We start from the raw sequence: 59,570 nt of genomic DNA on the forward strand, positions 1-59,570 counted from the left end.
TTGAGAGAAAAACCGTAATCTCTCAACTACGTCCTCTACAACATATCTCGTCTAGTCCTTAAATGTCCTATCTATTTATAGACGAGAGCAGAGAATCTAAGATAAGTTATTAGGAGAGTTCCTCCCATCAACAACATCCCCTAAGGAATCCTACTATAATATAGATTTTTTTCTATTAACCAATATTTATCATCAGAATCTAATTAATTTTATTATATATTTTATTCAATTATAAACACCAGCTTCAATGATGATGGAGTGATGCATTAGATTTCAAACAAAAAAAGCTAGGTAAAAAGTCTTGTTTTTTTTGTTAATCTATCTTTGCCATCTTTATGCACTTGAAGCTTCCAAATGAAGTCAAGAAGAAACATGTAACTCTTGAAGGCTAAAAAGAAACAAGAAGTTGCAATCTGATAATTGAATCAAGAATTTACAAGTGCCAAAGGAAATGACTTTGCTTGCAAGTATTCCACCAATATTCTTTACTTATCATCAAGAGATGTTTAAGATTGTATCTAAATTCATATAAATTTAATTATAAAGTATCAGAACGATAATGATTATTGTTAGCTTGTTGTTGAATTGATAAAAACAATATTGTTAATTATATAAGAACCTTAATTATGTTAGTTAATTTGTAATAAGTATATTAAATATAGATCTCATGGATAGGAAATTAGTAGGCAGACATGGATATGGGTGACCTCATTGCCTTTCATGTAATCCCCAATGCTTGCCCACCTCCCAAAGAACAGGTTGAGTTAATGTGCTCAGTTGGATGACCCTAGTAAAGTTAATTATGCTTGCATGTGACAACATGATATCTTATCTGCATTTATGTGGCTCCAGTGTGTTCTGGGAGCATGAAATGTTTGATGACCAAGGAAAGTGCAATTGGAAGAGACCCCTTCCTCCTAGGTCAATAAGATTAGGTTCCCTCTCTATCTCTCTCTATGATGATGATGATGATGATGATGATGATGATCATGATAGAGTCGTCTTGGAAGGGGACAAATTACTTGTAGGACTTGAAGATTGTGATCCATGGCCTCTTTCATGTTATCATGCATGCTCAACGATGCATGTGGTCTCAATTGTCTCACGAGGAATAGATTCTTTGAAGTGACTTCTTGGAGCATGAAATGTTTGAGTAATTGATGTGTTGGTGGATGAGATGACTTAGGAAAATGCCCTGAGAAGATATGTCCTTGGTCAGGAGACATCTTCTCCCTAGGTGAATAAGAATAGGTCATATGTTAATTATATGCTCTCTCTCTCTCTCTCTCTCTCTCTCTCTCTCTCTCTCTCTCTACACTTAGGATGATGCTGAGGCCTTGCTAAAAGATGCATGCATTTGAAGCTAATTAGTAATTGGCCGAATATGATCTTGTTTGAGGTCTTTTGTGACTAAATTCCATATTTTAATCATCATGATATTGCTTGAATAAGCCTTCACAAAACTTCAACCAGTCTACATTTTATCATCATCTAGTGTTGCAAAAATTTAAATGATACAAATCAAATAATGACACTCACACTTCCACTCAAATTTGAGATTTATCACTCATGTAATGTCACACTAATCAATCCAGATATCTAGATAGAATAAATCATCTTTTAATTTGATAGAAGATCATTATTTAATTTAAATTAATTTAGTGCTAAAGCTCATGCTTGGCATGAAGATGACACTTCCTACCAATTTTGATTAATTGTTTGGACAAACAACCAACCTTAGCACAGTTGGCACATCTGATGACTATAGTGGTTAATCTTACAGTTAAAATCATTTAGGATGCCAACTAACTAAGCTGGTAAAGATTTTTAATAGATTATAAAAATATTTTAGTTTGAATCTTATTTTTGCTATTTTTATTAAAAAATATTTAAATAAATAGGAATGGATCCACGATGTTTCGTGATAAAAAAAAAACATTGATGATCGATTGATCAATTTTTTAATATATGAATCCTAAAGAATTAGTCATGTTAGTGATAGGTCGATATTTGAGTGCATTGATCAAAGATATTATTTTTAATTATTGAGATTGATAAGTATTTTGGGATTTCTGAAATCAACATCCTAATGGGATAAAGAATCCTAATACTACGAGGTGTTCTCGTGAAAGAAGAAAACTTTGATAATTAAGATTTTATTCTTCTATAAATTTCTTATGTATCCCTAAGTTTTGATATGAGAAAAGCAAAACATATGAGAAATCCTTTCTATGTTTCCATATTCTCTCTCTATAGTGTAAACTCTGTAGAATTTTTATAGAGGGTGAGAGAAACAAGTATAATTTTTTTGAAATTCATGTGAGAAACTCTATAAAAAGTAATATTTGAGTGAGAATAGCTGAATGTCTTATAATTAATCTCACATTATGAAGAATTTAATTTTTTTTCGTAAATCTAGGTGAAATTTATTAAACCACGTTTATCTTTTCTGATATATATATTGTTAATCTTTAATTTTTTAATTTTAAAATGCTCTCTCCATCCCCGATATTAATCAACACAATGTGGTCTCATTTATTTTGTTTGGCTTACCGAAATTGCATGCACTTGACTTGCATTCATCAATCAAAGGCAACAGTATTCACATGAGCTAACGTTTGCCAATCATGTTTTTGGACCTTATGGTCGCCCCATAATTAATTCTCTCAAGATATTAAGATAGTAAGACAAAATAGACTGATGAGGATATAAACAGGAATAACCTTTGTATAGGAATAAATACTAGAAGATCAAAATACGCAGCGGAATAAAATGGAAACACAATCAAACAGAACACCAAGATATACGTGGAAAACCCCTTCAATGTGAAGGGTAAAAACCACGGGGCAAACTAGAGATAATCCACTATGAGAATAATGAATGTACAAATCTCAATCTCTTGCCTAAAACCCTAGCAACAACCACAAGAGAATAACTGGGATACAAGGATCACGTCACTACCCACAATATCTAAAAACTCCCAAGTAATCACAGCAAGAGCTTACTATAGATTTGATCTAACTTGAGATGAGAACACTGCTAGATGAACAGTCTCTGCGTTGTCCTTGTCTTCTTTTTCCTTTCTTTCTCTTCCTTTTCTGCCTTGTTCTCCTTCATCTCTTTGGAATCTCGTGGCTCCAAAGATCTACCTCGTTGCTGCCTTTTTATAGCTTTAATCTGCCTCTAAAACGCAGTCACCACACCCCCCTAATCTTAATTAGGGTTAGATTAAAAGGAGGAGTGGGCTGTGGGCTGATAAAACCCACATGGGCTGAATATGGGCCATCAGTCCAACATAGACAACATTCAATAAGATCAATTTTTTTTCGACCAAATCACGCATCTAAATTCTCCTAATGCTGATATAAACGTAAAACATTCATTGCAACCTACCTACTGTGCAAATTGGGTCAAGATTTTTTATGGGCTAAAATGACGAAGATTGGGTCAAGTCAACATGTTTGCGTTGAGTCTGTGTTGAGCTCGATTTTGTTCGACCCAACCCAATCCGACCCATTTGTTTTGCCGGCAGTGAATCATGGGCCGTTTGTTTTGGTCATGTCCGATAGCTTTATGATTCGTGTTCCTAGAAGCCGGCCACAGACGCCCGCCTCCAGCGCCGTCTTCAACGTGCCGAGCCAGAGGCGGTTTCCTGGTTCTCAAGGCCACCTTTGCCCTTCATGCACTCCTTCCTCAACCCCCTCAGAGGGCAGCATTTCCTCCGCCGCCCCCATGGCAGCTATGCCGCTGTTCCCACCATGCAAAGACGGCATGCCGCGATCCAGGGCGTCGGCTTTTCAGTGGCACGAGCGACGCGCAAGGGCGCTAGAGGCTGGCGGCGGTGGAGGCGCCCGCCATGTGGCAACCCATAATCTTCGTGGCAAATCATTTCATAGCCCAATCTTAGATCACTAGCTAAACTATCATATGATTTGCATAAAGAAGCTAGACTTTACATGATGGTGGTGCTCCGAGTACATCAGATAAGGTATGGTTCATTCTTCTCCTCCATCAAGGCAGAACCCTGTCAAAGCAGGTCTCATGGACTCTGCATTTTATGACCGAGTTAGTGCATATCTCACACTAGTTCTACTTGCCCCTGGAGTCAAGACAGCAGTGGCTTCTCAACATCTTCAACAAGCACCTCTGGCTCAGCATCCACATCAAGCATGCTGAAAGTTTCATTCTTCTTTGCCCACAAAACAATGTACAGTCCTGCAAACATGAGGACTATTCCTGCTAGGCTGCAAAAGAGGATGATGTGCTCTCTGGTCAGGACTCTTCTTCCATCACCATGCTACAGGAATTATACTCGATAAAGCTATAACAACTATGCTAATTAAAAGTCTACAAATGGGAGCTGCAGGAATTATACTTGAGTTGGAAACACTGATACCTTCCGAGGCTAATGATCTGTCCTAAGAGTGCAGCTGAAACAACAACAGTGCTGACTGTTTGGATGGGGCAGAAGATGGAAACCAGGACTGGACCCTTCTTAGTGATGCACCAGCCTTGGAATGCCATGCATGTGCCCATCACAACTCCACCCTGCATGCCATAAGAACCACAATTATCACCAATTATGGCTGAAAAAAGAATGTTTTGGTGCTACATGAGATCAGTCCTCAATAAGCGCTCAAGCTGCTACAGAGATGACTAGAAAAATACAGAGAGAATAGCATATACCAGAAGCACAATTGCCACAATGCTTGTGAAGCTCATGGTGGTAGGACCAACACTGATCTTGCCTTCAGTTATGAGCTGCAGCAGTGCAGTGAGAGAGGAGCCCATCACAGAGGTTATGACAACCAAGGACAAGGGTGCTGGAAATATTAGCATGGTTGCAGCCTGCAAGCAGCATACATGTTTGTCATGCTCAACTCCAGATTGCTCTTCATTGTACTTCCTTTGGTATTAGAAAGAAATATCAAGAAACCCATAAAAAATCTTTGCATAAAAATAGTTGATCATCATATATATCCTCTGTTCTCCCTGATCAACATCTGCAACCATTTATTTCTCCTCTGTATAATTAAGCTTTTGGTTTTTTTTTTCCCCCTTTAATTAGCTTTTGTTTAGCTTCACAATAAGCATCATTATCATAAACACTAATATGCTGGTTAAATAAATGAAATTAACCACTTGTATAAAAGATAGAAAAGGAGAAACATGAGACTTCAGTTGCTGATAAAAATTACTAAATCTTGAAAGCTAAGATTGTGACTGACTAAGTAACAAAATTAGGATTGAAAGCTAGCAACAAGAAAAAAGAAAACCTGCAGAACAGTGGTGCAGGACAAGATAAAAACCCCTGCCAAAAGATAGAAGCAGCCAAGCACCCAGTCTCTGTTGATGGCCTTGTCCAATGTCAAGGGCTTAGCCAAGAGAAATGACCAATTGTTTGCCAACCTTGGTGTCTCAGATGTGCCCTGCAAGAAGCACATTGTGACTACCCCAGCCAAGCACACCAGAGTCCCCATGATCTTGGCTCTACTGTACCAGCAACATGCATCAAACTTCTCAAACCTGCAAGACCACCCAAACATTGCTTTGTCAGTATCATAAGCAAAACCCTCGATTGAAGTATTGCAAGCTTACATGCATGCTTTCAGATCTCATAAACTTGTTTATTGGGTACCTGAGGCAGGCTGAAATTATGAAGATGAGACCAGGAGTCAAGTTAGGCATTGCAGAGGCAACATCTGGAGATGCTTTCTTGATTCCCACCAACATTAGAGCTTGAAATAAGGTCACCCTGATGAGCAGCACAAGATACAGAGTTAAGTTCATCTATCGATTCCTAATCTCACTAGAATCTCACTTGTGACATTCTTCATATATTCATCGCTGCTAGTTCATAAATGATTCGCATCTCTCTGGCCTTGATGGGAACAGTTGGGCACAGAAAACTTGAGAGAGAGAGAGAGAGAGAGAGAGAGGGTGGGCATGCAGGTAGATTCAGCAATTATTTCTAAGAAATGCTAATTAGGAAGTATACATGCAGAAATCCTTACCCTCCCAAGGAAAGCAGAAGAAAATGAGACAACAGCGTGGCACTCAACCTGGTCGGCCATTTCTTCCTGTGTATGCAATAAAGAGGGCATCAGTCCCAAGCGTAGAACAGGTACCAGACCGCAACAGAGAGGCAACACACTTCTCGAAAGCTAGGGCAAAGGGGAGGAGGACCACGGCGGTGACCGAGTTCCCGAAGACAACGAGGAACAACGGGTTGACGCCGGCATTAAAGACGCCATTCAGGAACACCATGTACACCCCATACGTGACCTGCACCAAAAAGTTCCCGGAGATGATGAAGAGTTCCTCCATGAACCCACCTCCTCCTTTCCTACCTAACACGAGCTCAGGTGCCTCAGCCACCAAACCACACCTCAAACCACCGGTCTTGTAGTCTTTACACGAAGATTTCGTGGTCTCTATATAAAGACATCCTTACTGCGTGTTATGGTCTATCTCTCTCTCTCTCTCTCTCTCTCTCTGGAATTACTCTTCGGGATTCAAGTCTTTGAAGCGATGGGAAAGTGTTACCGTGGGACACCCTGGCCGCTTTACGGTGGAGATGCTCACAAAAGGACACGCATCCGAGGATCGCAATGGCGAGGACACTTGTCTCTTCCGACATGGACATTCGCCGGTAGCAGAGGAATTCCCGCGAAATCTCGTTGAGCAGAAGATTCTCTACCTTACCCGGTTCCCACCCACTCCTGTGCTGAATGGATCGGACACAAGTGGGGTCCCTAGGATTCGCTCAGCCGGGCGAAGCGGGTGAGCAGGCGGCGGGTTGGTTTTGGTGGTCTTGGTCGCGCGATAAACGTGCACACGCTGTGAAGCTGCCCGCGTTGTGTGCGCGTGCATGGCGGAAGGTGCGTCGCGTACGGAGCTTGGCATGGGCGTGGGAGAGTGTGATTACTAGTATACTCTGATCTAATTAATCTTATTAGACGAGTCAAATGGATTCATTATGGTATCCGAGCGGATGTAGGACTAAACAGCAATCATACCTTATTCTTGGAGGAATAACTTCTTGTGATTAAGATTCAGGTATTAGATTTCTTGAAGAATTTTATATGAGTCCTTCAAGGGCTTAGCACAAGCAATTCAAGTCTAAGATAACACGAAAAGTCAAATCAAGTTTTTGCCATTGCGTTCAGCCCATTCCCGGTGATCTTTCACTGTCATTAGAATAGTAATTTAGTGATGTGAGACTGATATTTTAGTCAATCTTGACAAATGAATCTTTCCTAATAATCAAATAATGTCACTGATATCTCAGTAATTTTATCATCAGTGTTATTTTGTTATATATATTACTTTCAGCTTTAGGATACCTTTCTAAACACGAAGGGGAAGCTTCCTACTTTCGATGTATTTGGAGGGCACCTTTGCTTCATTTAGGAAGTGATATTATACATGACTAGAAAGGATGCTTGCTCTAAAACTTAAATTTCTTTGGATGCTGGCGTGGAAAATTGCCATGATTGGATGATGTCCTTACTGGGTGGGAAGTGAAGGGGGCAGTAGGGATATCTTGATAGGGCTATAGTTATTGTACCAACAAAAATGACTCTCAGGTCAGTATACATTGCTTGCACTCCATACATTGCGAATGTGAAGCTACCTTAAACAGCTTGAGGGTGACCTCCCCCGGGTTGTTGTAGGTTTAAATGCGTGATTTGCATCGTGATCATGACAGACATTGATGCTGAAAGATGCAGAAGACCACCCGAAGAAGAAGCAGATGGGTCATGTGCTACGTCGTCGTTGGCGGTCCCTATGCGCCATCGCCGCAGTCGCAGTTTACATCCGCCGAAGCCAAAATGTCCGCAGGACGGATTCCTCGGTGAGCACTCGTTGTTGTATGAACGCGTCATCGTCCGTTGTCATTGCATCAATGGACTCGGCGTTGAGAGTTATCTATAATATTCTTTAACAATTGGCTTGAAATCTTAAGCAAATTCTCAAACACCTTTTTTTTTATAAATTTATTTTATTTTGGTATGAGACTTTAGATTTAATATAAATGTTTTCAACTACAGCCATAACGGTACAGAAACATTGTGATCCATGAAACAGTTGAGAATTTATCAGGCACCATGACGCCCATGCAAAGGAACAGAACACGAAACCTGGACGACACAGTAAGTACAGCATGCACGCAGCTGTGCCAACTGCATGGCGATCAGCTATGATCTCTGCAAAAAGAGTTTTAGCATTGCACCGATATCAAACCCTACCATGTCCTCTTGCCGACACAAAAACAGTCTAGAGGCTTAGAGCAGAACCTTAAAAAGTTTTGTTCTAATGAGCTACTGACACAGTACAAAAAAAGAACCGACTCCCTCTCATCTGGATCGCCATCAACTACATCCTACTTCTTTGTTCTTCTTCTGGGAGGGGAGAGTTCAACATACACAGACCTCCTGTTGAGGCTATTCGAAAAGCTATCATACACAATGCAAAAAGACACCAGCATTAAAAAAAAGAAAAAAAAAACATCATCCACCGAGGCGCAGACAAGGGGTTCAACAACCTTCTGGTGATATGAAAGCACTACATTGTTAATAGTCAACTATACCTAAAGCTCATTCCTAATTCGGGACCATACATATCAGGAATGTTGCCAGCAGCCGCAGGGTGAACTGGTTTTGCATTAGCTCTCAGTTCCATCTCGATCAGCCTCTGAAATGCCTCCGGATGATTTTTTCCGCCACTTCCAACAAGAGATCCTGCATGTTGAAAACAAAAGGAGAATATAACAAATATCAGAAAGAAGATAGAAAAAGATAAACAAAAAGATAAACATAAAGGAAAATATAAACAAACGAAAACACATGCAGGCTTAATCCACAAATATAAACAAAAAGATAGAAAAATAAAATGCATTAGAACTTTACTGAGATCACGAAGACATAATGGCTAATACATAGCAGGATCTAGAACATTCAGACGTACTGGATGTTTGTTTGCACTCTGGCATTGCCTATATACAATTACAGTATGGGTGTACTAAAATATGAAATCCAATTACTGAACAATTGACAATCTACTCTTAACTGCTGTGCATTTCAGTCATGCAGCTGAATTTTACTACACTTCTGCAAAGTGGCAAGTACAAGAATTAGCCACAATAGTCTTGCCATACCACTGAAGTTCATTCTTAATTCATACAAACAACAAGCAGACTAGGAATCTGCTCCACATCAGGGTCACACAAGGTTCCAAATAAAATTAAATTATAACGTTAGTGAACCAAACCAATAGGGAAGACACGGAGAGTAGTAGAAACTTTACCTTGCATTCCCATTCCCAAGCCATCATAATTTGGCTGCTGATGATGTAATGACATATTGTGCACATTGCTGATCTTGGGTATGTACCCTTGCATATGATTCATGGGATGAGATAGCGGTACACCTCTTGGCAAACCTTGAAGAAATACCTGTTGGGGAAAGTTTCCCGGAATTGGCATCTGCTGCAACATCAAATTATAGGCAGCAGGATTGATGCGTGGATCGCTCCCATGATGTGGATTATTATATGGAACAATATTTTCAGGAAAATTAAGGTAAGGGCCATGATGGATGCCTTCAGGACCCATAGACTTCATCTGTTGATTCCTATTAAGAGGATCCAACCCTGGGTCAAGAGGCCTCGCACGATTGATCCTATGAGGTAACTGAGAAGATGTCATTCCCTGTAAATGATGGCAAAAAGAATCAGAACCAACCAGGTCATGCAGGCTCCAAAAAGAAGGTAAGCCATCCAGACCAGATGGTCGGATGCATTCTGCATCGCTTGAATAGCATTTATCATTGAGACGCTCAACATTCTTTTCAGGATAATAGATGCTCACTTTTATTGGTATTCAAAAAGATAAAAGGGTCAGAGGTTACAGCGTCCAAAGAATCACTCACAGAAATCAAACTATGCTCATCTGGCAAGTGCGTTTCTGGAGCTTTTTCTTCAAAATCAGCAGCACTAAATTTCAAGTCCTCAACAGGAGAGTTTCTTTGCTCTTTGCCAACGCCAAGAATACATTGGACATCTTTAACAAAGTTCAAAAATACCATATCTATTTGATGAATGGGCTTGTTTGGTTGATAATCACGAGAATTAGAAGTTAAGAAACTAATACCTGGACTTGAAAATGGCAATCCAAGCGATGTCGGAATGGCAGTAGTGTTGACTCCATCATCCACAACTCTTTGTACAGAGACTGGAGCTTGAGCAGATTGGAGCTCACTCATAAATGCTGACCCAAATAATGCTTCGAGTGTTAGGTTCTTCTCAGAGCTGGACACTGTCTCAGAGTTGCAAGAATTGGACTCAACAATCCCAAGATTAACACCAGAACATGTGTCAGTTATGGAAAATCTTTCAAGCGATCCAATTTCCAGAGCAGGAGATGTTACTGATACCATCTCTTTCTCTTTCTTTGTCCCCTTCTGTAATAAAGAAAGAAGATGTTGTGACGCATGATCATCAACTTCAGATTTTTGCCGTTCCAATTTTCCATCTTTTGTCATCCCCGTTCCCAGAACAGCATGCGGCAGATTTGAACTGCTGCCTTTAGTGTCAGTCAAGATTAACTGCTCAAGGTCCTCACATGTGAGTACAACAGGACTAGGTGCAGGAGATGCATCAAGTTTCTTTGTCATATCACTATGTTTGAATGGTAAGCTTGGTGCCATATGCTCAATCGCTTTGTTAGAAGAATCCACAGAAGCTGGTGACCCAACGTTCTCGTTATTCACAATCATAGTGAGCAAGTCTTTTGATGAGAAATCATCCAAATGATTGTTTTCTGTGAGGACATCAGAATATGAAATATTAGATTACCATTCAAGCAAAGAACAAGATTCTCCTACAAGGCATGAACAGGATAAGGTTTACCTTCTTTGACAAACCAACTAGCAAATTTAGAAGATTCAGAAATTGTAGGAACCCATGTCTCTTCATCTGTTTTAAAATCTTGATTCTGGAAAACAACACAACAATTTGGTCACTTAAGCTCCTTATCAGTCATATATAGGTTAAGACTTTCTCGTGTCTATACTCAGGCACACATGTAGACATATATAAGTCATTATTACAGTTGTATGTGCATATGTATGTAGAATAAACAAAGAGATAAACACAGACAATACTCTTGACAATTCAAATAGATAAAAAAAGTGAATAAAGTATAAGCAATCTACAAAATTGCAAGAATCCAAATTACTTGTAACTTTATGGTTGGGAATTCTTAACCTGAAATTCAATCGTATGTCCTTTATGCAACAATGAAACAATAGAAAATCTGTTTCATGTACAAGTGACACAAGTTTTAAGAGAGGAAAATCATGAAGATGATGGCGCTCATGTCAAAGGCATACATATGTCAGGACATATTATAATAGATCTGTCGACAAAAGAAATTCTAAGTATGTCAACAACTAGTATAAGAATATCTCAAAACACATTTACATTGTGATACAATGCTGACTGACACTTGGCCAGCAAAGCACATCACTGTGACATAGTGCACAAGTCATGGCAGGAAAAGGTTGTCAATGGCAGCTGCCTAGGCCATTCAGCTACCCCCACCAACAAAAGGCACCAAGAGCTTTTGAAATTTTAGGCCAAGCAACCACAGGAGCACTTAAATGCCTAAACCCCTAAGTCCAGCTTTTTTCTCTCAAGTCAACTGCTTGAATTACTAATAAAAGATAACAGGATTTGGCTCAAAAAAGACTAAAAAAATGACAGCTATAATTGAGTAATGCAGATTGCAAATAATTTTATAATAACAAATTACAAGTAAAAAATAATAGTTCTAGATATTTGTGCAATAAAAAATAGCAATGAATATATGGGTTCACTGAACCTTCTCTAATATGCTCCTTTTTACCCTTAATTCATGACATTGTATCTTAGTTATTCTAACATGCACTTTTTTTCCTACTTATATTCATTTAGAACTTAAATGAGTATATTCCAGAAAGCATGATCAATATGGGACGACGGATGATAAGAACTGTCACAGAGTATGAGAGGCAGTGAACTGTCAGTCTGGAGGGACCATCCAAAGGTCAGAATTCATGAGTCTGAACTGAATGAAAAGTTGCTTTAGGAAACATGGAAGCAAAATATTTACTTATGAAATTGCCAGATATAGCACAAGTACTTATAAAAAAGACATATAGAAACGTATTTGACAACCATGACTTCTGCATTGATTTCAAAGCTTTTACTTAAAAAACACAAATGAGAAATTGAAATATGCTTTGTGGTCCTCAAAGTTTTTCCATATGTATTAAGAACTTTTCACAAAGCATTCTCGAGCAGAAGCTTGATAGACCTCTTCACATCAAAAGTTGGTCTATTAGATCTCAGGAAAATCAGGGTTTAGGTTTCTGACTACAGGAACATTACCATAGTCATGATCAGATTAGGATACAGATAATTAAGCTGCGGAACCCAATTTGAACATCTGGGCCCCTTGATTGTTTTTCTCTGGATGCAACTAAAAACAAGTAATACTTTTTGATAGTATAGATTATAAAATTCTGAATGCCGGTAATCCTCCTGAAATGCAGCTTTTTTTCCAAATTTGTGGAGCACATACCTCACCCCTACTAGAGTAATGTCATAACTCATAAATTCATTTAGTTATCACCAACACAAATAAAAGTAAAACAGCACATCCAACTCTTTGATCTCAAAGAAGCATGGACAGATGCACATACACAAACATGGCAGATCCTGTGAAAAAAAGCTATGACACAGCATGCACATGGCAATTGATACATGTATATTTTCATGTGAAATTGAAATTTTTATATTTTGTATAATATGACAATCTATGATCATCATGTATGAAATATATAAGCATCATAACAACTACATAAACAGGTAGTAAATATTCATAAGAGTAATTCAAATACATATATGCCAATTTTCAACAAGTCCTAAAGTTTTCTGCATACTAGTTAAGTATTCTATGTATATAATATATTAACATAAATAAATGTTAATGATAAAAAAAGTCATTATCTGGAAGCATCTGACGAGTGTCCATGTTCAACATATGTACTTTTGAAGTCCTCATGATAATAGTTTGATTCAGGAAAAAACATTCTCAAGAAGGTTAATAACTGAAAATGTTCATATCCCACTATAGGTGAACTTCAGGTACAGCAGAACCTAATGAGCATGATGTACAAGAAAAGAATACAGCAATTTGATGAGCACATGTTCTATTTAATACATAGTTTCATACGACAACCATTATATCTAAAGAAAGGTAGGAAGGTATAGAACGTTTATAAAAAAAATGTACAGAAGAAAGAAAAGATGATCATATACCTCAGAGGAAATTGGACTGCCAGAACTTTTTGACAGAGAATGACCAAGCAACTTTTCCAGAATTAACAGAGAACTATCCTCAACAAGTGTGTGTGTAATCTCAGAAGTCTTCTCATTTTTGCCTGAATCATCATTCTCTAGGATTCCTTCACAAACTTTGTTTGTTTTGTGAAGACCAGAGGCTGCACAGGATATGTTTTCAGCATCTGCTAACAGCTTCATAACTTCAAGACCTGATGCTGGAATCGCAATTTTATCTGTGTCATTGACAAGGACATCAGATATAGAGCCATTGTTTAGCATTCTGTTGTTCAAGAATGGATCTGTTTGGTTCCTCTTTTCTTGACCATTATCAGTGCCATCTAGAGGAAGGTTGTCCACAGTATCCACAAATCTAGCCTGAAAGGTAAAGTGAGCATGGCAGTAATGCCAATTATAATGATGACTGATGGTAAAAACACAATATTGATCCAGAACTGAGCTTCTAGGTTATTATAAATACTTGAGTATAACCATTAAGAGAATTCCTTAATGATGTGGTTAATAGAAATAGAAGGCTATGGAAGCATCATTTCTCTAGACTTTCTACTAAAGGATGATTTAATCTTTTGCCATCACCCATGGTGCTTAGTATTCAGCATTGATAAGCAGAACATCAGACAAGGAAAAGCACAATAAATATGACAACTGAATCTTTCGTTAAACAATATAATAATAGCTATTAAAAAAATCTGTTGCTTATGGACATATACTATCGGGCAACATTTGCTGATCTAAACTTGAATTGGCATGCAGACATCGTTTTTTTAATGCCCTCTCTCTCTCTCTCTCTCTCTCTCTCTCTCAATCCTGATTTCACCTCGCACAGCCACCCACCTGGTACCTCTCCTCCTCCACTCTTCTTCTCTTCTCCCTTGTTCTCGTCCTCTTCTTCTCCTTCTCAGCCTCCTCCCACCTTCTCAGTGCCAGCTACTATGCCAGTGTACCATGTTGGTATGTAGTACTTGCCAGCCCCATATTGATCCAGCCAGGGACCAGTATAGGATTCAGTATCAAGATCCAAAACCATGTGCTGAACCAATATATGAATATACCACTACTGTGAGTAAAAGAAGACCACTAATAGGTGAAATAAAGATTCATTTCCCAGCTTACTCTGACAGCAAGATCTAAAACATCTAGTTGCCAGTATTATCTGTTCCTAAGGAAAAAATGACAAATTTCTCAGTAGCAGTTACTCCGTAGAAGGTTATGTATTAGTACCTCCGACGAGTTAGTGTTTGAAGGCTGAATAGGAAGGATTTTGTTCAGTGTTGTATTAGAAAAACCGGGCGGTACAAGTGGTCGAGATAGAGGCACTCGCATAGTCGGAGGCCTGGAAGAATCATTTATAGACAATGAAGAAGAATCATCCGCCTTGTGAGTTTCATTCAATATGCTTTTCTTATCAGCCGAGTTCTCTAGTAATGCAATAATATCGGCATCAAGTTTCTCTTTTTGGATATCAGGAATCTGCTTTTGCTTCCCTTGCAGTGCTTTCTGTTGTTCCTTTCTCATCAATTCGAAGGACTCTGCATTGTCAATATAATGAAGAAAAGAAAACCAAATAATAAAAAGTATATAGTCTCATTACTTAAAAGATTTAAACAAGGAACAGATAAAGCTGAGCAAATGTAATTACGAACTGATGTTTCATCATTACGATAAAGTACCTCTTCTCCTCTGCTCTTCTTCCACTCTGTCCTCACTTGAATAATTAGCCAAACCAAATGTTTCATCATTACATGAATCTTTATCATCCTTCCGTTGAAATGGTAAAGCCTGAAACAAAGAATATTTTCATAAAATTATCTTATTTTTTTATGGGATCAGACCAATATCAGGACAATATATGTGACAATAGAGACAGAAAGACATTCATATGAACAATCAGAACTTAACAGAAAAAGATCAAAGATAATAAACTATAAATAAAGAGAATAAGGAAAAATGAACATTTTAATGAACTATACTTTATATCTGTATTCTCAGATAGCCTAACCTTATAAGGTCGTGGGGGCTGATAAGGTTCATGAGTTCTATTAAGCTGAAAGTGACCAGCCATTCTAGCTTTCGGTGCTGAGGATCCTGCATATCCTGAAGGTCTTGGATATGTACCACTTCCCAGAAGTCCATCATGCTCAGGATGTTGCAAGAAACGTCGAGATTGGGTTCCAGAATGCCTACCAGAGTCTGGAATTTGAAAATTGCATCATTTGAGTAGCAGAACCACTTCGGTTTATAAAGATAAAAAGGCAAGAACCTATTTAGCAAGCATGTAAACAGGTGAATTAGACCATGACTTCTAAAAACAGAAAAAAATCTCTGTCAGTCAACATAAAGATCAACATTCATAAATAGTTAGTCAGATTCTTCTCTTCTAGTAATCTAGTATATTGCCATGAAAGCTCTACCCAGTATTTATCATGAGATTGCTCCAAGATCGCACAAGTGAGGAAGCAAGAAGCTTCTCAGATTGACAGTTGTCCTTCCAGAAGATGATGGAAGGACTGAGATTTGTGACGTCAACCCAAAATGAACCCAATCTTGGACTAGGATAGGCACTGATTCTGTTCATATGCACAACCAAAACTGAGTCCTTATTGAGATAATTCATAGAGCAGAAAATCTGATTATGAAACACTGGAGATTGCAGAAAAAGAATGTCAAAGTAAAAAAAATTAAGATATTAATGCATCTCTACTTCAAGGGGAGCCTCCCAAGGGCCATTAAACCAACTATAACTCTATAAATATAAAATAATGAAATATATTTCAAGCCTTTGCTAGGCCTTATAATATTTTGGATCAACAGCGCTACTAATGTAATCAAAATCCTGTAAATATAAGACTATAATATTTTAATTACATCAATATTGAGCTGTAATTTAAATCCAAAACATATTTAAAGTGGGACAATCATCTTGTTGCTAAATCCTTAATTGAGCCTTAGCTAAACTATGGGAACACCCTACTGTTTTACTGGTGTCCAAATAGGGCCCTACCTGTCCCAACTCATGTTCGATTGGGACTGGTTGGTTCCCAAAACTGGCTAACACCTTTATTGTTGAGAACTGGGGTCTGGCTGCCCATCAAACAGTCGCCAACCATTATTCCCTTTCCAATTGGACTCGTGGATCATCTCTCAAAGCTTTTGGCCTTTATTCCTTTTAAACTGATGTATGGCCGCTGGTGTTCAACTCTTATTGTGCATAGGAATTCTGTGGAAGCTGAATTCTCTTCTTGTGCTTGTAGAACTCCAAGTTGAAGCTGGCAATCATCATCCCAAAGCCTCTTGAAAGTAAGGCTACTGCTATGCCACTAGTTCTCAACCTGATCATGTAAATCTCGAGGTGCCAACTCATGTTCCTCAGCGCCTTATTGGCTAGTAGAAACTGTAGCAATGCTAGACTGCTGTTGTTGTCCAATATATGGAAGGATGACCCAATGTTATGGCCAAACAAGGCCATATCTTTGCTGGCCACATGTTGAGTCCAATCCGTGTCTGGTTCACTTTGCAATTGCTTTGTATCACAAATTTTAATATTCCCTTTAATTGTAAATTAAATAACAGAAAATCTTGGTCAATGGCAGTTTATGACAAATCATGTAAACCAAAAGCAAATAATACCAATACATGATATTGACATTAAAACATAATTACTGATCCCCCTTTCCCATAGTCCTCAAGTTTATGAACTGTTTCAAATATCAATAAGTTGTCACAAGGTACATACACCATATGCCATCATAGACATCACTGGAGATATTGTTATCGATAGTTGGCTATTACATAAAACAGGTACCACGGATCACAAATTTGTTACTAGAAGAAAAAAAGGAAAATACTTGCTTACACACAAATTCAACTCACAACAAACTAGATAGTTATCTAAGCATAAGTCCTTTTTCACATGCAGATAAAAAGAGAAGGCATAAGCACAATATTATCTTACTGTGTAACACTGAGAAAATTCAGACCACCCAATTCCTTATGAAAACAATGTAAATCATAGATTTCCTAAATGTACTTAGTTTGTTGAAAATGAAATGATTTGACATAAAAAGAAAAACAAAACTAAAAGACAATATAAGATACTCCTTAAGCAGAAAAATGGAAATTTTCACATCCATTATTGACAAGCTTTTTAAGTATTCAGAGGGTCACATCATATAAACTTGTGCATTTTAATGATATCTGTTCTGTTCATTCTTTATTTTTGGTCAATGAGGTCTTATACACCAATCTGTATCTTTTTTAGCATTCTTGAATTCCAATAGAAACTAAAAACTTTGTTTGACTTTGTAAAGGTTTATGATCAATAACATGGGTGGATGACAGTAGAACTTCAATATGCATTACAAATGATGCCATGTGGTCTGCAATTCCAACTGCTGAGTTCAGAACATGCAATTTTCAAAAAGTTGAGGATTGGGAACAGTAAGAGACGAAAACACATACATTATTATTCTACAAAAAAGAAACACTGAAAAAAAAATTGCAGTATTGATAATGTCAACATGAAACTATGCCACTGCTACAGCATCAAAACAACTTGAAATTTTATCAACTAATAGTAACATAGATAACATACAAACCTTGAGTACTTCCTTCATGATTAGATTGAACATCTCCATCTTTATTGCTAGTTCCAGACGAATGTGCATCCCACCTCCCAAAGTTTCCTCGAGGAAAACTACCTGTGGTTTCTAACCTATTTGGCGGTGATGATCCATACTCACTGTGCTTTGTACTCTGAAAAGTTAATCTTCCAACACCTCTTTGTTGCTCATTTACAATAATTGATGCTTCATCGAACTCACTGCTAAAAGAAAATAACAGCAAGTGCAGCAAAACCACTGATAAATGGTTAAAAGGAGAAAAAAAAATTAAACAAAGACTTTCTTAGTAGATTTTAACCAACTGTACCTCAATATTGAAGCATCAAATCCACTGGGCAATTTTTTGCAAATATCCAAGTTGCTAAAAGACAAAAGATATTCTCTTGTATATGATACTTTAGGCTGCCTGAAAGAAGCCAAAAAACATAAGTAGCCAGCAGAAACACTAATACATAACAAGCAAACAGAGTTGCTCACTTTTCAGATACATATTTTCTTTCGAGCAGTTCCTGATCTTCATTGTCCAAACTCATTTCCGGAGGTGCAATGTACAACGAATTTTATCACCTAAAAAAGGTTCAGCTCCTTCAATATTTTGCCAAACCTCCAACTATCTTATCTTCCTATTACATATCAATTAACACAAATTTGATACATCTGATTCAAGACGGCTAAAATCTTTTGCAGGAAAGCAGCAGCGCCAACTCAAAGAACGAAAAAGAATGTTAGATTGGTAACAAAGCCTGGAAGCGAAATATTACGTTCTGTACAGTTCCCTGTTCAAAGTCTAAAAGAGGAAGTCACCCTCAGATAACACCAAAAGATTAGCAGATATACATAAGGCAACAGAAGAAAAAGACTGAACTATCAGAATCCAAAGATCTCCACACTTAGATTTAATCAATCAAGCGAGAGTCCACAGAAATCAATTTCTACTTCAACTAGGGCAGATACCACGGCGAATGCTTTAGGGTTCCGACGAATCACATGATCACAAAAAAAAAAAATCGTGAAAACCCAATGAATTAGGGGCTGGAGAAGGATCGGAGGGGGCGGAGCGAGATACCTGGCTCGATCCCAACGATCGCACGGGGGTCAGTGGCGGTAGGGGAGAAGGTGACCGATTTGTTCCTCGGGTAGGGACAGAAGGTACGCCGAGACAGAGGTCGGTCTTCGTCTCGTCGTCTGCGGTAAAAGAGCGAGAGAAGTGAGGTGAAGTGGGGGCCACCCGGGAACTGCATCTCACGTACGAGAGTGGAATTTTCCTATCTCATCCAAGGCAGGAAACTGGATTTCCCGTTCAATGTGACTCCACCACCACCCCCACCACCACAGTAGTGAGGTAGGCCCCGCTCCGGGCTCGCCCTTCTCGTGGAATAAATACCGTATTTGCTGTTCGGGTGACACAGCTGCACGTCGCCCATGCTCCCCGTTGGTTCTTTCCCGTCCCTGTTGTTTCGCCCAAGCGTTTTACCCGCTAGTACGCCGCTTCAAGTCTCATCCAACCGCCTTGGTGCTGACTACAGTACATCACATCCGAAGCGAACTTATGTGCCTCCAAAATCCTGAGAAACATTCGATGGTGAGAGACACCATAATATACTGTCCTAACGGTGAAGATGATGCAAAGAACACGCTAAGTCTCCTACAGATTCATGCCTAGTTAGTAACATATGAAGGATTTTGTTGTGGCATTCATCGTGGTAGGGATGGAGAAACAGATCAGCTTCTTATTGCTTTCTGGGAGAAGCTCGCGGCAATGGAAAGTCTGCTATTTCTATGGAAGCAGACCTACAAGTCATGGTAGATGGTGTTCGACCTTGAACTGATAACATCTATGCATTCTGAGCACAGTTGTTGCTCAAACAAACACATGCAGCACAAAGCACAAGATCTGAGCATATGAGTTTTCATAGTACCATGAAGCACTGAAATGACCGCATCACTTTTCTTGGATCATTAATAGTGTCAAACGCCAATGCAAGGATATCCACCCGGAACAATTACACTCGAAAGCAAATCCTTTGTGATGTGAAATGGAGGTGATGGAATGACTGACATTCTACTCTTTTGGTTCTAGACCGATCGGATCGGACGAGACGGTGTGCTCCTGTAGTTGTTTCGTGAGGCACGCGAGCAAAGTTGCTTTTGTTGCAGTAACTGTTTCGTTTCGCTCTGATCCATCGACGGTTTAGTTCCAAGTGGGTCAATTGTTCATTCGGTTTCCGTTCCTAGAATCTATAATCTAAATCACATCGGTCAAAAAATAAATAAATAAATATATATATATATATGATAAGATCATAAATCCGTTATGTCTCTCTTATTCTTAAAGGCAACTCTAACTCGAGATGAACGGGGTTGTTACCTACGTGAATGCTCAACCACTTCGAAATTCAAGTCAATGTTGAATAAAATTATGAAGAGTTGAGTATTTGAGGTGAACCCTTGAGGTTAGTCAGAAGATTGATTTTTATACATACAAATGAAGGTTGATCGTCGTCTTATATAACTTCAAATAATGTAAGAACAAGTAACCATCTCATCCGAATCCAAGGCGTCACCATGATGCAATGCACCATATTATATCAACCCTGACAATGCAAGAACAAACGATCATCCCATCCGAGTCCAAGGTATCGAGTCGATGCAATGCACCATATCATATCAGCCCTGAGGCTACCAGAATATGCTCTATGGTCTGGGAAGAGTAAGCCTTTCCGCAGGTTGATCTCATCATGACGCTCTTAGCTCTAGACATCCACGACGCATCCACACCGCCCATCAATTCGTTGCACGAATCTCAATGACAGTTGCGCTGGACCTGTAGCCCTCACGGGAATGCAATCCCTAACGTTCCACATCCGGATCCGGTAACTAACCCGAGATGTTGTCGGATCCGGTGTCGACGATGGGTCTCGACTCTCCATCCCTCTCGTTATTTCATTCCATCCGTTCGTTTAGTCGACGATTTAATTGGGCGGCTGAGATGTGGATGATGATAGGGAGAAATCGGATCTTCCGAATTAAATAGGTCCCGATCGATCCCTTGATGACGAGATTGGATCCACCGCAGCCGGCGCTCTCCTCTTTTGGGTCATCTCTTTCACCTTTTTCTCGCCCGCGGAGGAGCGTTTTGCCGGCGATCGCGTGCGGATGGTGCGGGCGGAGGAGGCGGCGCGGTTGGATCGGCTCGAGAGCCAGGTCGAGAACGGCGGCGGAGGAGCGGAGGAGTACCTCTGCCTCGTCCGCAAGCTAAAGGCCCGGCGATCCGACAAGGTCCTCAAACACGGCCTCTCGATCTTGAACGACCCCAAGGCCCGATCCAAGCTCGGAGGAGAAGGTTGGTTGAATTTCTTGATTTGGTTATTTTTTCGTGTCCGGACACGACGGAGGCCTTCTTTCCCTTAAACGAGATCGATCTCATGAGAATTCGTGCAGTTCTATTGAGATCTTCTCGTACTTGCTAATGGAGTGACCATGTGGGTGTCACGGCTTGATCATGAGGTTCCAATATCATTTCGTTTAGACCAACTGCAGAGTTATTGGTGCACCTCAGTATATCAATCGAAGTATACTGTTGCTTGTCTGTTAAACAGGTCTTTATGAGTAAAGATCAGAGTTCCACTAGGTCAAATATGTACGGAAAAGTGGCAATTTGGCTCTTCAACTCACGATAGTAGATCCAGTCAACCAACTGAAAAAAAAAAAGAGACTACGGGACAATTGAATGCTAAAGATGCAACCTATGGAAAACTGAGGATTTTATCACAATCAGATATGCAGTATTTAAGGGGAGATTAATTTAATAGCATAATTCTTCTAATCAGTGCTTGGTTATTTTGACATCAGAGAACAAGTCCTATTACTGTCATGAAACAAGTCTTATAAGCAAGTTAATTATTAATGTTGTAATCTTTTTGCCAAGGAAAATGGCCGTTAACCAGATACCTTATTAAGTATCGGGAGTAATGAATCAATTTATGGAACTAATCAAGTTGTGCTGATTAGCCGGTAAAACCAAAGATCTGAACTATGGAGCCTGCCAAGTTTAGGTCATAAAGGAAAAGATAAGCTTAAACATTTTGAACCATGTATTAACCATCATCATCCCATCCCATCCCATCCCATCCCATCCCAGATATTGAGCTAAGAGATCTTTACATAATCAAAATTTGTTATTAGTTTGACGAGGTTGTGTTACTAAAAAAATGGGAAAATAGGAAAGTTCATTTGAGCAACGAGGGAAACAATATTCAGAGCAGTTTCTCTTATTTTGCAGAATGGACCCTATACGAGCAGGTGGCATTTGCTGCTATGGATTGCCAGCAACATGATGTTGCAAAGGTAGGACCACTCTCTCTTTCTCTTGTTGTCAATCTGTCTAACTGTATTTTGCTTTCTACTTTTTTAATGTTCCTCTTACTTATATAGACCTTCTAACCAATGCAACACTTTTCCATGGTGCTTTCAGCAATTTCCATTCTCTTTTTTGCTCAATGAGTGATTCCATGCTTGTTGTGTTTCACCATTGCCAAGTAAAAAAGTTTTTATTCATTTTCAGTTCTTATATAATAAAAAAATCAATAGAAAAGCTAATTGCATGACAAAAACAAATATATTTTAGAGTCCATAAGAATAAATTTTGTTCTTGAATGATTTTTTAGATTTTGTGGATTATTTTCATTGCAGTTGCCTCTTATGGTCTCTGATCCCAAGATATTCACATATTTGTTTCGTTACCTAGAGGTCCTAGTATGCATTAGTATCAGATTGCTAAGTTCCTAATTCATTGACTGATGTAGGAAAATGCCTGAAATAGCACAGAATCAATAATTTAGCACTACAATTTGTTGCTGTAAAAAGAGTGTCTGAAATTAGATATTCACACACCAAGTCCCGAGGTTAATATTATTACTATTATATGGCCTACAATTTATTTGATACTACCACAGACGTTTGTTCACATTTGAGATACATGAACCTCATGTGATAAACGTAAATATTTCTATTGCCCTTTGGTTAGATCAAGGTTCACTAGGTTTTCTATTTGCTGTATTTTATTGATAATAGTCTTGATATATCAATACTTTTATACGCGCCCTTTACTATAACGCTTTGAGTTTTCTTTGACACATGTTCAATTGGTAAATAAATATTCGAGGCCAAACTGTTCCAGAGTGTTTTGTATTTTATTAAAAAACATATTCATGCACAATCTTTAAATTACCAAGACAGCCTAGTCTAAAAGGTTCCCACATTTCTTAGTATGCGGAAGGTCAGATCCATGCAGAATTTGCCTAGCATGTATAAAGGCTATTTCTATGGTTGGTAACCTATAATTCCTACTTTGCAATGTAACAATCTTATTGATGCTCTGTATGCTGTCCTCATACCAACGCTGAATGTTATAGTTTTATTCTGTCAAATGAAGCAAAGTTGTTCAACCAATATTATGCAAGCTTTTAATGGCTGGTAGCCTGGTAGCTTGAAACAAATACTTTCACCTTTCTCATCAAAGTGCTTCCTACTATTAGAGGTTGAGGCTCACTTAAGGATGGTGACACAGGACAACCTAGATGTGAGTGCCTAGGGAATTGGGAATTGAGTTGGTGAAAAAAAGGACAAAACAGAGAGGAGAGTTTCGGTAAAAAGACACAATAAATAGAAAAAATCAGTTCAAGACAACAAAAGTAAGTAACACAAATTAAAACACATACCGACTTTAAGGAGCGAGGAAGACATTGATCCTGTCCTTCTTGACTAGTTTTACTTGATTGTGAAGTTGATTCACTAGTTCTTTTTGCTAGATAGCTCCAACAACTTCAGGTTTTCAATAGTTTGGGGTTTCATAGATCATGTACCATCAAAGAAAAATCTAGGACATCAAGGATTTTCGAGCTTTAGGGATTATGTAATTAGGTGGTAGGATGATTGGGGAAGAGAGGAGAATAAGATATGGCATAGTTAACTTTTTGTTCACTCCAATTCTCTTGATCTCACTTTGGGATAAAGGCTGTGGTGTCACACCAGTTACACATATTATGGTAGAAAAAAATCATTCATCCCTTCATTATTACATCATCCATTCGTTGGAGATGAATGTTCTTAGACCGGGGAGAGTTTGTGGAAATTGAGGCGTCTACACTAGATGCGGAAAGAAGAAAAGCCAACATGATTTTCGATTTGTGATGAACCTAGATTTGGGGTTCAATTTTAATTTAGTCTAGTTACATTTTTCTTTTACTCTGGAAAAAGTTTAGTGCTTTAGAGTGGGTTTTATATAAACTCATAGGCTGCCACATGAAACCATGTCCTATGTTAATTTCCTAATTTGCTCAAGGAGAAGAAAAGGAAGTTAAGTTACAAATGGAGACATCTACCAGAATGTTGCAATTTCAGTTTTAAGTGGTCTAGTCTAACCAGTTACCTCTTGTGAGCATTAGTTAATTTTCCCATGATAATATTTCATAACGATAAATATTCTCATAGAAACGATAATAGCTGGACTCGCAATTAAACCTATTATAATCATTTTATCTCTGAAGCTTGACTATTTAGCTCGCATGGTTAAGGCACTCATCATGTTACTTTGAAATGTAGTTCAATATAATTTGCTTCTTTTTTTCTTTTGCAGGATTGCATTGCAATTCTCTCAAAAGAATTCCCAGGAAGCACAAGGGTTGGTGAGAATCTTCATTGGCAGCATAATTCTGTTTAACATAGAGATTGATTGACCTACATAGAATTGGAAACTTCTGTATGAAGCAAAACATTTAAGTGAATGCATTTGTCTCGTATAGTGAACTAACACATCTTTTCTATAAGTAGATATGTGCCAGAAGTTTGAGATCTTAGACCTTGGTTTGCCACCTAGGATATCTGAAAAGGTTTTCAAGTACCATTATATATTTAGTGACTTATGCTACCATAGTAGACTTTTGCCGTGAAGAGTTAGAAAGTAATAATCATGCTGCTTATTTTACAATGCCTCCAGTTATTTTCATCATTTTAATGAGTTTAAACTTTTTGTTAGTATTTAACTTTTTTCATGAATTGTAATCTTTTGTTATATTTAAGGTCTTTCATGAGTTGAAACTAATTTTTTGATATGAGCTGCACGTTATTGGAAATCAGAAATCCGTTCATATATTATATAACACCTGTTTATCATGAAGATGATTTAAATAGGGTTAGTTTATGAACAGTTACAATTAGTTTTCTTTTCTTTTTTCATCTTGTTGGATGTGGCTTGTCTCCCAAGTGCCAATTCCATCCTTGAAAATTCTTGAAGGGATTTGGATATAGTTAAACTGTATTAAGATGCAGGGAGAAGAAAGACAAGGAGACAAACTATTTTTACTCCATCAAATAATTTTGAATTTAAGGGACCATGACTATATTTAGAGATTATTATGTGAGAACTTTTATTTAGTTGATGGATGCACTTGACATGCTTATCATGGGGAACACTTATTCTTAGGGGTGGTTTTGGCTACTTCTTGCATTAGCTAAGAATATCTCAGCTTGGTTAAATATATAAACAGCTTCTATTATTTGGTAGGATGGTTATATGTGCTAAAAGTTTTGAGAAACAGTGTCGAGTTGCTTAAGCCTTAAGTTGACATAGGGGAATGATATGTGGAAATGACATATTCTTTAATTGTGGCATTGGATGCTATGTTAGACAGTCAGGTGGAACTCATTGATTTTTGTATAAGAACGGACTCCCATTTTAAATGGTCCCATGTTGAAAATGTCAGGGCTGATTTTTGCTCCACTTTGGCAGTATTAGAGTGACCATTCTAGTCTTTTGTGTGAGTTCTAGAAGACAATTTCTATGATTCAAGTACTAAAACTTCTTTCTTTTAAAAATAACTTAATTACAGCCTAATTAAATCAGCCATATACTAATTTCTATCTTGTGACTATCCTTTGGACCATTGGGAATGGACTATAGTCTTTTGCAGTTTGCACTATCTTTTGTTTCGAGATTAATTTTTTGCTCCTTTTTCTTCTTTTTAAGGTGTTGGTTGATGCTAGCACCAGCATGCTTTTGTTGTTACCAATCACATGCCCGGCAGCCATACAACCTGCTTTGCTTTGTACCCTGATAATTTGATATAATGTGAAATTTCTGTAAGCATGAAATTTCATGTTGCATAATCTTAGAGAAAGAATATGAGCAGGAATTGTGAGACTCCATGGAATATATTTCTTGTTAGATGAAACAAGGGAAATGGACACGTTTCCTAGAAAAAACCAACATTTTCTTTTTGTGGTTTATAATTGATGTTTACTGTATTACATCTTTTTATTATTTCTTGAACCTGCAAAAGAGCAATTATTGGAAAAAATGCAAGCTACTATATTTATGAGGTCTATTCCGTATGCTGTTGATTTCTTGCAAAGATTTGTACTATTTATTCTACTAAGCAAATGCTCGATGCAATTATTTCCAGGAAGATTAGAAGGGTTGCTGCTTGAGGCCAAAGGTGCATGGGCCGAAGCAGAAAAAGCTTATGAACGTCTTCTAGAAGACAACCCACTTGATCAAGTACAGTCTTCGTCTATTCTTTTTTAATATTTCTATATGCAAAACATATAAAATTATATCTTAGTTTTATGGTTTTCTTTTTTATTGATTTTGTGTTTGGCTGATATGGCTTAGTTATGATTTCTTGAGCAATGACTTAAAGAAAGTGTAAGCCCCATTCCATGCAGTTAATCCACAAAAGAATGGTGGCTATAGCGAAAGCACAAGGAGATTTATCAGCTGCTGTCAATTTACTCAATAAATACTTAGAAATGTAAGAACTGTATACAGGCTTATATACTATTATCTGAATATGTTTTGTTCTTTGTGTTGAAAATGTTTTAAAAGGTAATGTATTGCTAATTGTTGGATCTCATATCAGATTCATGGCAGATCATGATGCTTGGAGAGAACTGGCTGAAATCTACATGTCTCTACAGATGTAAGTTATCTTGATTGACATTCTTGGAATAATATCTAACACGTTCTACTGTCCATAAAATATCTTCATTGCTTCTTATTCTAATTAGGTATAAGCAAGCAGCCTTTTGTTATGAGGAGCTGATACTATCTCAACCAACAGTTCCTCCATATCATCTAGCTTATGCAGAGGCAAGTGGCCTACTACTAGTGTCTTAGATAATAGCTTATTTAAGGTTTTTGTATTGCTCTTCTTCAATAAACTGGTTGTTCATCATGCAGCTAATATTCTTTAATTAATGAATTCTTCTTCTTTTCTTTTATTTCTATCATCTGACAATGTAGTTCCTCCATCTTTTATTTCTAACATATGAGACAATTTGGAAATGGGACAAATTATTCATTTGGCTGTTTAATGGTTTTGTTATGATGAATAGGTCAAGAAGTTTTTTTTTTCTTTGAAGAATTATTGTCTTTTTTTTTCTTCTAATTTTTAGGATTGATTTTGTAAGAGCATACCTTTTTTGGGTTGGAGGGTGTCTCAAATAATGTCTTTTACATATCCACATAGTTAATTAACTTTTTCGGAAATGATAGAATGCAAAAATGTCTTTGTACATGACAGGAAAATTTCCCCATGAAGACCTATATAATTATTGGGTGAGAGGTGATTTTTTCTTGCATCTTGGTGCATTTTAAACAGTAAAGCATTGGTTACTATGATGGTGATAAGGTAGTAGGCATCAAGTTGCTATAGAATGGTGGAAAGTTTGTGATTTTTGTTTTTTTGTAAAAGAACGTGTGTTCAAATCAAAGTTTGCATAAATATGGTTTAGATACACCTTCAGATTTAGCAAAATTTTCCGGCAAATGAGCTCGGTAATTACAAGTCCTAGGAACCTTACTGGTCTCAGCCAGTTGATGACAATCAGACAAAATGTCCATTAAAGACGAAGGAGTTCCCATGTATCTATTTAAATTGTTCAGAATCTCATGGATATAGTCTAGTATGTGAGTTGCTTTAAGGTTATTGTCATCCTCTCAGCTCAATAGAATCAGGTCCTCTTAGGCTTACAAGTTCCCTAACCTGGCAATCAGGTTGACATAAGAGGTGCTTTGGTGGATTTCAAACTGTGTCCATATACATTTTCTCAGCAATTCAATTTCTTTTACAGCATATCTTGAGGGCATCAAGTTAAGTTTTACATGGTTTACCATTCTCAAGACATTGATTCAACAGGTTCTTTATACCATTGGTGGCTTGGAAAATCTTCAGACAGCTAAAAAGTACTATGCATCCACCATTACCTTGACTGGAGGAAAGAACACCAGAGCTCTCTATGGTGTATGCTTGGTAAGAATGTTCTTGATAACCCGAGACATTTTCGCCACAATCATTCTGATCCACGCTCTAAATGTCTCCAGTGTAGTATTGCCATCAATCAGCTAACGAAAGGACGGAACAAGGAAGAGAAAGAGGGTTCCAACCTGCAATCTCTAGCGGCAGAGGCCTTGCAGAGGGACTACAAAGAGAGGGCTCCTAAGAAGCTGCCTCTTGTCATCAGCATGCTGAAGAACATGAAACTGAACTCCTGATTCTGTGTTTTTCTACAGATTCCTTGGTTGCTTTAATTAACGTGATGGTCATTATCTGTATTCTATCATTTGAGGGATTTCTTATCCTCTTTCCCGTTTGGACCAGTGTGGTATGTATACTGTCAGCTCGTAGATCATGTTTTAGTACTTCAACTAGGTTATCGTGCCGTTGCCAGCGAAGAATCGTTATATTTATAACAGCATTGTTTAGACATAATAAGCTGGAGTGTGGTGTGCCATTAAAGGTGTGCCACAGGTAAATCATTGGAATACAAGCAGCTGTTCTTAATTTTGATTTTTATAATGAAATTTATTTTTTAGGCTTGAGATTGACGGTATAAATGATTTGGTATAGTGTTGAGTTATCACGAATTTAGTTGGTTTTGTTTAAGTCGTGTGGTATTCTTGTGTGTTCGTCTGTAAAGGGTCAATCTCTTCAAAACCTCAAAAGGTTAATTTCCTTAAAATCTTTTATGATTTTTTAAAGATTTTAAAGATTTATAAAAGAGAAGATTTGAGATTTCACAAATAATCATTTTAGCAAACAGTTGATAAATAATATAAATTATAAATATATATTTTGTAAACTATGAACGATTGTATGGTCCAAAATGATCTATTACGATCAAAAGTTTTCACAAATATTCATATTAGAATGAGGTAGTAAATCAACCTTAAATACTATTCCAAAGATCCATCCAATTATGTGTTACTTTGGTAGCTTTCAGGTACTATGTTGGTTGATATTTTTCATCATTCTACAAAACTAGAAAACCCTCAAGATGGCTATTTGAATGGTCTGTTTTTTAGCACTTTAGTCTCTGCAGGATAAATAAAGATAATCTACATTTACAAGTCTAAAACGACCACAAAAGCCAATCAAAATAGGGTTGGCAAGCCTATTGTAAACCCTCTATATGCTGTGCAAAACATCAACAAAATTGAAAGACATAAACATACATAAGTATTACATCGAACACCCTATTTACAGCTTTGTCTGTGACATTCTCCCCTACTTATTTTTTTAACGTCCTTGTCAAAGCCTTGGTGAGGACGTCAAAACCTTGGTGACGTTGCATCTCCTTATCATTATTGAATTTTTAATATTATGCTCTAGTTGCAAAGCTCTCAATTACTCTTCATTGTAGTTGTTGAGTAGTCAAATTTTGATTCATCATGTTGTTTTAACTCATCAATGACTTTAACTTTAGTGTTGGGTTGGCTGAGTTGTATTGATCATTGTTAGTTCCTAGGAATCATTCACATGAAGGAAAAGACATTCTTTATTATGCGTTAGTATCTCAAATGTCTCATGTCGTTTGAATTGGGTAGATACTTATTAGAGCTTTAGAGAGCATCGTCTTGTAGACTTTGAAGTTTTTAAGATCTTTCCTCTACAAAATTTTTATACTAATTTATCTTCTACTTACTTATCGCCTCCAAATAGGTATGCATCAATTCCACTTTCAATTAATATTCTATTAGAAAATAAAGTAGATAATTTACTCTCAATAACACCGATCACCATTGGTGAGGATTTGACAACTGTTGTATTCCATTAGGTTTCTTCAAGGGGTCTTTGAACCTATGTAGAGCTCCTTTACTAGATAAATAAGAAAACTATGGTACTTGATTTCACCCATTCTCTTAAGAGTTGAGAAGACAAATGTTACTCGACTTTGCCCGCCTCATCGAGGGTTGTACTTCATACATCGAGCTGGTTATTAGCCTTCACTTGCTCTTTGCTCACACTTTCAAAGTATCCGAAGTGGTTGCACTCCTTTCATTAAGTTAATTATTGCAATTTACCTTCTTATTGCTATCAAACTGCTAAAATGAAAGAAATTTTGCCCGAAAAGAGTAAAATTTTATTTGGACTTAGAGCAAGTCTCTAGTAGTTTTGGTCACTTTTGGGACTATACCATCTTTTCCATCATTTTTGTCCCCTACTCCTTTGAGTAGAAAATGTATAGTACCGCGTACTGCTTACTTCGTTCCTTAGTCAAGCCCTTCTGCATTAACCCAAAGCCCTCCACTTTTGACTATTTTAATGAGAAGCATATGGACACCGATCTTATCATGTTCCTTAGCATTTACCCTTCAGTCTTATCTCAGTACTTAGAGTTTGCCTCTGCATTCTCTTCCTCCTTAATCCCTTTCACGATTAAGCGCTATCCTTCCATGAGAGCAAGGATCGATGACTTTATGGAAGTCCCGCCTTTATGATATTATGACACTACCATGCCCATGACCCTACTATCCGTCGTCTCATATTTGTGCCCCTTTATTTGCGATATGTAGATCCGCCTTTACGCAATGTTATATTTCTCTAAGTCCACCTTCATTCTAATCGATACTTGATTTTGGGTAGCTAAGTCCATCTAGACTCATTATCGCTTCCTTGCCCCTTTCAACAATCTACTTCAATACCTTTGTGTTCTCCAAGTAATTCCCCTTAATCGATGAAAAGACAAACTGCAACTTTCACGCATGGCCTCTGCCATTATGTTGTAGGGTTAGTATCTATTTTGTTCTCCTTTGGTATTAACGTTCATTTACTCGATCTTATCCTTTGACTTACTTGGCTCCCTTAAGCAAATATGAGCTATAGAGTAATCTAACTCTCCAACCGCTCTGATAATACCCCTATATGATCAAGTCCCCCTATGAGACTCACTAGTACTTGCACTTAGAATTCTCCTTTGGTGGTACACATCCCACATATGCGGATGATCAAGGCTTTCATTTAATGTAAAATTTGATACACACATGCATTTGCAGTACTATAACATTTACTCCTTGAATCTATAGCCCTTCTTGTCGTCATATTATTTGCCGAAGTAGAGCTCCTAATAGCTCCCAATCATACATCCATATGATCTAGTCTCTCGTGGGACTTCTCTCATATGTGTCATATTACCTCGAATTGTTTCACCATAATTTGCTATATCATATTGCCTCTTAGTGACATCTCCATTATATTTTGATTTTATGGGATGAACTCGGATTGCGATCTCTCTATGTGGAGGCTCTGCTAACATATTGCAGGGCCTCTACTACCTCCAACTATGTTTGCTCCTTTGTCAATTGACCTTCATCCATCAACTCTTGGGTCATACTTGGATAAAGTGTAGCTCTAGGAGAGTATATCACCTAGCAGCTCTTAAAGTTCACCAACTTTACTAAAATTGGTGCATCACTATCTGGATCGTGAGCCTCTGCCTCCTTAACACAATCTCTACTATGCACCACTTTCTTCGTGAGAACTTGAATTGTAGCACTATGTCACATTCTTCAAGAGTACTTGCATTTGTGTCCTCTTACCTTGTGACAAGGTATTCTAACCCCAACTTCGCCATCACAATTTGAGTGGCCTTAGCTCCTCTATCAAATGCTTCGCTGAGATAAGTTGTGTGTGCCTCGAAGCTCCCTTCAACTTTGGCACCATGCAAATAAGTTTGCTCCATCAGAACGAGAGACCTATGGAATAATATGATCTTACCCTTGCCTCTATAAAAGTTATGTCATTGACCTCTGTCCAAGGAAAGCTTTGTACATTTACTCCATGCTTCGTCTTCTATGTCGACTTCCTTTATACAGCTTGGTCACTTCATTAAGTTTCACCCAAATTATCCTGCTCCTCGGTTTACATTGAGTTAATAGTGACCTTCGTGCCCACCATTCCACTAATCAACCATTCGTTAAGTCTGATTTCTATATTGACTCTAAGTGTATCTTTATTTGGTATTATTTTGGGTTGCTCCCCCACTTGATCTTACAATGCATCTACCAATATATCACCTCATGCATCTACCAATATATCAGATCATATGATGACTCATCACTACTCGCTCGGTTTGTTGAGCTTTATAAAGTTATTATCTTGAGGTACCCTCTCATCAACATGTGCTGTTCGTTGCATATAATTCTCTCTCTAGACAATTGATACTTATTCCTCCTAGATATATGTCATGTTAGAGTAATTTTTCTCTTCACATCATTCCCTTTAGAAGTTTCGAAGACCATCATTCTCTTGTACTACTTTGTCTTGCTAAACAAACTATGCATTATTCCATCATTGTGAACACAACACTTGCTAGATTACGATTTTTCGCCAATATAGCCCTCACTACGCCTCTCAAGGCCTGATAACATGCTGAACTTACTATATACTTCAACCTCCTACAAACATATCCTTCCCATATTAAATAGAAAGTTTCAATACTTCATGACATTGAGTTTTGGCTAACCTGGGATGGCCACAAATAGTCCATTGTCCGCATACAAAGTCCTTACATAAGTATCAAATTCTTTGAGTTAACAAATCTCTTCATTTATATGAGTTTTGTATAACTCTTTCGATCATCGAGCAACCCATCCCTCCTTGCATAGTCTCATTATTTGCGAAATACTCTGCTTGCCTTGAACACCATCAAATTTAGTTGCTAACATCAAACTGTAGATCGAACTGAGTTATCCCAACTTTTATGCGCTATGCATTCTTCTCATCTCGTTTGTCCTCGTGGTGCCTCTCGTGTGAAGGGTTGATCATTTCCCTGAATGCCAATCTTAAATAATTACTCCTTTGGGTGACTCCGTTCTTTATATCTTTATGCTTATTTTTCTTAAACAATCATGTATGTTAATTGCCCTTAATGCAACTTCGCTAGGTCTCCCACATTTTTATGCCAAGTGTTTCTAAGTATGTTTATCTCGCTTTGATACTATCTATCATAGACTTAGCTAGTTTTGGCTAAGTCGTACGGTACCCTTGCGTATCCATCCGTAAAGGGTCAAGCTCTCCTAAATCTCTTATGATATCTTAAAAGACATTCTAAAGAGAAGAGGGGTTAGAAAAAGTATTTAATTTAGGATATCATAAGTAACTATTTTAGCAAACACTTGATGGACAATGCAAATTATAAATAAAGACTTCGCAGAACGATCAAGTGACAAATGATCCAAGGTGGTTCATTACGACCAAAAGTCCCCAAGTGTCTACATGACACTACTGTGAAATAAGACAACAACTAGCCCTAGATACTACTCAGAAGGCTCATCCAATCATGTGCCACTCAAGTAGCTCTTGGGTGTTATGTCGACAGACATTGCATCACTAGAGCTAAAAAAATCTTAAAACGATTACTTGGATAGTATATTTTTAGACAGTTTTATCTATATACGATGACGATGACGACACATAACTTATATTTATAAGCCTAAAACAATCACAAAAGTCAATCAAAATGAAACTATCAAGCCTACTATAAACTGTCTATATGTTTACAAAATATAAATAAAATCGAAAAATATAAATATACATTAGTATTATATCAAACTCAAATAAGCTTTCGGTCTCATTTAAGATAATAGCACAGTATCGTGGTACTTAAGCTTCGTTTTGCAGTAGCTTCGGTTTTGCTGTCGGATCCAGCAACTCATTTCTACACTTGCATGCATAGAAAAATATGACTGCTTAGCGGATAGCCATTGATTAAAAACCTAGTGAAAAAAGAAATGCGAAATACCATAGAAATATTCCGTACAACAACAGTTCTTCTGACCATTAATAATTTTCACTGGCTAAGTCATGGCAGGAAATTAATTATATGCAAGAAAAAAAAAAAAGGGAGTGTGAGCATCAGCAAAGAAATGTGGAGTCGATGTCTTCTTATTCTTCTAGTGCAATTGCTTTTGCACACTGTGATATTTCTTCAAGTATTCTTCGGTTCTGCTTTTACTGGCATATGCTTCTTTTCTGCAAAATTCTCGGGTTGACTTATTGGATTCTTCTTTCCACCATAGCACAATTATATTTGTTGGAGTGAGAGTTCTTGAGGAAGACTACATGCGAGCCACATGCTCCGAGAGCGAGCAAGAAAGAGTTGGAATGGCTCAAGAAACTTCGTCTTGCACTCGGACTGCACCGACTTAATCTTGCAAGAGAAGGGGGTCGGCCTCTTCAGCCGGTTCTTGAATCCGTCCCCGGCCAAGAACCGGAAGAGGTGCGGCCTTGCGCCGCCCGAAGAATGCGTCCGAGTCTTTGGCGGCGCGGCTCAGCGAATGCTGCCTCCTCTCCCCGCCTGCTTCTAGAGCTCATTCCGCCTCCGTTCCTGCTGTCTGATAAGTGGATGAGATTTCCCTAACTGTTGAGGAAATCTCTCTACTCTGTTGAGGGAAATCCTCTAACCCGTTGAGGAAACTTCTCCTTCTAACCTGTATATAAAGACGGAGGATATGTCAATAACATTCAACTTCTTCTTCTACAACTCATTTATCTCTTTATTTTAACATGGTATCAGAGCAGGTTCTCTTGGCGACAGCAGCATCGCCATGTGTTAGCCAAGCGGCCACAGTAGCACGCTGCCTCAAGCGGAGTCATTGAAGAAGCACCAAGACACGGATTCAGAGCCAGTGCTAACCGGTCTTGCTTTTCTTCGCCGGCCTTGCTCCCTCTCCTATTTGCTGCCTACAGCAGACACTCTCCGTCGCCGTCACGCAAGGAGGAAAACATTCTCTCCTCAATAGCAGTGAACGGCGAACAACGGTGTCTTCCTCGCTTCCCGGCCAGTAGCAGTCGCAACTGCTGCACCTTCCTCTTCCTTCTTCGTCGCCGGAAGGACAACGTGGTCCTTCAGCCCCACGTTGGGCAGCACCAGAGAAGACATCAGCCGCCTCCTGCACTTCTCCGGCCAGTAGCAGTCGCAACTGCTGCATCTTCCTCTATCGCAGTAGCCGCCTCCTGCACTTCTCCGGCCAGTAGCTGTCGCAACTGCTGCATCTTCCTCTACCGCAGCAGCTTTCGCTGTCGTTTCCCTCTACACAACGGCGCCTCCTCAACGGCGGTGTCTTCCTCCTCAATAGCGACGAACGGCGAACGACGGTGTCTTTCTCGCGTCTTCCTCCTTCGCTGTCGCAGCCACTTCCCGGCCAGCAGCAGCCGCAACCGCTGCATCTTCCTTCCTCTATCGCAGCAGCTTTCATTGCCGCTTTTCTCTATACACCTAATTGCTACAGATTTCTCTCACTGCAGTTTCCTTGAGTACTGCTGCAGATTTTTGCGGTCATTTTCCGGCGAACCGCAGTCTTGAGTACCGCTGTAGTTTTTCGCAGCCATCTTCCGGCGAACTACAGCCTCTACAATCTGCTGCAGCAAGCAGCAATCCACAGCAGCGAACTGCAGTCTTGAGTACCGCTGCAGTTTTTGCAGCCATCTCCCGGCGAACTGCAGTCCCTACAATCTGCAGCAGCAAGCAGCAATCCACAACAGCTGCCGGCAGCTTTTGGCACTGTTGTAGATTGCTCAATCTGCTACAGCAAGCAATCTATAGCAGCAGCCCCCTCCCTCATTCTCCACCTTGTGTGACCTGAGTATCACACAAGGTTCGCTGCCTTCTTCTAAAAAAAAAAAAAAAAAAAAAAAAAAAAAGAAAGAAGGAAAATGTCTTCGTTCACTTCTTCTGATGTTTCAGTTCCTGTAGGGACTCCCACTTCTTGTTCTTCTACAGGGCTTATCTCCATCAATGCTGCCACGCTAATCCCCTTTAAGTTATCAAAGGGTGGCAACTATGCGTCCTGGCGAGCTCAATTCTCTAATCTTTTATTTGGATATGATTTGTTAGGTTACGTTGATGGTTCTTTCAGTTGTCCTCCGGCCATGCTCAACATCCCCGGTGATCCTAATCCAGTACCCAATCCAGCTCACAAACTGTGGCTACGTCAAGATCGTCTCATTCTCCAAGCCATTCAAGCTTCAGTTGCTGGATCCGTTGCTCCCTTGATATCTTTATGTGTGACAGCTGCCGATGCATGGTCTAAACTGCAAACCACCCTGGCAAATCGTTCGCGTACTCGCAAGCTCAGTCTTCTATCCAAGCTTATGGAGACAAAACAAGAGGGAAGTACTATCTCTGATTATTTACAACTTATCAAGGTTATCATCGATGACTTGGCCTTGATAGGTCATTTCCTATGTGATGAAGAGGTTGTCATTCATACCCTCAATGGTCTCGACACCGACTACAAAGAATTGGCTGCTGCAATTCGGGCACGCGACTCGTCAATCTCTTTTGAAGATCTCTATGATAAGTTGACTGACTACGAGATGTCTTTGAAGCGTGCGGACAAACTGCCTGGATCAACTGTCACAGCTCAAGTCAGTCACAAGTCTAAACGGAAGAACACTCGGTACTCACCGAACATCACCCAAGGTTTGGCTACTACGCCTCTTGATTCTGTGAGTTCCATGCAACACCCCTCCTATCCTCCTAGTCATCCCTTCTCGCAAAGTGGCGACTCCAGCCATCATCCGTCTTGGCGTCCTGCCCTACCGAGCCATCAGAGACGGGTCGTTTGCCAACTGTGTGACAAAGTCGGCCATTCCGCTAAAGTTTGCCGGTCTCGTCTCCGCCTCCCTACTCCATCACACTGGCCACAGGCAAATCTCCTAACTACTCCGACACCTAGCCAGTCCAACTGGATTGTCGACTCTGGTGCCTCTCATCACATCACCGCTGATCTTCAGAATTTGTCTCTTCACAATCCCTATGGCGGCAATGAAGATATCATCATCGGTGATGGTAAAGGACTTTCTATAACTCATACTGGTTCCACAACGCTTAATTCTGACTCTAATACATTTACTCTCGATGATGTTTTATGCGCCCCTCGTATTAAACGCAACCTCATTTCTGTTTCTCAATTTTGCAAACATAACAATACTTCCATTGAATTCTTTCCTGATTCATTTCTTGTTAAGGATTTGAGCACGGGGGCATCATTGGTCCAAGGCCCGAATAAAGACAACATTTATGAATGGCCGTCAGCCTCTCGAATGACCCAGCCCACTGTTCATTCTTCTGTTGCGGCTCCAGTTGATGTGTGGCATCGTCGGCTTGGCCATCCCTCACCCTTTATTCAGCAGAAATTATTATCTTGTCACTCTCTTCCTCTTTTTAAGTCCCCTAATTCTATGATGCATTGTGATGCTTGTCTTAGTAATAAGAGTCATCGGCAGCCTTTTGGTTCATCTTCAATTTCCTCCTCTAAACCTTTTGAAATTATATATACTGATGTTTGGGGTCCTGCTCCAATCTTATCTTTTGATAAGTTTCGATTTTATGTTATTTTTGTAGATCACTTCTCCAAGTACACATGGATATATCCTCTTTCTCATAAATCTGACGTTTCTCGCGTTTTTTCCACTTTCCAGAAGTTGGTCGAAAACTATTTTCAGTCTACCATTAAAACAGTCTACTCTGATAGTGGCGGTGAATATCAAGCCCTGGCGTCTCATCTCTCAGCTTGTGGCATTCAACACCTCAAGTCTCCTCCACATACTCCTCAACTAGTTGGTTCTGCCGAACGCAAACATCGGCATATAGTAGAAACTGGACTCACACTTTTACATCAGGCTTCCATGCCTTCAACTTTCTGGACAGCAGCCTTTCAAACTGCTGTCTACCTAATTAATCGGATGCCTACACCAGTTCTACAACACCAGTCCCCCTTTGACACACTGTTCCACAAACCCCCTAACCTTCGTAAACTCCGCGTGTTCGGTTGTTTATGTTATCCTTGGTTACGTCCCTATGCCTCTCATAAGTTAACATCCCGATCTTCTCCTTGCGTCTTTATTGGTTACTCACTTGACCATAATGCTTTCCGCTGCTATAATCTCCACACTCACAAAATCTTTGTATCACGTCACGTTATCTTTGTTGAGTCTAACTTTCCTTTCCAAACCCTTCCATATCCTGCCATACGGACCACTTCACTATCTCACTGGAGTATACCTTCGGATCAATCGGACGAGCCTCCCATGTCTTCGTCTACTTCCTCCCCTCCTGATCCGCACTATATCACTCCAGTTCAACACTTGCCCATTTCCTCTGTTCCTACTCCACTCCACTCTTCTCCAATTGATGGGGCAATATGTTCCGAAACACAACCATCCTCTTTACCTCCTTCTCGCCCAAGTGCCCCTGACGTGTCTCCACTTGACCCGGCTTGTGCCACTGATCCTCACCCAACATTACCTCCTAATCCTGTCATCTCCAATCATCCTATGACCACTCGCTCTAAGCATGGTATTTTTAAACCTCGTCAAGTACTTAACCTACAAGCTGTCATGAATTCCTCATCCCCCAACATTGAACCCACCACCTTCACTCAAGCCCAAAAATCTCCGCATTGGCGTATTGCCATGAGCGAGGAATATAATGCCCTCCTCCATAATTCAACATGGGATCTAATTCCTTTTCATCCTTCACAAAACATCATCGGGTGTAAGTGGGTCTTTAGAATTAAGCGGAACCCAGATGGCTCAGTTGCTCGATATAAGGCACGCCTGGTCGCCAAAGGGTTCCATCAACGACCTGGAGTTGATTTCACTGAGACGTTTAGTCCTGTTGTTAAACCCACTACAATCCGGCTTATCTTGAGTCTGGCTACCACTAAAGGCTGGCAATTACGACAATTGGATGTTAATAATGCCTTCCTACAGGGATCTCTATCTGAAGATGTTTTTATGCAACAACCCCCCGGTTTTACTCATCCTCAGTATCCACAGCATGTTTGCAAACTTCGGAAAGCCATTTATGGACTTCGTCAGGCTCCGAGAGCTTGGTACACTCAACTTAGCTCATTTTTGACTTCTGTCGGCTTTCTTAACTCCAAATCTGACGCTTCGTTGTTTCTGCGACATCATCATGGAAACACAATGTATATTCTAGTATATGTGGATGATATTATTGTCACAGGCAACAATCCCGCCAGCATCCAAGCGTTCGTCAGACAGCTGGCAGCTCGATTCTCGCTTAAGGATCTCGGACCCTTGAGCTACTTTTTGGGCGTCGAAGCTACCTTCACATCTTCCGGTCTCCTTTTATCACAACGCAAGTACATTCAAGATTTGTTATTAAAGACAAACATGCAGGATGCAAATGCAGTTACAACCCCCATCTCTACTAGCGGTTCTCTCAAATTATCAGATGGAAGTCCTGCTACGGAACCCACTCAATACCGCCAAGTTGTTGGCTCTTTACAATACTTAGCTCTCACGCGTCCAGACATCTCATTTGCTGTGAACAAATTATCACAGTTTATGCAGCAACCATCTACTCTACACTGGTCTGCGGTCAAGAGACTTCTACGATATCTTAAAGGGACTCTAAATCATGGACTCTTTTTTCGTAAACACTCTCCACTTCGTCTTCATGCATTTGCCGATGCTGATTGGGCGGGCAACCTTGATGATAGAACATCCACATCGGGGTATATTATCTTCCTTGGTGCTCATCCAATCAGTTGGAGTTCTAAGAAGCAAAAGACAGTCGCCCGGTCTACAACTGAAGCTGAATACCGTGCCATTGCCGCTACCACTGCAGAACTCAATTGGATCACGAATCTTCTCCAGGAACTCAACATCGATTCCACTCCTACAATATATTGTGATAATATTGGAGCTACCTATCTGTGCGCTAATCCGGTATTCCACTCCCGCATGAAACATATTGCTATTGACTTTCACTTTGTACGTGATCAAGTTGTCCGCCGTCAACTCCGTGTTTCTCATGTTCATACAGTTGATCAATTGGCCGACTCACTTACGAAGCCTATAGCTCGTAAGCTGTTTGCATTACATCAGTCCAAGATTGGCCTCCTTGATAGGAGCACCATCTTGCGGGGGCATGATAAGTAGATGAGATTTCCCTAACTGTTGAGGAAATCTCTCTACTCTGTTGAGGGAAATCCTCTAACCCGTTGAGGAAACTTCTCCTTCTAACCTGTATATAAAGACGGAGGATATGTCAATAACATTCAACTTCTTCTTCTACAACTCATTTATCTCTTTATTTTAACACTGTCCTCCATCTCCGGAAGGGATGCTGCAGCGCGGAAACTCCGGAGCGCCGAGGCTGACACGTGGGCCAATTGAAGGTGACAGCGGTGAAAGGATGAGCAGGGCCTCCGACGAAGGCCGAGATGGCGGTGGTGGGGGTTTGGCGGGAGCGAAATGAGACGGGGAGAACGAGGAGGCTAGCTAGGTGCCACGTTTGGCGGCCGCGGAACAACGGAGGATGGCCGGAAGGGACGCACTGCAGTCCCAACCAAGGAAGGAAGATGCAGAGGCGGAGCCCAAGAAACGGGAATTCTTGGGCGGCGGCTACCTGTTCGACGAAAGGCCGGCGACCAAGTCTGAGGCGTACAAGGGCGGGCACCGCACCAAGGAGGAGTGGAGCGGGAAACGAAGAAAGGGAAAGGGCGAGGTGTTTCGTTCAGCTGGTTGGGAAGGCCGAGGCGGACGAAAGAGACGATGAGACTGATGGCAGCGGGCCGTACCAGTGCGCAGAAGTCAAGCGACCAAACGTCGTTCCCCGCGCTCGTATAGATTCACACATCCGGGGCCCACAGATATCACCCAATGGCAGACTCAGCCGAGTCACAGGAGCCGCACGGGCGGGACGAGGAGCAAGATAATGCTCGAATAGAAAAAGGACACGTCAACAAAACAACGTCCACGTGGCACGAGTGCCTAAACACAGCGTAGATTCCATCTCTGCCCTAAGATTCGTGTCTCTTGTGGTCTTTAGCAAGTGATCGATCCCTCGAGAAGCTCTCCAAGTAGGAGGACAAAGTGTCCCTCAAGCGCGATAACCTTCCATGTTTGCAGCATTCAGTAGCAATTCTGTGATCACTATTTGCACAACAAACAAAGACATCAAGCTCTGGTAAGCAATCAGCATTCACCAGCATCCACAAACAAGTCTGTTCGAGACATGAGTTCCAACATGATCATTTGCTTGTTCATCACCTACAATGAGGTGTGTGTTTTCTGATTCCTCTTGCTGTACACACACTTGTGTATCGATGGAACTTGGTTTTCAAGAGGTACAATCACGATAATTAGCGAGTTCCCGGCCTTCCGATCATCAGCTCTGTCTCTACCTCCATGCTTTGAGCATTCCGATCGCTTGCAGCAAACTCTGCAGCATGTAATTGTGGCATATTTCCTTCCTTGAACTTTAGTCGATTGATAAGAAATCAAAATGCACAATTAGTTGATCTTTCATCGAAGATGGACCAGACTCTTTGCAAGGTAAAATGTAGCAGATTCCTCACCTTTTCGCGCAATAATTTATTCTCCTGCATAAGGCTCCTCTCCTTTGTTTCATGAGGATCACAAGGAGGCAATTCTTAGCTTACAGTAGAAGTTGAAAGCAACAGAGTTCAGCAAGGATGGAATGATGTCTTTACCTTTTCTTTGAGCTCTGCAATCTGTTCGGTTAGGATGCTATGCTGAATGAAGGAAGAGAAGAAGTCTCGAGTCACAATCGATCAGCAAGAGAAGATAGGAAGTGCCATTAGAACTTACTTTTCTGTTTCTGATCTGCCTCAGGCTCTCCTCTAGCTGATTCCCTAGCTCATGCAATTCCTCTGCCGAACAAGATTCCAAGCTTTCACCCAACAGCTTCCTGCAGCGGATGATACTCTCCAAAGTGTTCAGCAGTGTTAACCGGAAAGAACATTTGACTTCTGGCAAGAACAGTGAGAATGAACTCCGGTCAGAGTGCCATTACCTTTTCTGGGCTTCAATAAGTTCAATCTGCTTGGCCATATTTTTGGCTTCAGATACCAAATTCTGCAACACAGGAGGGAACCAAAGGAGATATCATATAGTTTTCCATGAACATTGTAAGTCCCTTCTATGATTCATTAGCTGACTATCGTAGAGTGATTGACAACATCATTCTTCCTTTTCTTCTTTGAAGGAATATATCTTTGGTCATTGTTGATAGCACTAAGGTGGAATGGTAATGAGTCATAACAGATACTTTTGGAGTTACTTAAGTTTCAGAATTTAATGTAGAATTTAGCTAATGCTTTAGATCATCCAAATAATGTTTCATCAACTTTGATATTTGCAATGAAATCTCCAGTGAGTCTTGTCACATTCCTCAAGTCAGGTTCTAGCAGTTCATGCTAAACTGTGCTTTCTTGCATGCCTACACTAATCCAAATCCAGATAGCAAAACGGGGAAATCATGTAAAAGATGAAGCATGCTCAACCTGCATCTTTTGATCCACCAAACTCTGTTTGCAATTTACATCTTTTGTGTGAATCATATAGCGGTGGATCGTCTTTTCAACACTGGACAACAAAAATGGACAAGTTTAAGTCAGATATTTTACAAAATGCAATCTGGAAAACATAGGAACCAAAAGCAGACATTTCTGTTCTCACAGAAGCTAACTCAATTAGGTCTATGCATCCGATAAGTTAGATCACATTACAAAAACATCATATTGCAACTGAGCTGGAAAACAAAGAAAAAGGAGACTTCAGGTAGTAGGCCAGGCTATCTTCTACATTATTAGGCTATGAAAATCCTTGCAAGGGATCACATTGGGAACTATCTTAGTTTAATGAGAACTCATACAGATGCATCAAGACATCAATTTTGCACTGTGGGGTTGCCTTGACAAGGATAGTTATGAATTTAAGTGCAAAAGATTGTGATAATTCAAATGAAATCACATAGATAACTTGGGAGTTCTGATACTAGCTGCTGAATGTCAATCAAATACAGTAAGCTAGATAGGCTAAACATCAGATGCAAACTTAGGTACAGAACATAAAGCAATATAAAGATATCAAGAGTTCATTTTCTAATGTTATAGGGGCTCATTTGCTGATAGGACTGTGTAAAACATGGGAAATATTTGAATGGTATATTTGGACCAATATGAGATGGAACTTATAGATGCAAGAATATGTGCACAAGAAGCAATCTTAACCCACAAATAGAGAGGTTTTTTCCATTGACATGAATCATATTTATACTCGGAACATAAAGAAGCAACCTTAACATGGCCCCAACAGTTTCCAAAAGCTAGCAAAGCATGGCTAATATCTGTTATGTTCAACTTAAGACCAAGAGATAGATATTGAATTGTATAGGGGAGTGCACACAAGACTATGACTTTGCATGCACAGGTTTTTGGTGATGGTTTCAATGTAAAATGCAGTGAGTCAAAGAAAAGTAGACAAGAAACATGTATCTACATGATGCTATAGTGAAAGTAAGAACATAACAAGTATTTGAACAAGTGTAAAATTGGAAGGGAATTACATCAAATGTCAAGCTCCAATGCTGCTTTTTGGTTTTTTATTTATTCTTATATATGGAAATTAAGTGGAACTATCCAATTTATCCTCAGAAATAGACAAAAAAAAAAGGTAAAGTGACACATTACAAAGAATTGGTTTTGATGCTATAACATGCAAAAGTTGTCTGTGTATATGTATACATTCAATTGACACATGTAGCTAAATATGTTGGATATATGCACTTTATTGTTAATGCCTATAAACATAAATAACATGAAAAACTACTACTTTCATGCATTATTTATTCAAAAAGTAACTATTTAATTTGAAAATATAGATTCATAAAATAGACACAAATGAATGAGAATGAGCAAATGACATTCATATTCAAAACCACAATGCTCTCGAGACAGTTTTACCTTGAGAAAAAAGAAAACTCAAGATGAAAAAAAAAAAGACTATTTTGGAATCGAGTTGGGGTAATATATTTTTGAGAATGGAGCATAATCTCATGACATTTGTGACAAATTAGAAGTACAGATTGAGAGAAGGAAGAGTCAGGATGGTGTAACTCGATTTGGACATGCATTCAAATTTGTGATTGCACCTTGATAAGTGGGTGAAGTCAACTTCAACATGCTGCAGATGAAGAGAAAGAGTATCGAAGGTTGCATTAATAATATTAACTGATATGAAGGGCTTAGATGAACTAAATGACACTTTTCTCTAGCAAGCTAAATGGCAAAAAGGATTATCAAGTCTCAATTGATAACTATCGGGAATAAACTGTGCGACAATTCTTGACATGGTTCCATCATTGTTCCTAAAAATGTACACCATGCTAGAGTATAATTTCTCCTGACTTGATGTGTATTTGAATCGTATTAGGTGGGAATTATCTCGATATGTTCGTATCGGTATTGTTATTGTTGCTGTGATCGAAGACCATCGATCCATCTACTGATCGACTCCTCAAACTCACTAAGCTACTCAGCAAATACGAGAAGCAACTCTTGTTACATATGTATATCCGACAGTGCTCACCATTCATGAATAAAATCTGAATGACAATAGTGATATCTCTTCTCTCTGGATGCTCATCTTGCATCATTTTGATCACCTATGTGGCTTGATCATTATGGAACTTGATGAAACATATGTGCATCATTTTGATCACTTATGTGGCTTGATCATTATGGAACTTGATGAAATATAGGGTTACACTTATATTTTAGATCATCAGAGATCACAAAATTTACCAATACACACAAGCAAGATGGGGTGAGATCGTCGCCATTAGCGCCTTACGGTTCACCAATGTATCATCTCTAGTCCAAGTGAAATCAACTCTTTGGAATTAATAGGGTTCATAGTTTTAGGTCTGCCCGTGACAATTGTTTTTATGTTGCACTAAATAGGTCAGAAACCTTATGCTAGAAAGCAAGGATTCCATAGGTTAGCCGAGGTTTCTCACCGAGTTCATGGTCACAGGAGTCATCCGAGGTTAGGGTTTCTAGGTCACATAACATGTACATACATGTCTATGACGATCTCAAGAGTAGTTTTACCATGCAGAAAGAGTTGTAAGCTTGAGATATCCACATGAAGGCATGCATGGCCATGCTATGTTGCAGCAGTTGACTTGGGATGAGGACTAAGTCTCCTTCGACTTACTGAGGTGAAGGTGGCAAGGAATATGCAACTCTAAGTCATCCAAAGATGAACTCTATTCTTGAAGAGGATTTAAGTTCCCGTACAGGTTGGCCCTAAGTATCTGACCATAATAATTCTCTAAGCACTCCGTTATTCTCATCAGAACTCAGTACTTCCGACACCGATTTGTCTCAAGATTTAGTCTAAGGAGAATGGTGGAAGCATAAGCTAGAAAGCAATCCTTCGCTGGCCATATATTACTTCTATTGACTGAAGAAGCAAACATACAAATCAAAATTGGGTCAACGTGATCAAATATTTCGATTAGCTTAGGCGAAAGGTATCCTTTCCCGAATCCTATATTCAGTGCAAGACCCAGTCTATCCTAATAATAATCTACGGCACAAAGTCGATTATGTTTCGGTATCAATTGACAAAGACACCAGCAGCTAAGCATTACTGATCCTTCATAACTAAGTTCGAAGACGGCCTACGATGTTTAGCAGCCAATTAACAATTCACTGAACACGTCTAACCGATATAATCAATAGAAATAATATTGTAAAGGTCAAGGGGGGCATGAATGATGAAAGCTAGCTATCTTCTTCCTCGGAATACCGATTGCGAGTTTGATGATACTGTTGAGGCAAGATCTGAAGGTAACTTGAAGTTCCTGAGGTAATGCACCATAGGATCAAGGAAAACTTATGGCTGCAAGCACATGATGTCAGTCAGAATTAGAATGCACAACTTCATAATCTTGCAACGTTGAAGTTGCAGAGAAAAAGGTTCATAAATGATGAGGCATGCATATCAGCTATAACAAAGAGTCTAAAGTCAAGTCAATGGCTAAAGAGTCAACATTTAAAGATATGATAATTCATGTGTGAGACAAAGCCAATAGAAGCACTTGATGTGCAGAAGCTGTCCACTGGTATGTAATCCCCATGAATGAGGATGTTCCATCACATGATCCTAAAATGAAATATGTAATTAGGATTTCTAAAGATAAATCTTTATGTTATTACATGCATTTACTGAAGAAAGACAATATATATAAACAGAAAAGAATGGGAATTAGCATTGAGGAATCAAACCAAAGTCACTGCTTATCGATGCACCTTAACAAGAAGGTGTGTTTGGAGTCTCATCTTTGAGAAATGCCATTAACTTGAGGCAAGCACAAAAAAGATGCAAGAAAAGGGATTGTGACCAAAGTAGGAAGATATATCTCCAAGAAATAGAACTCTCCACCATATTTAGCTGTGACCTATTTCCAAGTGTCTAGCACAAGTGTTGCACTAAAGAACAAACTCTGGAACTATGATGTAGAAGCAAAGTAGGGTGCTTGCTATTAATTTCATGATTAATGCTCTCAAGTAAATCAGTTGATATATAGAAACTTCTCTCCAAATAGCTAAAAGGTTGGACTGTGAAATGAAGGCATACTATTAGAGATGGCCAGCATTATGATGGAGCCCCAAACATGCAACCAGAAATAAAAGGACAATACAGCACAATATTTTTTCCTTTTTGGTGCAACAAAACCTTTACCCCTCCATCACTCATCCTCCCTCTTTAGTGAGAAGGACCTGACATGTCTAATAATGGATGCAGCTGTTGGATGTGTACTGCTAATGTGTGAAAGAAATATGAGCTACATGATGGATACCACAAATCTGAAACTAATCTTGCTACATGTAACACCACAAAATCTTGAACATGAGATCTAGATATCTAGTTCGGTTGTGTGATCCTTTGCTGTACATGCGTTGGTAATCTTGAAGACAAATCGACTAAACATCTCCATGGAATACCACTGCAAAAGGCAGTGTTCTCGGAGAGATCAACCGAGTGGAAAAGCTCCTTCTCAGTTTCTAGGTACAGGAGCATCAAAAGGAGAGTGTCCAACTCCTTGCCTGGGAAGCAAAAACCTGTACTGCGTGCAGTACAAGGGAGAGAGACCCATCAATTTTGTTGCAGTAATGGAGGCAGAAGACAGGCACCACACACTGATAGATGTCGAGAAGAAGGCATGAAAGGGATCGGTTCCACAGTGATCAGGTGGCGGCAGAAGGGGAGACGAGGAATTAACCTGGAGCTGGAGAACTGGTAGAGCTTGCCGCGGCTGGAGAAGATGATGAGGGCGACCTCGGCGTCGCAGAGGACGGAGAGCTCGTAGGCCTTCTTGAGGAGGCCGTTGCGGCGCTTGGAGAAGGTCACCTGCCGGCTGGCGGCGTTCTCTATCCGCCTCATCTCCGTCTTCCCCCTCACCATCTCTCTCTCTCTCTCCCCAAAGCCACTACCACTCTCCTTGACCTAAACTGCGACCTCTTCAGCTCGGCTATAAAGGGGAAGAAGAAGAGGATGGCTGGCGAACGCACCTCCACAAATGGCTAAAGAATAATCACAGCAACAGCAGCAAACAGTCGCAAAAAAAGAAAAAGAGAAACCTCGTTTTCTTGCACTAATTCGTCCCATTGGTTCGCCTCACTGCCTTTTACTGTACCCCTTTCCTTATTGGTCACACTGTCGTAGATTCGAAACAAAGGATGGAACGAAGGAGGAGGGAGAGGGGGGCGCTTTTTATGGCCACTCGTTTACCTCATGTAGAAGGAGGAGGTTAGGAGTCTGTCTCGGTCGCAGCCATCGAGAAGCAGTTCTCTTTATCTTTTCTTACTCTGGAATTTTGTGTAGGAGTCTCCATTTCCCTTCATTTCTAAGGAAAAGTATGTCTTTCTAAGTTGGGCAGATCGGTCCCTCACACTTGTTTTACCTGTACAATCTCATGGACTTGGCAGCATTTCCTTCCTTCTTATGGTCGAGAGCTGTAGTGCCTACTATTCAACTATGTTTACCGTATTTTTCATTGCTCCCATTCACCCTTTTACACTTTGTTGTTGTTTACTATCATCAACGGATATATATATACATATATATATGTATATATATATATGTATATATATATATATATATACATATATATATATGTATATATATGTCAGGTTTTCCCGTTAGCTGTCATGAGATTTTAACATGTTTCACAAAGAGTCACCACATTAAGAACATAATTATTGTGCTCATGTCGCTAAAAAGGGATTAAACAAGATCGTGATTGAATTTATCATTTAGTTTAACCAATCAAATCAGGGTTTGACGTTTCCTAATTAATGCAAGGAAGACGATTAAGTATCAATAAAAAGATGTATTAAGAGAATACTCATGGATGAATGGAATTGGTAAAATAGAGTCCGATCGCGTGATTTTTCTATTAAGGTCAAAGTTTGAGGTACTCATAAAATTCTTAATATGATAGTTATACTATCTCTAAATACAACAAAAGCTACAGCGTAAGTTCTTCTCGCCGGAGCTGTAGAGAGAGAAAGAACCTCTTGATCGGACATGGGAACAGGAGATGGAGAGAGAGAGAGGAGGGACGCGGGTGATTGGCCGTGGGAACGAGAGATGAAGAGAGAGAGAAGAGGTGGAGGAGGGACGCAAGTGATGGGACGTGGGAACGAAAGGTTAGTGGGTGGGGACAAGGAGGGAACGGGGCGGTGGGTGCGTGTCCGGCAAGGCGTGGGCCGATCGTACGAGGCTGGGTAGCCTACGAGGTGTCGACACGCGCCGCGCCCTCGACGCGGCCGCCCGGCTCACGTGATCCTCCTGTTCCTCACCCTCTACTCTCCTCTCTCTCTCTCTCTCTCTCTCTCTCTCTCGCTCGCTCTCCACATAGATTACACTATCATCGACTCCTCGTCATGCTTCTGCTTCCTCTTCTTAGGTTCTTTAATAAGCTAAAGCTCAGAGAAAGTTCCTCGGCGCGCAAGTCACGGGTGGTGTGAGGGCTGGAGAGAGAGAGAGAAGAAGTGGGGGGGGGGGGGGGGGGGGGGGGTGGCGCTGTGCCGGCGGAGGCGGAGCGATTCGAAGTGTGAGCGCTCCGATCCGCCACAAACCCTTTCGCGCCTTAGATCGCAAGGCCCACAACCACCGTCCACACACCTCGTGGTCTCCCTCACCACACCCCACCCCACATCCCCCCGCCCCCCCCGCGGCGGACCTCGTGATCCGCTTGGGTTCCGCCGGCCCGTCCGACTGGAGCCTCAGCTTGAGTCACGAGGCTTCCTTGTTAAGGAGTGATGGGGACGGCATCTGTGGGGCCCTAACTTTTCAGTTAGCTCTGCCCGTCGCCTTTGACGGAAAAGGTTTGGGTGCAAAGCATCGGTAGGTTTCTGAATTGTAGTGGCTATTGAAGGTAATGATACAACACCATTGCATCGATCCCATGCTTATCAGAATCCAATATACCATCCATCCAATTAAATCTTGGACTATTAGGTCATTAATTGAATCGATTAAATATGTAATCAAGTTAATGTGACCAGAACTTTTGCGCCGGAGAAGTGAGATAGTAATTAATATATGGGTGACTTCAGAAAAATAAAAAAATATAGTGCCAAACCATATATGCAAGCAAATATATGATCTTTCTGCAGTTTTCTCAATGGTTTTCAAAAAGGAATCAGGTTACTATAGACAATCCCTTTCCGTGGTAACACAGTCCTATCATTTGGCTATCTAATAATCATTCTTGACATAATTGATTATATATATATATAATCAAAAGGTGTTAGTGTTAGTTTGAAAAATGATGATGGAGCATGAATGACGTGCTTACCCAACAGCAACATGGTTGACTAGGAAGTCTCACACTTGGAATCCTATTTCTCCGTTTGCCAGTATGGAGATCATGGCAGCTAACCCAACAGATTGAAGATTTTTGTGAAGAATGAGTGATGAATCAATCCGTATCTCAGGATCTTCTTCCTGAACCAAGATGCCCAATAGCTTCTGTTACACTCAAACAATTAATCTGTTGGAGTGAAAAGAGATTTTACATGACTCATAATCTAAAGAACACATTGATCCAAAGAAACATAACCTGTGGCATCTCTATTTTAGTTAACAACAAGCAGGAGCAGCAACTAGAAACTTTCCAGCACCACATAGTATGATTATGCTTTTCAGTTATCCATGGAAAATAATCAAGCAAATCAGTACAAAATCAAGAAGTTGCTTCAACAGCTACAATTTAAAGATGTTCTTCAGCTGTGCATGTATAATAGCAAATCTAATCAGGTTGTTTCAGAATTTGGCACTTTTGATGAATTTAAAGAATTTATCAATGATGATCAGTATCTATCATCTGAAGAGAATTAATAATTTCCATGTGTAACTTTTTCCAATTTATCAAGCCTAAAAATAATAATATCAGGTCATACGAAATAAGAATCAGGATAACAATTACGATACATCAGGTAAATGTAACTAACAGGAGTTGAAGTTTATGACCCAGAGAAGGAAGTTTTATGAAAATAGAGTATTTGGTCAGGAAGTTTAGGTGTTGATGCAGAGTCAATTTCTTGTTATTTCCCATTTTAATGCAAACCGCTTTTGAATCATTTACACTGTTCTATTATTTGCAGTGTTTGTCAAGAAATTTCATACTGAAAAACAACAGGTTTGAGTCACTGGAAGGAATTCAGTGGACACCCTTGGTCAAGGCAACAAGAAATTCAGACTGCCAAACAGACAAAAAGAGAATGAAATAACAATCATTTTTGAAGCATAGGGAAAGATGTGGGACTTGTTATCTGCCAGCATGGCTGAAAAAGAATATCAAAAGAACTGAGAATGTTCCCAGAGATAAGACCAAAGTTAATTACCTGATTCTTTTAGCAACATAATGAGAACAGATCATGATGTAGAGGAACTTGCATTTAGCACTAATGTCTTGCTCTGACAAATAATAAAAGAAGTTGGCTTCCCTGATATGATAGAAAAACAAAGAATATTTTAACATAAAATTGATCACATGCAAATAAGATCAATTTTTATAATTCCAGCTCCGATCCATAGTATAACATTAGTTACTGGAATGAGAGCATAAAAAATGTGACATTTTTTTAACTGGAGTATAACACTGCTTTAGAAGTGAATCAAGTGATGATTCCATGGCACAATGATCTCTCTCAATGAAGCTCTAATATAACCAGAGTGGGGGTGATAACAGAAATAAATTAGAATGATCCTGCATCACATAAGATAAAAAGAAGACCTATCGTGAATAAAGATCAGTGCATCTGTGGAAGAAATCAAACGGTCATGAAAAGTTCTGGACCAACTCATGATACTTGAATAGATTGGTGAGCATTGTTGCATGACCTACCAATGCAGAGAGTATGTGATACTGAAACAATTGACTATACAAGAATTTTGTGCACATATGCTAGACCTTTGGAACAAGAATACGCCAAAGCGGCAAAGACAGAGTAAAAAACCAAAGACAATTTTAATACCAAATTAATATAGGAAAACATACAGAATTTAACAGCTTAGCTAATGAAGGTATAGAGTCAAATTAAGCAATTTTGCTGCAACTACATAATTTGACAAGTCTATAATAATTGGTCTCCCTAATTTCTGCAAACAAAGAGCAGTGGAAACCTGAAGATTTTTATTTGAACACAGAGACCTATCTGAACGCGCAAATAACACTAAGCAACAAAAGGGCTCTAATGGAAGCCCCAGTCAACCGAGAAAGAGCACAAGCAGTACCTTTAGACGGGTTCATCAGTGGCGACGATGAAATCACATGGTTGTTTGTGAAGAAGGGAGAAGCATTTCCGAGAAGATCCGGACATCACCGCAGGCCCAGGTCGAGAGCTTTTCGCGTGATCCGGCTTCTGTTCCAGCTGGGCAGAAGTTCGGAACCCCTTTCTCTTCATCTCCCTCTCGCCTTACTCGATCAACAATTCTACATCAAACAACACACTAGCAAACATCGAATACCACGACGGGAATCGCCGTCGAACCTACTGTTCTAATAATCGTAGGATTCCGCGATGCCAACCGAATGCGATCGCCTCGGAGGCGTAAGAGGTCGTAAGAGGAGCATCGGCCGTGGACCCCCTCTTCGGAATCCGAGAACGGGGTTTACTTGCAAGCCGAAACCAAAGGAAAATATCTGATATTAAAGATCGAAGTAGGGTTTTCGGAGTGATCGAAGGGGGTTAGGGTTATTTACCGTCGCCGGCCAGCGGTGATGGGATCTCGGTTTGGTTCCGTTGTTGAAGGCGAGAAGGTGGAAGCATCATGCTATTGCTGGTGACGACGGTGCGTGGTTTGCCCTTTTATAGAGTTTAGGCGTCGGACCGGACCGGACCGGACCGGACCGGACCGACTCAGCATGATTCAACATCAAAAATAACTATTTGAAATTTAACCGTGAGTCCAATAGATTGGATTTCTATGGAACTGCAGCGTTGAGACTTATTATGTCCATACTTAGATGAATCGAGTGAATGATTATGAATATAATAATTTACTGAGTCATAAGGAGTTTTGATAAGTATGACTCATAGTCGCTCGATATTGAGTCTAGAGTATCATACACATATGGTAAGTATTACGATTAGTAGAGATTCAAAATATGAGATATCCGTTGGATACTCTATCTTATTGGATATCCAATAAACCCCTGAATTATTGGATCTTATGGATAATATCCAATAAGAGCCAATGAGAAATTATTGGGTAGAGATCATTAATCCAAGAGGTTTAGGTAATTAGATAGAGATGCAGTACCTAATATGATATGGTTCATTATGATTAAATGGTAAGAACCTATATAAATAGGAGAGGCCAAAAGATAGCATAGGCTAGTCATCTCTTGGTCCCCCTCCTATTCTCCTCCCTCTCCTCTCCTCAACCAACAACCCTATTTGAGGGTGTGTGAACAGCAAAAAAGGTCGACCCTTCTTGATCACATAGTGCACGTGGAGAGAAAGATCATGCAGCGATTTAAGGAGCGTCTTCGCCGCATCTGTCATGTGGATTTGTATGAAAAATCTATGGTGACATCACATGCGCAACATAATAACGTAAAACAAAATCTTATATTTTTATAAAAAGTGTTTCATTATCGTGTAAAGATTAATGCGTAAATATATATGAAATTAAAAACTACGTGTGAGATAGTTGTGTTACCAAGGGTATATCCTTGAAATCCTACATATCTGTGATAGAGGACAAAGGAGGTCAAGTGTCCTCCTCTCTGGTAGTGATCCACTTGTTAGGGGTTGCGAAGACGCTCTTCAAATTGCTGCCCAAATCTCCACACCTAGTATCTGAGGAGGAGGAGGAGAGATGAGAGAGGAGAGAGAAGAATAGAGCGTGGCAACCAAGAAGCCTAACCTATGTCCCTTTGGTTCTCTTCTATTTATAGAGGCCCCTTGTCAACTTAACCCTAATAAATCATGCCTTATCGGGTATTGAATCTCCATCCAATGACCCAAGTCTCATAGATTAGTTGATCTCTACTCAATAATCTCTTATTAGTTCTTATTAGATCTCATATTTAGGATCCAATAATTTAAGGGTTAATGGATATCCAATAAGATAGGGGCTCCGGTGGATATCTCATAAACTTTACTTATCGCAATACCTACCATATATGTTCATCCTCTAGGCCCAATATCAAGCTGGCCATGAGTTATACCTGTAACATCCCATTAGTCCCACGTCGAAAGTGGGCAATGTGTATGATTGGCTTATATGAGCCAGATGAGTGTACTACGTTAACTCCCGCTTAAGCATTTTGGTCCGTGGTTGAAGGACCAAAAATGGAGTTATTGGCCAGTTGGCTCATCAGACTCGGGTCGTGACATTTGGTATTAGAGCCGACCTAGCATTTGGGTAGGGTGAGAGAGCTCGAGTAGGAAAGGGCTACTCGTGAATGGAGTAACTAATTGAGTTAGGGGGATATTGTAACATCCCATTAGTCCCACATCGAAAGTGGACAATGTGCATGATTAGCTTATATAAGCCAGATGAGTGTACTAATACTACGTTAACTCCCGCTTAAGCATTTTGGTCCGTGGTTGAAGGACCAAAATGGAGTTATTGGCCAATTGGCTCATCAGACTCGGGTCATGACAATACCTATCAGGCCCATATGATTTCTTCTCTTTCAATCTACATAACATTGGCCAAAGATTTGTTACATGAGATGGCTGCCACTCCCGTATCAAAGAGTAGAGTATTCATATTCGAAAACTTATCTTAAGTTTAAGGATCAATCAATGAACTCATTCTCCAATTAGCACCTAGTAGAGATGAAGCCCGTATCAAAGAGTAGAGTATTCATATTCGAAAACTTATCTTAAGTTTAAGGATCAATCAATGAACTCATTCTCCAATTAGCACCTAGTAGAGATGAAGGCAATTGACCTCCTTCATCCACTCCTACAGATTTAGAATTTTTCAAGGATATACAATCTCAATAGGTAACAAATCTCCCTTGATACCCACGGTTTTCGTTTTTGCATTTTGTTTTATGCACCAATCTTCGCACAACAACGAAATACTTTTTCTAGAAAATCTATAAATTTTGTTTTTTATTCTTCCGCTACGCATATGATGCTCTGATCAGATTTTCCAATAGTTCTATCATAAGTGTGCTAGTCATAAGTGTCCTACAAGCCAATCTCGTGAGTGATGACATATGTGATATGACACAAACTCATTTTACTTATTATTATTATTATTATTATTATTATTATTATTATTATTATTATTATTATTATTATTATTATTTATGATGTCCATGGATCTAGGTAATAAGAATCGGATCACGATGAGTTCACGATAATGAGATCAATTTGTCTTTAAATATAGACCTTAAATAGTCTCACTCATAGGTTACTCAAGAGGGATATCAAGATGACCGGACATACTGGTGTATTATATATGTTAGGATCAAGAGCACTAAGAGGGGGGGGGTGAATTAGTGCAGCGGAAATTTTTCAGCGATTGAAACCGAAAGCTGCGTTCGTTTGATAAAAAATGATTTCGATGTAAAAGCCAATTCTAAGATTACTTAAGATTAAGCGAGATGAAGTTAAAGTAAATCTACAAAGGCAGTTTGCAGTTTATAATGAAAATCAGAATGCAAGCGCAAACTAAAATGCGACGTTCGTACGGTAAAACCAGTTTACGTCTAAATGACAATTTTGAAGATACTAAACTTTGAGATATGTTTTATACATGCGCAGAAGGCAGTTTGCAATTATGATTGAAATCAAGATGTAAACGTAAACTGAAATGTAATGATCGTACGAAAAAGCCGATTTACGTCTAAACGCATATTCGGAAAGTTCTGAACTTAGAAATTCGTTCGTAAAAGCGCAGAAGGCAGTAGCTATTTAGGAGGTTTGCAGTAAAGATAAAATGCTCAAAGTAAATGCAAACCGAGATTTAGAGTGGTTTGGTCAATCTTGACCTACTCCACTTTTGGCTTCCTCCACCGACGAGGTCACCGACATCAACTAGAGGCCTTCCTTCAATAGGTGAAGGCCAACCACCCTTTTACAGTTTCACTCCTTTTGACGGGCTTAGGAGATAACCCTTACAGAAATTTTCTCTCCTCTCTTTACAACTCAGAACTTTGAAGAACAGAGGAAGGAGAACTTTTGGCCTTTACAACAATTTTGAGCTCTAAGAATCATAGAAAGATATCAAGATTTCGAGTGTAAGTTCTACCTTTCAGTGATGAATGGGTTGGGTATTTATAGGCCCCAACCTAGTTCAAATTTGGAGCTCAAAACTATCAATTCCCGGAATTCCGGGATCAGGCGGTTGCACCTCCTGATTGGGGCGGTTGCACCGCCTGGCAGAGCTCGAAGACTGAGCCTCTGAGCGGTGCCACCTCTGTCAGGGGCGGTTGCACCTCTCTGCCAGAGCTCGAAGACCGAGCTCAGGCGGTTGCACCTCTTGACTGGGGCGATTGCACCGCCTGCCAGAGCTCGAAGACCGAGCTTAGGCGGTGCTACCTCCTGACTGGGGCGGTTGCACCGCCCAGTCTCGCTTGGAGACTGAGCCCAGGCGGTTGCACCTCCTGGCTGGGGCGGTTGCACCGCCCAGTCTCCCTGGGAGACTTAGCCCAGGCGGTGCTACCTCCTGGCTTGGGCGGTTGCACCTCCCACAGCAATCAGGGTCCGAATGGGTAGATCCATTCGGCCCAATTTGAGTTTTTTAGGGGCCCAATTGCCCCAAGATTAAGCTAATGGGATCACCTCCCATTACCAACTTAATCATTGTGCTAACTACGATAAATCCTAAGACAATTTCTGCAGCTTGCTCCGGTGCGTCAATCGCTTCTTCCGGTGAGTTTCCGACGAACTTCCGTCGATCATCCGATGAACCCTCGGTGATTCTCCTGCGGACTTCCGGCAAACTCCTGGACTTGCGATGATACACTTGGTGAGTTTCGACGAGCTTCTTTGGCAAGCTTATGGACTTCTCGGATTTGTTCCCGCTGAACCTCCGACAACTGTCCGAACTTCCGTCGAGCTCTCGAACTCCCAACGCGATCATTGTCATGACTCCGGCGTAACTCCTGCTACATGTCTTACTTTCATCATAGTTAATCCTGCACACTTATCTCAACATATAGGTTAGACAACAAATGACAATTGACTTCATCATCAAAATCCGAGATTCAACAATCTCCCCCTTTTTTATGATGACAATCAATTGATAATGGAGTTAACCTTAACTCCCTCTGTCTACATGCCATACTTGAGATAAGTCATTCTTAAATTCAAGACCTAAGAATTCAAGTGGCATTTCTAAAGATGATGTCAAGGCTTGACATTCATTTTTACATAACAATTTTGAATGAATGTAATTGAAGCAATTCATCATATTGTAAGATATCAACATGTAAAGCTGTGAAGTAAGATTTTGATATCATTACATGATGTACACATTTCAAATATTTTAGCAAGTGTTGCATTTCTATATATGGTATCTGTTCATATATCTCTTGATGATGCAGGCATGGCATAATCATAGCATCAGTGTTTATAGCATCAATTCATATATTTCTCCCCCTTTGTCATCAACAAAAAGCATGGTAGATGTGATACTAGGAGAGCAAGTTATCAAGCATATAAAGGAAGGCATGATACGTATAATGCTTTGAATACTTCTTCTCCTTTTTTTATTATAATCCTTTGTGCATGAAGGAGGAAAGTCATTTTATCAAATTCATTTCAAAATATTTTTCATAAGAGTGTATTTGATTTTTGTCATTCCAACTGTTAAGCGAATCCGAAAATGAGATGAATTCTTTCATGCATTCGGACAAGATTATGCTACGGTTTTTCAAAAATTAAAACATTTCAACACATGGCAATCAAATGATTTGATCATTCAATAAAGTCCGAAAAATAATTTTGACTGGTTATCTATTCGGACACATCAACATTCCTAATTCTCTTCTTATAAAATCAAATTGTTCTTCACTTAGAGGTTTTGTAAAAATATCGGCTAGTTGATGTTTAGTATCAATGAACTCTATGATTACATCATGATTAGTAACATGATCTCGTATAAAATGATGTCTAATATCAATATGTTTTGTTCTTAAGTGTTGTATAGGATTCTTTGTTAAGCATATTGCACTTGTGTTATCACATTTAATGGGAATATTTTTAAGATGAACTTTATAATCTTCTAAGGTGTTTTTCATCCATACAACTTGTGCACAACATGCACTTGCTGCAATATATTCAGCTTTGGTTGTTGATAGTGCAACCGAGTTTTGTTTCTTAGATGACCAGGAAACAAGGGCATGTCCTAAAAATTGACATGTTCCTGATGTGCTTTTTCTATCTAGTCTACAGCTAGCAAAGTCCGCATCAGCATAAGCAATTAACTCAAGATTCTCTGATTTTAGATACCATAATCCTAGATTTGTGGTACCATTAAGATATCTGAGTATTCTTTTAACTGCTTTGAGATGAGATATCTTAGGGTTTGATTGAAATCTAGCACAAAGTCCTACACTGAACATGATGTCTGGTCTAGTTGCAGTGAGGTAAAGTAAACTTCCTATCATACCCCTATAAGTTTTTTTATCGAAGCTTTCTCCACTTTCATCAATTTCTAACTTAGTGGAGGTGCTCGTAGGAGTGTTAATAGCTTTTGAGTTATTTATATTAAACTTTTTTAGTAAATTCATAGTATATTTAGTTTGACTAATAAAGATGCAATTGCTTAGTTGTTTGATTTGTAAACCTAAGAAGAATGTTAACTCTCCCATTAAACTCATTTCAAATTCAAGACTCATAGTTTTAGCAAAAGATTCATAAAGAGATTCATTCGTAGAACCAAAGATAATATCATTAACATAAATCTGAACAATGAGAAAATTATTTTCAAAATTCTTGATGAATAATGTAGTATCAACCTTGCCTTTCATGAAATTATTTTCAATAAGAAAAGAACTAAGTCTCTCATACCAAGCCCTCGGAGCTTGTTTTAAACCATAGAGAGCTTTAGTTAATCTAAACACATGATTAGGGAGGCTATTATTTTCAAATCCAGGAGGTTGTTCAACATAGACTTCTTCGGAAATAAAGTCATTAAGAAAAGCGCTTTTAACATCCATTTGAAATAACTTAAAATTATTACTACTAGCGTAGGCAAGGAGCATTCTTATGGCTTCTAATCGAGCCACAGGAGCGAAGGTTTCTTCATAATTGATACATTCTTCTTGGTTGAAACCTTTGGCCACTAATCTAGCCTGGTTTCTAACCACGATACCATTTTCATCTTACTTGTTTCTAAATACTCATTTAGTACCAATAACTAAATGGTTATTAGGCCTAGGAACAAGCGTCCACACCTCATTTCTCTCAAATTGATTTAATTCATCTTGCATTACGATAATCCATGAATCATCTTTCATGGCTTCGTCAACACATTTGGGTTCAATTTGGGAGAGAAAAGCGGCGTTTGCACAAAATTTTTTAAGAGAAGATCGTGTTTGAACCCCCTTTGATGTGTCTCCTAAGATTAGCTCCTTAGGATGAGCATCTACATACTTCCAATCCTTGGGTAAGGATGTTTCGGAAGTGGATGCATCCAAGTTGCTAGTTGGAGACGGGGTTTCATTTAAATTCAAGGAATCAAAATTAACATCATCATCAAAATCGTTTTTCTTGATTTCGGAAATCTCATTGAAAACAATATGAATAGATTCTTCAATAATTAAAGTTCTTTTATTGAAGATACGAAAAGATTTAGAAACCGAAGAATAACCAAGAAAGATTCCTTCATCGGATTTAGCATCAAATTTTCCTAAGTTATCCTTTTCATT

At 39.4% G+C, this 59,570-nt stretch overlaps 4 protein-coding genes and 1 long non-coding RNA gene across 8 annotated transcripts; 1 reads left to right on the forward strand and 4 right to left on the reverse strand.

Annotated features, from left to right (window-relative positions):
* Nucleotides 1-3,916: 3,916 nt before the first annotated feature.
* LOC135582308 (WAT1-related protein At5g47470-like) lies at nucleotides 3,917-6,474 on the reverse strand. Of its 2 annotated transcripts, XM_065131384.1 has the most exons (8): nucleotides 6,351-6,474; nucleotides 6,155-6,285; nucleotides 6,015-6,080; nucleotides 5,639-5,755; nucleotides 5,277-5,526; nucleotides 4,687-4,848; nucleotides 4,397-4,548; nucleotides 3,917-4,244 (listed from the first exon to the last, which is right to left on the reverse strand). In XM_065131384.1, the coding sequence occupies exons 2-8, from the start codon at nucleotides 6,265-6,267 to the stop codon at nucleotides 4,106-4,108; spliced, it is 999 nt and encodes a 332-aa protein (XP_064987456.1). In that variant the 5' UTR covers nucleotides 6,268-6,285; nucleotides 6,351-6,474; the 3' UTR covers nucleotides 3,917-4,105. The 2 variants fall into 2 exon arrangements, with proteins under 2 accessions (XP_064987456.1, XP_064987455.1); XM_065131383.1 differs by having other exon boundaries at nucleotides 6,155-6,421.
* Nucleotides 6,475-8,281: 1,807 nt separating this feature from the next.
* Nucleotides 8,282-19,243, reverse strand: LOC135627862 (uncharacterized). 3 transcript variants are annotated; one of them, XM_065134246.1, is made up of 13 exons: nucleotides 19,093-19,243; nucleotides 18,504-18,593; nucleotides 18,334-18,432; nucleotides 18,003-18,229; nucleotides 15,407-15,597; nucleotides 15,078-15,186; nucleotides 14,629-14,936; nucleotides 13,366-13,764; nucleotides 10,912-10,996; nucleotides 10,154-10,822; nucleotides 9,933-10,063; nucleotides 9,310-9,712; nucleotides 8,282-8,744 (listed from the first exon to the last, which is right to left on the reverse strand). In XM_065134246.1, exons 2-13 carry the CDS (start codon nucleotides 18,557-18,559, stop codon nucleotides 8,584-8,586), a joined length of 2,838 nt encoding a protein of 945 aa, XP_064990318.1. In that variant the 5' UTR covers nucleotides 18,560-18,593; nucleotides 19,093-19,243; the 3' UTR covers nucleotides 8,282-8,583. The 3 variants fall into 3 exon arrangements, with proteins under 3 accessions (XP_064990318.1, XP_064990317.1, XP_064990316.1); XM_065134245.1 differs by having other exon boundaries at nucleotides 9,933-10,822; nucleotides 18,003-18,226; XM_065134244.1 differs by having other exon boundaries at nucleotides 9,933-10,822.
* Nucleotides 19,244-20,980: 1,737 nt separating this feature from the next.
* LOC135627863 (uncharacterized) lies at nucleotides 20,981-28,905 on the forward strand. The gene is made up of 9 exons (XM_065134247.1): nucleotides 20,981-21,369; nucleotides 22,309-22,373; nucleotides 24,664-24,712; nucleotides 26,489-26,583; nucleotides 26,751-26,836; nucleotides 26,945-27,004; nucleotides 27,093-27,174; nucleotides 28,223-28,336; nucleotides 28,408-28,905. Exons 1-9 carry the CDS (start codon nucleotides 21,183-21,185, stop codon nucleotides 28,576-28,578), a joined length of 909 nt encoding a protein of 302 aa, XP_064990319.1. The 5' UTR covers nucleotides 20,981-21,182; the 3' UTR covers nucleotides 28,579-28,905.
* Nucleotides 28,906-41,293: 12,388 nt separating this feature from the next.
* LOC135627396 (MADS-box transcription factor 50-like) lies at nucleotides 41,294-47,741 on the reverse strand. The gene is made up of 7 exons (XM_065133483.1): nucleotides 47,439-47,741; nucleotides 42,649-42,730; nucleotides 42,159-42,220; nucleotides 41,954-42,053; nucleotides 41,836-41,877; nucleotides 41,701-41,742; nucleotides 41,294-41,601 (listed from the first exon to the last, which is right to left on the reverse strand). The coding sequence occupies exons 1-7, from the start codon at nucleotides 47,618-47,620 to the stop codon at nucleotides 41,485-41,487; spliced, it is 627 nt and encodes a 208-aa protein (XP_064989555.1). The 5' UTR covers nucleotides 47,621-47,741; the 3' UTR covers nucleotides 41,294-41,484.
* A 2,068-nt stretch (nucleotides 47,742-49,809) lies between these two features.
* On the reverse strand, nucleotides 49,810-52,509 carry LOC135627189 (uncharacterized). Its single transcript, XR_010492548.1, has 3 exons — nucleotides 52,431-52,509; nucleotides 51,962-52,160; nucleotides 49,810-50,170 (listed from the first exon to the last, which is right to left on the reverse strand). It is a non-coding gene; the product is annotated as an uncharacterized LOC135627189 (long non-coding RNA).
* Between the last annotated feature and the right edge of the window lie 7,061 nt (nucleotides 52,510-59,570).

This window comes from Musa acuminata, chromosome BXJ2-11 (assembly GCF_036884655.1).
Source record: "Musa acuminata AAA Group cultivar baxijiao chromosome BXJ2-11, Cavendish_Baxijiao_AAA, whole genome shotgun sequence".
In the NCBI taxonomy this organism is placed as follows: Eukaryota; Viridiplantae; Streptophyta; class Magnoliopsida; order Zingiberales; family Musaceae; genus Musa; species Musa acuminata.

What these genes read in the sequence shown, in the direction of transcription:
- LOC135627862 (XM_065134244.1), bottom strand. Translation starts at nt 18,559, where the DNA reads ATGAGTTTGGACAATGAAGATCAGGAACTGCTCGAAAGAAAATATGTA. An exon ending in AGCCCCCACGACCTTATAAG is followed by an intron (nt 15,187 to 15,406) that starts GTTAGGCTATCT and finishes TCTTTGTTTCAG; the next exon opens with GCTTTACCATTTCAACGGAA. An exon ending in CTTGGGAATGGGAATGCAAG is followed by an intron (nt 8,745 to 9,309) that starts GTAAAGTTTCTA and finishes TTCAACATGCAG; the next exon opens with GATCTCTTGTTGGAAGTGGC.
- LOC135627863 (XM_065134247.1), top strand. Translation starts at nt 21,183, where the DNA reads ATGGTGCGGGCGGAGGAGGCGGCGCGGTTGGATCGGCTCGAGAGCCAG. An exon ending in AAGACAACCCACTTGATCAA is followed by an intron (nt 26,584 to 26,750) that starts GTACAGTCTTCG and finishes CATTCCATGCAG; the next exon opens with TTAATCCACAAAAGAATGGT. An exon ending in ATCTACATGTCTCTACAGAT is followed by an intron (nt 27,005 to 27,092) that starts GTAAGTTATCTT and finishes TATTCTAATTAG; the next exon opens with GTATAAGCAAGCAGCCTTTT.
- LOC135582308 (XM_065131383.1), bottom strand. Translation starts at nt 6,327, where the DNA reads ATGGAGGAACTCTTCATCATCTCCGGGAACTTTTTGGTGCAGGTCACG. An exon ending in CTTCTGCTTTCCTTGGGAGG is followed by an intron (nt 5,756 to 6,014) that starts GTAAGGATTTCT and finishes GCTGCTCATCAG; the next exon opens with GGTGACCTTATTTCAAGCTC. An exon ending in CCTGCACCACTGTTCTGCAG is followed by an intron (nt 4,849 to 5,276) that starts GTTTTCTTTTTT and finishes TGCTGCTTGCAG; the next exon opens with GCTGCAACCATGCTAATATT.
- LOC135627396 (XM_065133483.1), bottom strand. Translation starts at nt 47,620, where the DNA reads ATGGTGAGGGGGAAGACGGAGATGAGGCGGATAGAGAACGCCGCCAGC. An exon ending in GGCAGATCAGAAACAGAAAA is followed by an intron (nt 41,878 to 41,953) that starts GTAAGTTCTAAT and finishes TCCTTCATTCAG; the next exon opens with CATAGCATCCTAACCGAACA. An exon ending in TTGCAGAGCTCAAAGAAAAG is followed by an intron (nt 41,743 to 41,835) that starts GTAAAGACATCA and finishes CATGAAACAAAG; the next exon opens with GAGAGGAGCCTTATGCAGGA.